The sequence below is a fragment of the Lycium barbarum genome, chromosome 2 (genome assembly GCF_019175385.1).
Source record: "Lycium barbarum isolate Lr01 chromosome 2, ASM1917538v2, whole genome shotgun sequence".
Taxonomy (NCBI): Eukaryota; Viridiplantae; Streptophyta; class Magnoliopsida; order Solanales; family Solanaceae; genus Lycium; species Lycium barbarum.
This window is the reverse complement of record NC_083338.1, coordinates 145,533,086-145,599,592: the sequence shown is the minus strand read 5'-3', so window position 1 is coordinate 145,599,592 and position 66,507 is coordinate 145,533,086. Positions and strand designations below refer to the sequence as shown.

Genomic DNA, 66,507 nt, shown 5'->3' with positions numbered 1-66,507 from the left:
TGTGTCCTTGTTTGATTGGTTGCTGAGTTTTGCAACTAAGTCAAATCATTAGAAATTTTAGATCAGTTGATCATGAATTTTTTATTATTATTATGGATGCTATTGATAACTATGATTTCGTACCCCCCAAAACTGTGCCCTTGGTGCTCATCTAAGAAACTATGGTGGGAATTGGAGACGGGCATGGTACGGTAATCATATCGAAATTGAAATTTTTTATTTTGCGATTTCGGTATTAAGGTATTTGGTATGTATTTTTAAAAAGTTTGCTATTCGGTATTCATAAAGAAAATATCGAAATACTGAATACCATATCAAAGTATATAATTACATATACAATTTATATATCTTAGTATTATAATACGAACAAATATCTAAACTAGTATTACTAGAAAACTAATTGTTTAAATGTTGGAACTTTGACTACTCTGTCTTGATTTGAATGTCTTTTTTGTGTAATTGACTTACAAAGGGGATTGCTTGTACTTTCTTTTAAATATTTTTACATGTGTAAGGTGTTTAGTACATAATAATTGAGACGTTTCTTAAGTAGCGAAAGTCATAATTCTCCACGATATGAGTATATATGTAAGTAGAAGTCAGACAATTATGGTACCGATTTACTGTACCTAAAATACCGAACCATACAAAATTAATTTGGTACGGTAATGGTATAATATTTTTACAAACCGAAAATCAAAATTATTGTACCATACCGTACCATGCCCACCCTTGACTGGGAAATGGGAATAGAGTCATTTCATACCACATTCAAGAATGTGGTGGTTAATGAAGTAAATAAAAACAGATTAGTGTGTAAATCAAATAAAATACTAAGCAATTTCTTCAAACGGCTTACCTTTGTTAGAAGGAAGTAGCATTTAGCAAATATATATAAAAATGGTCGTAGTGTGCGCGTATAGTAGCATTACATTTAAGGGAATGTTACACATTTGAGGAGTAGGCTAAAAATAATTATATTCGCCAGTTAAATACATAAAAAATATACACTGTTTTGTATCAAAGATGTATGTTTTATGTATATCAAACATTAATATACATTTGCTGGCTATTGTTTTAGTGGACGGTTATTTATATCAAATTCACTACATTTAATACTATTCACATATTTTCTTTTGACACTATTATTTAATTTATACTTAATTTTTAATTTTTTTTACACTTTTACTCACTTCAAACTAATGCATACATGCTTTTTGTCTAAATTTCAAGCAAAAATAAATAAACGTAACACATTTATCACTTTCTTTATTTTATTTTATGTGATAATATATGTTTGATTTCAAAAAGAGTCCCTTATTTATATTCGGCAAAAAAATCAAAATGACTAGGCTCAAAGAAAAATAATATACACTAATAAAATTGTTATCTGTTTTAGTAAAACTAAGTAAAACACATACTTACCGTTTTAATCAGATTTTGGCATTTGATACACCGATCATTTTTATGCTAACATAAAATTCCCAAGTTCAAATCTAAGTAAAACAGGTAGTACTTTTTTAAACCTTTCGGTGATGGGCCTAATGGCTCAAAGTGGAGCGAGGAGCATATGTGTATGTATGTGTCAAACTTGAAAATTCAGTGGGCCACCGCATCAGTGACATAAGCACAAAACACGGGTCCTCTAAAGGGCAAAGTTGTCTCTACATAACAATACACTACAACAAAATATGTTTTTAGCGACTAATTATATTCTAAAATTAATTATTATCGACAATACCAAACTTCAGCCATAATAATAAATGTCCTAAAGGCTTTACCGACCTTGGATCTAATGGTATTAACCAATTGCTGGTAAATATTTTTGTGGCAATAACTATTGATGCTAAAAAGAAAATATATTGCCACTAAAAACTTTTTTTGGTGTAGTGATATGCGCCAACAGAACAAACCAACAATGCACAGAAATAAAAGTAAAATGACTAGAATGCCCTCAATTGCCAAAGCAAGCGTGTTGACCTGCTGCTTGCTTATCACCATTTATTTATAGTAGAAAGTTTAAAGTAGAATTATAAAAAGTAAATAAAGTAAGTCATTCTAGATACTCATTGTATGCTCCTTAGATTACCTTTTGCCTCCTTTAAAGTTTGCACCTTGGTGCCTGTATTAATTTGACATTATCAATTCACAAATTAAGAATTAAACTAGTGGTGAATGAAGGAAGCATGATAACAATTTGTCGTTCCATGACCATGAGTGACCACTATTCTTGCCGGTGCTAGTAAGGCATGTTGAATTCCGACACGTAGCTCTTGTGCTTGTGATATTTCCTAGGCAGTTGAGCACTAAAGTTTAAAGATATTTTTGTTTACTAATCACTTATGTCATTTTAGTTTGCGTAACTTAACTCTGTCCTCACATATTAATTTCTAGACTAGAAGGGATTTGATATAGACAATTATCTACAATTAACCTTAAATAATTTGATAGTGTAGAGATACATGTCAAATTATTCGTGTATAAAAACAAACCCTATCTAGAGTCAGTTGTTCGATCCCAAAGAAAGCAGGATAAATCCAAGGACTTGTGACAACACAAATAGTTCCCTTGAAAAGGAAATTATTACACTTGGCGCTATAGAGGCAAGCTATGTGATATCTACTCTTGAAACAACGATATGGAAATAGATATTCTGTTTTTAGTGTGCTTTGAATGTAGCTATAATAATGGCAAAAGGGTGTTGACTAGAAACAACTTGTTATAGAGTTTTGATAAATTAAAAAAGAAAAAAAAATAGTATAAGCAATTTGACCCTTTTACGGCAAGTACTTTTGGGTAGGGTTTTGACAAACGGCTTCATCATATACAGATTACTCTGGAGAGGATATTACATAATTTGAGTGATTAGAAATATTTTTTTTTTTTTTTCCTTCTTTTCTTGGTTTGACATGAGAAGAAACAGACGCCGTTCAGGTCAAATCCCATATCAATCGTATTGCTATTTGCACTCTTATTATAATAATATGGTTCATTTATTTGAACCCTATGCTTTTATGTTTTACAATTTATCCAGCTAATCTCTTACCTTTCTTTTTTCTTTTGCAATTTGCACTCTACCTTCTTGTGTTTTTTTTTTTCCGATTACGATCTACCAGTGAGATTATTAGCTAAAATTTATGTGATTGGTCGGGGCATTTTTTTTGCTATCTACGCGTGAAATAGGTTGCACCCATGTTTGCCACTATTAATGACGGATGACAGGCATTAGAGAAAATAAAGTTATTGATAGATTATGTAAATATTTGTTAGAATATTTTGTAATCTGCTATTTTAGTTTAGAATATTTTGTATATTTCGTAATCTCCTATTTTAGGTCAGAATATTTTGTATATTAACCAATTCAAGGAATGAAAGGAGACACGGAAAATATTTCCTACATGGTATCAGATTAGGGTTTCCTTCTTCTTCTCCTTCCGCTACGCCCTAGTCCCTCTTTCTTCTTCCTCTTTCCGTCACCTCCTTTCTCTACTACCTTCCCCATGGCCGATGCCACTACCACTCCGGCTAAGCCCTCGTTCCACCCGGCCCTTGCGGTCTCGAATATTAAGAATCACATCTCTGTTACTCTTGAGATGGAGAACTCACAATACGGAACATGGGCCGAGCTTTTTAAGATTCATGCTCGTTCTCACAAGGTCCTTCATCACATCATTCCCCCACCCACAGGTAAGGAGAAGCCGGCTCCCAAAACTGATGAGGAAGTTGAATTATGGACGACCATTGACGCCACCGTGCTTCAATGGATATATTCGACAATTTCGAATGATCTGTTAAATACCATCATTGAACCTGACGCTACTGCCATGGACGCTTGGGTTCGCTTGCGTGATATATTCTAAGATCATCAAAACTCTCATGCGGTGACTCTTGAACAAGAATTCACGACGACTCGTATGAAGGATTTTCCCAATGCCTCCGCCTATTGTCAACGTCTAAAGAGCCTTGCGGATCAACTGAAAAACGTCGGGGCTCCCGTGACGAATAGTCGTCTTGTCCTTCAACTGGTTTCGGGTCTCACTGAAGCGTACAAAGGGGTTGAGACACAAATTCGCCATGCTAAGCCTCTCCCCCCATTCACAGAGGCTCGCTCTTCCCTTGTTTTGGAAGAACGTGAACTTGCGGCAATGGTGTCTCACGGGTCTGGTTCGGCTATGGTAGCCGCGGTCGACGACGCGACACTGCCCTCTGAAAACACAAGCTCACGCCGAGGGAAAACCAAAAATTCCCACCGCCAAAATTCTGGGACTGGCCGAAAAAATGGTTCTGGCCGCGGCTCAGGCGGCGGTAAAAACGCTGGCAGCAGCGGCGGACGTGGTGGTCCAGGCCGTAGCAGCGGCGGTCCGCAGCCAGCGGGCTACTCTTCGCAGCAATGGCCTGCCGGACAATTTGGCCACTGGCAGTGGGTACCACAGCCTCGCTGGGCTGCTGCTCCTCCCCCCTGCCCGTACCCGACGACTTCTTGGGCTCGTCCCCCGCCTGGCCCGCCACGGCAGCAAGGTATATTGGGCCTTCCTCCAACCTAGCAGCTCTACACGGCAGCAGTGGCCCCTCATGGGTCGTATGTTCGAACCGACATCGAGTCCGCAATGCACACCATGACCTTGAACCCGCCCGATCAAAATTGGTACATGGATACCGGGGCCACTTCTCATATGACATCCTCGGACGGTAATCTCTCGTCTTCTTTTAATTTGAGCAATCAAAATAATGGTAATGTTGTGGGAAATGGTCATTCGATTCCAATTCGTGTTTGTGGTCATACTAGTTTGCCTCCCCCAAACCCCCTTTTATCCTTGCGGAATGTCTTACATGCTCCTAAACTCATTAAGAATTTAATTTCAGTACGGAAGTTTACTACTGATAATTCTGTGGCTGTTGAATTTAATCCATATGGGTTTTCTGTGAAGGATTTTCAGATGGGGATGGCACTAATGCGGTGTGATAGTCGGGGAGATCTTTATCCAATCACCACCATCAAATATCCAACCACCACTCCATCAACCTTTGCGGCGTTGTCCTCTCCTTTTTGGCATGATCGTTTGGGTCATCCAGGAAATTCTATTTTAGATTGTCTTAGGCTTAATAAAAGCATTGAATGTAATAAATCTAGTCATTTTAGTATTTGTCATTCTTGCGTTATTGGTAAACACATTAAGTTGCCGTTTGATTCTTCTATTTCTGAAACTTTGATGCCATTTGATATTATTCATAGTGATTTGTGGACCTCTCCCGTGTTAAGTTCATTGGGTCATCGATATTATGTTCTTTTTTTGGATGATTTTTCGAAGTTTTTATGGACTTTTCCTTTGGCTAAGAAATCCGACGTCTATGCGAAATTCTTAGCTTTAAAAACCCACATTCATACCTAATTTGAACGTCATATGAAAAATGTCCAATGTGATAATGGGCGGGAATATGATAATGGTCAATTCGGGAAATTTTGTGAGTCTAATAGGATGTCATTTCGTCTTTCTTGTCCACATACGTCATCACAAAATGGGAAAGCCGAAAAAAAAAATTCGTTCTATCAATAATATCACTCGGACTTTCCTTGCTCATGCTTCTCTTCCCCCTTCGTTTTGGCATCACGCCTTACAAATGACAACATATCTTCTTAATATTTTACCAAGTAAATTATTAGGTCATGTTTCTCCTCTTCAAGTGCTATACCAAAGAAAGCCATCTTACTCTCATCTTCGGATTTTTGGGTGTTTATGCTATCCCCTCTTTCCTTCTACGACTATCCACAAATTGCAAGCCCGGTCTACACCGTGTGTATTTTTGAGGTATCCTACGAATCATAGAGGGTATAAGTGTTATGATTTATCGTCCCACAAAATCATTATTTCTCGTCACGTGATTTTTAATGAGAATGTTTTCCCATTTTCCAATTTACATTCTCCCACTTCAACTACTTATGATTTTTTGGATGATGGGATTTCCCCATTTTGGTTGCATCATATGGCTTTTGATCCGCCCCATGCTGCACCCGTGACCCAACCGACTACCCCCCCTCCCACCGTGGCTCGTACTGCCACCTCCCCTCCGTCGGCAGCGCCTCTGCCAGCCGCGCCTACCCCTCTCCCTTCTGCCTTGGGCCAACAACCCTCGGCTCCATCTCCCACACCCACACAAACATCACCCCAGCCGCCCCAATCTACCAATCCGCCCCGAATGGTGACCCGGAGTCAAAATGGTATTTTTAAGCCAAAACGTACATTTAACTTGAATACCATGGTTACGAAATCCCCTCTCCTTCGTAACCCTGTGATCGCCCTTCGTGACCCGAATTGGAAAATGGCTATGGATGATGAATTTGATGCTCTTAAAAATAAGACGTGGGAGTTGGTGCCCCATCCACCTAATGTGAATGTTATTCGTTCTATGTGGATTTTCACTCATAAAGAAAAGTCTAATGGTGATTTTGAGAGGCATAAAGCCCGTCTTGTAGGTGATGGAAAGACTCAACAGGTTGGCATTGATTGTGGTGAGACCTTCAGTCCGGTGGTCAAGCCGGCTACGATCCGTACCGTTCTCAGTCTTTCATTATCCAAGAAGTGGCCTATTCATCAGCTAGAAGTCAAGAATGCTTTCTTACACGGTGAGCTCAAGGAAATAGTGTATATGCATCAACCTCTGGGTTTCAGAGATCCCACTCATCCGGATTATGTATGTTTACTCTGTAAGTCCTTATATGGACTTAAGCAGGCCCCGAGGGCATGGTACAAGTGTTTTGCAGATTATGTCTCTTCTCTTAGTTTTTCAAACAGCAGATCTGACAATTCTTTGTTCATATACAAAAAGGGGTCCGATATGGCATACATTTTACTTTATGTTGATGATATTATTCTTACTGCTTCCTCAGATTCTCTCCGATGCTCCATTATGGCTCTCATTGCCTCGGAATTTGCTATGAAGGATCTGGGTCCTTTGAATTATTTCCTTGGCATTCATGTCACTCGCTATAAGGATGGCCTGTTTCTGTCGCAACGCAAGCATGCCGAAGAAATCATTGATCGAGCTGGGATGTCTTCTTGTAAGGCTACTTCTACTCCGGTTGATACTAAACCGAAGGTGAGCAGCATGTCGGGTGCTCCATATGATTACCCGACTCACTATCGCAGTCTCGCAGGTGCACTTCAGTATCTGACTTTCACGAGACCGAACTTAAAATATCCAATCCAATCCGAACTTATTTGGATTGGATTTGGATTGTAATTTCTTCAATCCGAAAACTGAATATCCAAACCAAAAATTTCATATCCACTCTGATAGCCCGAACGCCCACCCCTATTTGTAATACATATATAAAGTGGGTGTGTCTACCGCAAAAGACGAAATGAGTTTGAAGGCTTTATGTATTAAAAGCTTTTTCAAGTTTTTAAGTGAAGGCTAAAGGCGCCAGTGAAAATAGATCACAAAATTTAGCATAGACTTATAATATTGACCGATCAAGTTGCTACGCAGAGCATGAATAAGGTTTTTTTAGGTGGATCCTCGCCATATGATATATCAATTCTAAACAAACAGTATCTCTATATGATTTCATTATTGGTATAGTGTTATCTGTGCTCAGCCAGTAAATGGAGATATGGAGAGAGGAGAGGAGACAACTTTGACGCAGACCTTACTAATTCGATTTCTTTTATGAACTCTCACTAGTTGTTCATGAATTATAGGGCTTTCCATTGTAACACCAAATCTTATTTAGTTCCTTCCAAGTTCGATTTTGTTTGAATCGTCGTGGAAGAAGAAGAAGCCTTTCACCCGCCACTCTATTCCGATCATAAAATAAGAGCTATTCAGAATAATCACTTTTCTGACTCTATAGATTAGGCCTTCTTTTATAAAATGATTAAGAAAAATCTTCAAGTATATGATGGCTTTATTGTATCTAGGAGGGGCTTGCCTGTATTTCACCAAACAATATACAAGCAATATCTCTTTAATTAGTAAAAGTCGATCTCACGCTTCAAACCTTTCTTGTTTTCTCGGTTTCCAATTATCAATTTTTTTAACAGTGCGTGAAGCAAAAATATGATGAGGTATATCCTTTCTTATCCGGTCTCGTGTAGATATGTAACTATTAACTAACATTTTGTCACTTAATACATCGTCATGGTGCAGAAGTAAACTGAACTTTTGGACTCTGTTTTTATAAAAGTGACAATTACGTATAGGATGCTTCTTCCTTCCTCGCACTTGGGAAATCAATGAGAACGATTGATGGACTTAACAAAAAACAGGTGCTTTGGATCTTAGAGAAATAATGAGCGACACGTGTAAGTATATGTATTCATCCTCCATTGTTCTCAAAATGGTCTTAATTAGTGCTTCAAATTGATAACATGGCACAAATAAATCCACAAACCCATATAGCTCAAGTTTTGTCCTTTGTTAACAATTACATCATTGTCCATAAAAGTTCAAACTCTTCTCTTTCTTCTTTTCTTCTTCTTCTTCTTTTACCATTTTTAGCCATGAGGATAGTCACAAAAAGACAAAGTAAACTAAAAGAAAAGGATATGAGTTCCAATTATAGTCTTCAATGTTGAAATTTGATGTTGATACTTGTATAACATTCTCTCTCTTTTTTTTCTTTTCTTTTTTTAATGATGGTATTTGGGTTAGCTTACGCGCATCTCGATTATTTCATCAGGTGATCATAAATCACACACAGGGACCGAATAACTTTATATATGCACCAAGGTTTAGGTAGATAGAAAAAAATCACTTACAATTTTGCATCCGTTGAAATTTGAACCTAGCTTAAATATCTCTTCTCACTTCATTGACCACTAGGTCATACTCTTAATTGTGTATAATCTTCATCAGCTTATATTGTTAATTTCAATCGAATTAAGGGTTTGTTCCCTTTATCATCTCTTGACAATAGTGTTTGAGTTGAAGCTTAGCCAATTTCACAAAATGAAGTCTAGTTGCCCTAATTCTACGTCTTTCTACATGCCTCCTTCTAATCGGAGCATTAAGATAATTATTGGCTGCATGACCTATTAGGATGTACCAGATGGCTAAAATCACCAAAAGATTATTTTGGTCGGAAATATAATTTAGAAAATAAAAATTGTTGATGTAATTGTCATATAACTCATAATAGTATAGGTTTGAGGTGCCAAGAGAAATCAAAAAAATTGGATCTTCCTATATGTTTTGAGAAATTGGAATATACAAGAGTTCTTTTGAGTGTATATTAATTATTTTAATTTCAACACTTAATTATACTAACTTATTTTGTTTATCATTTGTGTATCCAAGTATTTTATCTGTATATTTATAAAAACTATCATCTCTAGTGGATTATTATTTATACTCAAACTAATTAGAATCAATAAAAACATGAAGAAAATTAAAGTCTTAGATTAATCTCCATAGCATATATCAAACTGTGATCTTTGTAGGGGGTTTGGTTTAATTTTTCTCCCCCTCCACCTGTCTGTTTTCATTTTAAAATGATTTGCCTTTTTAGTTTCTTACGAGTAACTATATAAACTAAATGAAAGTATGTTGACTCTTCAATATAATATGGCAAGAAAGTGTAAATAGACTCTGAGTTTAATCAAACTAAAGTAAAGGTGCCGTCTTGGAGAGTGTCATGTCAGTATCTTGGTGTGATTGAATAAAAATAATGCTTCATTAGCATTAATGGGAAGGCACATCTAAGAGATTGACATTGAAATGAACAATCTTTTAGATTAAGTTCTAGTTTAGGTAATGCTTATGTAAGCCCTCGCATGCTTGACCTCAAGTCTAACAAAATTAGACAAGCTTCATTTTATACTTCTTCGCGGTTCCAATTTGCGTGATATTATAAATATTAGTACTTCCTATTTAAGATTACAAATTACAAAAATAATATTTTTATGTTTCATGTCGAATCAAATTATCTTACACAAATTGAAATGAAGGGAGCTATACAGTCTAACATTTCCATAATAACATCGTTTTTTGCTATATGTAGAAACTGTACAATCTTGACTTGTGTTCTCATTCATTCACCAAGAGAGAATATATATGTGATACTATATTGAACCCTAGGATATCTCCAGATCCTAGAAATAAGGAAACTAACTAATATATGATAATTATCTCCCTACAAATATGCTACCAAATAATATCAAATAATACAAAGATATTATACCGCAATACCCCCCCCCCCCTCAAGTTGGAGCATGGGAATAAAAAATGCCCAACTTGGAAAGCAAGAAGTCAAACTGAGTTTTGCCGAGAGCTTTGGTAAAAATGTCTGCCAATTGTGAAGATGTTGAAACGTGTGACGGAGAAATCAAACATTCATTAATTGCATCACGAACAAAGTGACAATCTACCTCAATGTGCTTTGTTCATTCATGGAAAACCGAATTTTTTGCAATGTGCAAAGCGGACTGACTATCACAAAACAATTTGATCGCCTTGGGATGTTGTATACCTAAACTCAACAACAGACCTCTCAGCCACTTCAACTCACAAGTGACCGCAGCCACGGACCTATATTCAGCCTCTGCGGAAGATCTAGAAACTGTGTGCTGCTTCTTTGTCTTCCAAGAGATGGGAGATTGACCTAGAAATACTAGCCAACCTGTCAACGAACGACGAGTAAGCGGACAAGCCGCCCAATCAGAATCACACCATCCCTGCAAAGTCAACTCACTGTCGGCACGTAACAAAATACCCTGTCCTGGTGTGCCTTTCAAATAACGGACCACTCGTAAGGCCGTTTCCCAATGTTCAATCCGGGGTTCTTGCATAAATTGAGACAAAATATGAACAGACTATGCCAAGTCCGGTCGAGTGACCCCCAAATAAATCAAACGCCCGACTAATCTACGGTAGACCTCCGGATCCGACAATAAATCTCCATTTGCAAGGCCAAGTTTATGATTTTGCTCAATAGGGAACCCACTTGGCTTTGCACCTAACAACCCTGCTTCAGAGATAATATCAAGAGTATACTTGTGTTGACACAAAAACAACCCTGATGAACTACGAGCTACTTCAATACCCAAAAAATATTTGAGAGACCCAAGGTCTTTCATTTTGAAACAATCACTCAAATAGGCTTTGAAAGTTGCAAGTGCAGCGGAATCATTCCCAGAAATAATAAGATCATCAACATAAACCAAGATATTAATCTGAATATTCCCTCTAGTAAATGTAAAAAGAGAATAATCAGAATAAGATTGGAGGAAACCGTACCCTTTCAAAGCAGTCACCAATTTTGCAAAACAACATCTAGGGGCTTGTTTCAACCCATACAGCGATTTTCCCAAACGACACACCAACGTAGGATCTGGACTTTCAAACCCGGGAGGGAGCTTCATATACACCTCCTCATCAAGGTCACCATGTAAAAAGGCATTATGAACATCTATTTGGTGAAGTTCCCAATTTTTGGATGCTGTAATGGCTAGGAAGGCTCGAACAGTAGTCATCTTGGCGACCGGAGCAAAAGTTTCATTGTAGTCAATCCCCGCTTGTTGATGATTTCCCAACACAACCAAGCGCGATTTGAGCCGTTCCACATCTCCATTTGACAAAAACTTGGTCTTGTACACCCATTGATTACCAAGTGCTTTCTTACCCGGAGGAAGATGTTCCAAAGTCCATGTACCATTGTCTTCCAATGAACGTATCTCTTCTTTCATTGAATGTCTCCAACCTTCGTGTTTCATGGCTTCTTTGAAGGTCTTAGGATCCTTACCCGAAATAATAGCTGCAAGAAACTTACGATAATTTACAGAAAAATTGTCACAATTAATATAGTGTGCCAAAGGATAGGGAGTACCTGAGGATTGATTGTTAACCGGAGTTGTAGGAGACGGACTATTAGCAAAAACTGAATGTGTCACATAATCACGAAGCAAACAGAGGGAAATTTCTCCCAAAAACCACGCCCCAAGCCACCTTCCACATTCGTGGCTGGGGTATAGTGTTGCTGCCCCTCTCGCTGCCAGCGGGCGCTGGGTTCCCAGCGGGCTGTGCAGTGGCTGCTGGCTGCCGCTCAGCCTCGCTGCCAGCGGACGCTGGGTTCCTAGCGGGCTGGGCAGTGTCCGTTGGCTGCAGCTCGGCCTGGCTGCCAGCAGGCGCTGGTTGGGCTGTGGCTTGCGGCTGCTGCCCGGCAGCCTCCGAACTATCAACTTCGCCCCTTAATTCATCCCCGTACACCATAAAATCACGATCAATTTCAGCACCCACATCAAAAAAATTAGACGAAATATTAACATCTTCCGGACAAGCAAAAGGAAACACAACCTCCACAAACTTTACATCACGAGAGACAAAATAATTCCTTCGTATCAAGATCAAACAACCGCCACCCCTTCTTACCAAACGGATATCCCACAAACAAACACTTTCTGCTCCGACTAGCAAATTGTCACCCTGAGTGTTTTGATTATGAGCAAAGCACAAACACCCAAAAGTACGAATAGCATCAAAAGAAGGAGATTTTTTTGAATAAAATTTCGAAAGGTGTTTTATTTTGCAATTTGGGTGTGGGGGTACAATTTATGAGATGAGATGCAGCAAGAACACATTCACCCCAGAAAAAAATAGGCAAATTGGCCTGAAATCTTAGAGCCCTCGCAACATTCAACACATGTTTATGCTTTCTCTCTACTCTCCCATTCTGTTGCGGAGTACCCACACAAGAGGTTTGAAACAAAATACCAGTGGCGGTAAAATAATCAATCAAACAATTAAATTCGGTACCATTATCACTTTGTACAACTTTAATTGTTTGATTAAATTGTCGATCAACCATAGCAACAAAAGCCATAAACATCTGAAACACTTCTGTTTTATCAACCAACAAGTAAATCCAAACAGCTCGGGAAAAATCATCAACAATTGTTAAAAAATAACGAGCTCCACACGACGAAACATGTCGATATGGGCCCCACAAATCACAATGTATTTTCTCAAATATTCTAGATGTTTTATTATCACTTAAAGGAAATTTGTCTCTAGGATGCTTAGCACGTAAACACACTTCACAATCCTTTGCTAAACTACTCTTATCACTACTGACATGAGGAAGCAACTTAACTACTCTCTCGGAAGGATGCCCCAATCGTCGATGCCATAATTCCAATGCTGACGTTGCCACGACAGTAGACACATGTTGCACCACGTCCGGTTTGCTAAAATAGTATAGTCCGTCCGGTTTGCTAAAATAGTATAGTCCGTCCCTCCTAACTCCCGTTCCAATCAGCTCCTTCAGTGGGTCCTGAATAGCACACATATAAGAATTAAAAGAGACAATAGTATGTAAATTATCAGTAAGTTGGGGGACGGAGAGTAAGTTGCAACGTAAATAAGGCACATAAAGGACATGATGTAAGGTGATTTTATCTAACAGTCGAACAGAACCTTCCAAAGAAGCAAGCACCTTTTCACCATTAGGCAAACCAACAGGACAATCAACAGTATGGACATCAAACAACCAAGATTTCTCACCGGTAACATGATGAGTAGCACCGGTGTCAATAATCCAAGAAGAAACATCAAACTTACCATTCAAGCGATTTTCTGGAATTGTAGCATTACCAAAAAATCCCGTAATAGCCTTCCATTGATCGGAAGTAAAAAGCTGACCCACGGCAGCGTTATTTGATGCGGTTGTTACACAATTTGCCACGGGTGAAGGCGTGGAGGTGCTGCCGGGCGTGGCAGTTGCACGCAGAAGCCACGACCTTGACCAGCGGAAGACAGCCTTCCACTCTTTTCAGTCCACCCTTCGGGATAACCCACGATGTCATAACACTTACTAACATCATGACCACGCTTCTTGCAATGAGAGCACACCAAAAGCGACCAACACTTTTCAGTCACATGTCCTACCTTCTTGCAATGTGAGCATACAGGACAATCTGCAGCACCACGACCCCGTCCTGCAGTAGCACGAACCGCAAATCCAAGAGCCTCGGTCGGCTTTGTCGCGGATTCTTGTTTGGCCGTACGAACACGCTCCTCTTGAATCACAAGCTGATAAGCCCTATCAAGACTTGGTAACGGATCTTGAGACAATATATTAGTCCGCAACGAAGAGTAATACTCGGAATACAAACCCATCAGAAAATCATGAAGTTTAGATTGCTCACGACGAACCTCATGTAAACGACCTGCCGTACAACCGGAGCAACAAGTACAAGAAATCAGGGGCTCATGATGATCCAATTCTTGCCATAGAGCATGTAATTTTCCGTAATAGACGGACACTAACATGGTTTTGGTCTGTTCACATTTAGCCAGGGAAGACCGAAGCTGTTGAACTCGTGGTCCATTAGTCTGCGCGAACCTCCTTTTAAGGTGATCCCAAAAGGGTTTGACCTCCCTAAATTTTGACAAGGAAGATTTGACATCAGCATCAATAGTGTTTGTGATCCAAGAGATTAACATTGCGTTAATTGCAGTCCAATCGGACTTTGTACAAGAAGGCTGCGGTTCAGTGATGGTGCCATCCAAGAACTCAAATTTACGTCGTGCCTCCAACGCCGTTTGTATGTCGGCTGCCCATTCATCAAAATTGTCGCCCTTGAAACGAGTAGGCGTGATATAGTCCCCGGATCGGTCTTGAGGACCGAGAAAATAGGGAGAATTAGACTCAATTTTGGGTGGTGGTGGAGGAGGTACGTCGTCACCAACTATGGAAATTTACGATGAAGAGAAAAAAAAAACTTTTGGCCTGATACCATGTAGAAACTGTACAATCTTGACTTGTGTTCTCATTCATTCACCAAGAGAGAATATATATGTGATACAATATTGAACCCTAGGATATCTCCAGATCCTAGAAATAAAGAAACTAACTAATATATGATAATTATCTCCCTACAAACATGCTACCAAATAATATCAAATAATACAAAGATATTATACCGCAATACTATAACAAAGTATTATTATAAAGAACATATAAAATAACATAATATGAAATCATTCCAACACAAATTTGATCGTTATATTTAAATATTATTATACAAAATGATTGTTATAGATAGGTCTCACAATATTTTAACATGCATAAACCTTTATGATTTGTGTTTGGTGAAGGAAGTGTCTTCTTGTCTGGGTGAGTATGCACTTTATGGAGACCCATACTGTGCTATCATTAATGGAGTTTCTTCTTGCTTAATTAGGTTACCCATTTTTGGACATCTGCCGACGAATATTCATTTACTATATATAACGAGTCTTTGTATCATTAATATATATGCCCTCACACCTTATCTCTTTAAGTTGAAACTCTGCAAAGCTAACACATGTCTATCCGTCTTGAACTTCACATGTCGTAGTCAACAAGAGATAGGTCTAGAAACATTCCAATGATGATTGATCCTCTAAAAAGAACAAGAAAAACAATATAGTCTTAACTTGGAACAGGGATTGTCTTCAACAAAAAAAAATAATCCCTCTGTTTTAATTTGTTTGAACTTTTTTTTTTTTTTTAATTCGTGCTAAAATAAATAATCTCTTTCGTAATTTGAAAACAAATTCACTTTATGAATGATTTACAGCCACATAAATTTTTAAGGCTTATTTTGAACCACAAGTTTCAAAAGTCTTCCCTCTTTCTTAAATGTCGTGCCCAGTCAAATGGGTTCATATAAATTGAAACGGAGGGAGTAGTAAGAAATTATTACCTAAAGTTGAATGATATTTTTGTAACAAAAAATAGTGTTGTAACTTTCTTAGATAATTTAAAGTTAAAACTGTGCCTCTAATTAATCAACCCCTTGGAATAGTTATGTGGGAGTCATAGTTCAAACTTGCTAGCTATAACACAAGAAAGATATAAACGTGAACCATGATTTGTAACATCTATAAGTCACAAAATTCATGGAGAGATTATAACGGAAGATTGTAATGCAAGAAAATTATCGCTAAGTTATTTAGTACATATCGTTTTTGGATAATAGTGGTTGATTGCATTAAAAATGAGATATACGAGGTTTAACTTTGAATTTTTGCCTCTGTCACTACAAGAAAGTATAAAAATGGCAACAAAAAAATTTAATATTTGGCAACAACTTAGTTTATTATTGGCAAATGAACTTTTTTGTTGCGAAAGAGTTTAATTTTGTTGCCATAGTATTGATTATTGTTGTAAAAAGTATTTTTGGCAACAGTCGTTGGGAAAAGTCTATGCAATAAAAAAAAAATATTGTCAAAAGTACTTTTGCAACAATAATCAATTTATGGCAACAAAAATAATTTTGTTACCAATTTTTTTTTTTCTTGTAGTGTGTTTTTTAATATATTAAAAAAAAGATGGCATTAAGGTTATTTTGTATTTTAAGTGCTTTATCCTGTAAATTTAATCCACATATATAATGTATCATATGTTAGATCTTGTATAAATAATACAATTTCAAGAATTATCTTCTTTAGCTTTATTTATCTTACTATCTTCCTCTTGTTACTGTTTGTTATTACTGCTTCTTTTTCCTCACAAGATCTATTTGCTTCTTTTTCGTCACAAGGTCTATTAGAAATTAGGAATAAAATCTGCGTACACTTTATCCTTCCCAAATCTCACGACTACACTGAATTTATTGTTGTTGTTGTATGGAAAGTGAAAGAGTACGAGATCACTTCACACCTTGTGATACTTGCGCTTTCGTAGCATAAAATTCAATCTTGATAAACTATTTCTCTAGCTATCCAATTTTGGGCTTTGCTCTAACTAGAGGTGTTCATGGTCCGGTTTGACTCGGTTTTTGGTTAAAACCAAACCAAACCAATTAAGGCGGTTTTTTTTTAAATAATCAAACTAAACCAAACCATTATAGTATAAATTCTATCGGTTTCGGTTTTGTCGATTTTATCGGTTTGGTTCGATTTTTACGGGTTGTAATAATGTATTTTATAATGCAAAAAAAAATGATACAAGTGAGGTACTAAATTTTCATATTATTTGCAATATAGAGCGGCTCAAAAGCAACATAAAAGAGAATCCAACGGTATGTTTCTCCTTTTTTTTATTTAATAACTTACATACATGAGGAATAACCAAAAAAACCAGTAAATAGAGAAATCCAAAATCATTAGATTAAAACTAAATTAACAGAAAAAACCTAAATCAGTGGAGAAAATCTAAAATAACAGAGAAATAAAAAAAAACACATACAAGATGAAAGACTAGAGAAGCAATTCATTTAAGTAAAACGTCAAAGACACAAAAATAATTACAATAAAATCAAAGAGTAAGGAACATACAAAAAGTAACCAAAAAAGAAAGGGGAAGAAAAAGTTACTGTGATTAAAGCCTCTTGTATTTGATTGTTATTGTGAGATTTCTAATAGAGGTCTAAAGGGTTTGGGAGGAAATAAGAGGGAACTGAAAATCTAACGAGAGAAAAAATTATTTTATGTTTACTGTTCAGTAATTTTTTTTTTATTTTACTTTATACGTAAATGGGCTTGGGGAACATGGGCTAGACTTTTTTCTTGGAATGGTCCTAAATTATAAAGAAGTTAAAAAATAGATAAAGTTTAATTAACATATATAAATATATATAATATTTTAAATATGTATATATTTATCGGTTCGGTTCGATTTTTTTTATGGGTAACACCAAACCAAATCAAATATTATTAATTTTTAAAAATTAAAATCAAATCAAATCAAACCGGGTCAATTTTTAATTTATTAAATCGATTTGACTTAATTTACTGGTTTGAATCGATTTTTCGGTTTCTTCTCAACACCCTAGCTCTAACCGAAGCTACCCACGACCGGAAGACAAGTGAGGGATGGCTCAGTGGTTAAGCACCTCCACCCACGACCGGTAAGTCCTGGGTTCGAGTCACACTGAAGGGGAAGTGTGAAAACACTATAAATCCTCCTAAAATGGGAGGAAAAAAAAAGAAAAAAAAAAAAAACTCTAACCGAAGCTACCGTATTGTTTCATTGTTTGCCCCGAAACTTGTTAATAAAAGCACTTAAACTTCAATCAAGATCTCAAGCCAATAAGAAAGTGCCAAATTAGGTCAATCCATAAAGGCCACTTCCCTATTATAAAAAGTAACCAATCCTAAAACACCAAGTGCCCTACACACAGTACTGCACACTTTTGGGCGTGCGTCTTTATGGCCTTGTCACTATCCCATCCCACCTATCTGATACAAACCAAACAAACTCATCTCAACCGCTCATTTCTTTCTACGTGGACGGTTCAAGATCAACCACATTTCCTTCAATTATTGGCCCAAAGTCACACCAACCCCTCTCCCACCCTATGTTTATCGGCCCAAGTTTTATACCTTTGGGCCCCACAAGCCCATTATTTTATTACCCAAGTACTATATTTGGGCTACCAATTTCTCTCTTATACTAAAAAGTCCTAACGAGGCACTTGGCACTTTCAAGCACCACTCACAACCAAAGAAGAAACGTCTAGCAGCGTACCATTGAAGAAAAAAAATAATCCAGAAAAACAAAAAAAAGGTAAACAGGAAGTCACAAAAGTTTTTTTTTTTTTTTCTTGTTATTATCAGCTACAATTAGAATGGTGTTACCTAAAATATTTTTCTATTTATGGGTAAGTAGTCAATGATTAGCTTGTGTTAGCTTTCTTGTTTTCTTACCTTCAAAGTTTTCAACTTTATGCTTTGATCTTTGAGCTTTGTTATTTTTGACTTGAGTTTGTGCATTTTAAGTGGATATACATTGGTAGGTGAGAAAGTATACGCTTTATTTGGATTGGTGGGTGGGGTAGTTTGTATTTTGGGGTTCATGGTGTGAGCTGAAAATGCAGTCAACTAAGTTGAATGAAGTGAATTTCAAATAGTATTTGTTTTTGATGATTTTTCTGTAAAAGGATTGGTGAAACTTAGCTTCAATTTGATTTTCCATCTGTTTCCAGGTATATTTGCTTTCAATTTCAGTATACACTTGTGTGTACCTGTAGATATATGTACATTTATGTGAGGGGTTGAACAGCATAAAGGGAAGTGAATAACTTGTTGATCTGACATATAGTTTTGTGATTCTTGAATAACAGAGGGAGCTTTGAAGTAGGGTTGGGGAATATTGTTGTGGAGATTTTTAGTAAAATGGGGGGTAACTTTAATTTCAAGAACTTTGGAAATGAGCCACCAGGGGATGGTGGAAGTGGTGGGAAGCAGCCCGGAAACTTTCAGTTGCCACGTCAGCCATCTATCTATTCGTTGACGTTCGACGAGTTTTTAACCACAACTGGGGGGAGTGGTAAGGATTTTGGTTCAATGAACATGGATGAGTTGTTGAAGAACATATGGAATGCTGAGGAGAGTCATACTATGGGAGGGCCTGGGATTAATGGGCAAGAAATTGGTGTTCAAAGTGGAAATTTGCAGAGGCAAGGCTCTTTAACTTTACCTAGAACGCTTAGTCACAAAACTGTTGATGAAGTTTGGAAGGATATGTCAAAGGAACATGGAAATAGTGTTGTTGGGGTGCCACAAAATATGCCTCAAAGGCAACAAACTTTAGGGGAGATAACACTTGAAGAGTTCTTAGTTAGAGCTGGAGTTGTTAGAGAAGATGCACAGTTAGCTGCGAAATCGAATAATGCTGGAGCAATCTTTGCTGATTTGTCCTGTGCTGGGAATAATAATACAGGGCTTGCATGTGGATATCAACAACCTAGTAGGAACAACACAGGTTTAATGGCTGGTAACAAGAATGGTGAAACTGTTATTCAGTCTCCTAATTTGCCACTGAATGTGAATGGCGTCCGATCCACACAACAACAACAACAGCCACATCAGCAACTGATTTTTCCTAAGCAGCCTGCTTTGCCCTATGGTGCTCCGATGGCTATACCAAATAACGGTCAGTTGGGCAATCCAGCACTCAACTCTAATTTCATTCAAGGCACTGCTGGCTTAACGGGTGGAGGAATGAGTATGGTAGGTGGTTTAGGAGGCGGTGGGGTTACTCTAGCTGCAACGGCATCTCCAGGTGTTTCTTTATCTGATGGACTTGGGAAGAGCAACGGAGATAATACACCATCTACTGTATCTCCAGTTCCTTATGTGTTTAATGGTGGTTTAAGAGGCAGGAAATATAGTACTGTGGAGAAGGTTGTTGAAAGGAGGCAAAGGAGAATGATAAAAAATAGAGAGTCAGCTGCCAGATCAAGAGCTCGAAAGCAGGTAATTATAGCATGAATCTTACACATAGGCTATACTTTTTAATGATTGCATGCATTTTGTGTTACTGTCTTATTCAAAATATTATGAAGAATGATGTATTCTCACTTCTTGTATAGCAGAAACACAAACATCTGTCCTTATGTGTATAATCTTCATATTTCAACGATTTTAGTAGGTTTCTCTCCCTGTAAAATGTAAATCTTTATCTTGATATCTCATCAAAGGAGTTTATCTCACGTTTTTCAATATAAAATTACCCTATTAAGTTTAATGGGAAAAGATTGCTGGTGTTTTTGTGGCCTCACTAGGTGATTAGTTACACTTTGTGCCCAATGTTATGAAACTACAGTTATGCACATATGTCTACTTTCTGGTAGCAATACTTTCAATATTATCTGTATCATACAGCTGAGAGACATGAACAACCAATCACGCCCATCGGATGTCTAATGTTAATACTAATTTGCATATCTTCCATTAAGTTAATCTTTACATGACACTCCAAACCTATCGAAAACATAAGTACGACTCTCCAAGAATTCTTAATGTAACTTCAATATTTTCAGAGGTATATATTGATGTTAACTTAATGTTTTCAGAGGTTTAAGGAATACCACATGTCTTTACCTCTAATTTTCTCTGTAGCAATATAACAAAAAGACATACATCTGCGGTTCTCATTTTCATTTGCAAAAGCACCCGACATTTTCATAGTCATTTAGTTCCTGGGTGTGGTTACTTCTTTATATTTTGACTGCGTTTAGTGAAAATTCTGGTTCCACCATTGCACACTGGATTGCTTAGGCTAGCAAATATAGAGGTCGCTTTGACTTCATTCCAAATAATTTAGCATAGACATTTAATGGTCCTCAGAATAAATATATAAAGGAATTTATGCCACCAGTACCTTGTATGGTCGCTATATTATAGACATGAAATCATAGGTGAAGACACCATAGATGAAGTGATCAGAAAGAAAACACCAGATGGTTTCCATGTTCTCTTTTAGTTTCATCTTCTTTTAAATAGTTTAGTTGAGTATTTTAAGACAAATGAAAGGCTTTTGAACATATGCCTAATCTATTTGTTGTTTGGAAGGGGTGGAAGAATGACAAGGAGAAAAAATAACATGTTTGTGTAGAAGACCTGTAGAACTCAAAGGAAAACTGAAATTAGCTTCATCTTGTCACTTTAGACAATGAGCCTGTTTGGATGCTAAAAAAAATAAGTTGGGGTAGTCTAACTTATTTTTTTTGGCTTATAAGCTGTTTTCAGCTTATAAGCTGCTTTAGATAAGCTAAGTCAAATGGGCCCAATTATTTTTTTGAGCTTATTTTAAGCACAAAATGACTTTAAGCTGGCTAGCCAAACACTCAAAAAAGCTGAAAACGGCTTATAAGCAACTTATAAGATCCAAACGGGCTCAATATTTTATTGACTAACATCCTACCTCTTATTCAAAGTTACCAGTTTAAAAAAAAAAAATCCTACCTCTGACTATCCATGGGCGTGCATCTTTATAACTCTACAAAATATTTGATATCATATGCAGCAGAATGATAGTGTATTGAAATCTAAATATGACAAGATCTGAAAGGTCATGCTTCATAGAAGCTTTAAATATCCCCTTGACTACAAGGTAATGCAATTTTTGCTTTTCAAAGCAACCAAAATTTGTATGACCTTTTGCATGTCTTCCTAAATGTAGCCTAGCCCATGAACTAGTCCATCATTTTAATCTGATGACACTCTTGTGTTCACTGATTGTCATCTATTTTAACTTTCTCTAGGCCTATACTATGGAGCTAGAAGCAGAAGTTGCAAAACTAAAAGAAGAAAACGAAGAACTTCAAAAGAAACAGGTGACTTTGTATGAATTCACATTGCAACTTTTGTCTGTGTGAATGGTTCATTACTAACTAGATTGAACTGCTGCAGGAAGAAATGTTGGAAATGCAGAAAAATCAGGTACAAAAAAATTTTGGTTCCTCTTTCCAGTCAAACCCCTCATGCTTTCTTCTTTTCTGCACGATTTTTTTTTTTTGGATGACACGGGAACCCGCAGCCGCTACCCTTTGGGTGCGCATTGGGTAAACTCAGCTCCTGTGCAGTAGGTCGCAAACCACACAGGAGAGGTAACCCGCACTAGGCAAGCTCCATGCGACGAGCTCGACCCAGAAGGCAAATCCCCTGCTGTCGTAGGCAGGGGGTTTCGAACCTGAGACATCCGTTATGAAAGCCTCATGCTCAACCAACTAGGCCACCCTTGTGGGTTCTTTTCTGCACGATTTTGCTTCCACAGACATAGTTAATTTCACCATGTATTTCACCTAGTCTGGTCATCCATATCGTGCAAGAATCACAGCTTTTCTCGGTTTGATCCTATCCAAGTTTTATCCATAGAAGCTCATAGCTATTCTGCCTCGTTGATTGTGTTGTTTTCTTCTTGAACTGAGTTAGCATAGCATTTTTGGTTCCAAAAGCTTAAGTATTGCATTTTTGTGACACAGGTTATGGAAATGATGAACCTTCAAAGAGGAGCTAAAAGGCGATGCTTAAGACGGACACAGACTGGTCCATGGTAAAAAATAAAAGGGGGTTCAGAAGTTAGTGGTATTAGCCATATTTACAAACTTATAGTAGGTGGCTGTACATAAAGGGAAGATGTATTCACTGTAGATCAAAAGAGGAGAGTTGTATTTTTGCTGTAGGTTTTTATTTCTGTTAATTTCTTGTTCTCCCTTGTTGGCATCATGCATAGAGCCAGAATGTAGAAATACCCAGTCGATAGCTGATACACATATAAAAATACATATATTAATGTAGCCTCTTTGTAATGTGTTCTGTAAAAGTGATTTGAAAACCAATGTACTGTTTTAACAGGCTGAATGTTGATTAGAAGGTTATGTTGTTTGGATTCTTCAAAAATAAAATTTTTTAGCAGGATTGAGACACACCCGGCGGCATTTTTAAAGGGTTAGAGCAACATAATTGAAAGTAATTATTTGTTCAAAGTGGAAGCTGTACGTTTTGTAGTAGAAAGTGAAAAACAATTGGGATGCTCTCCAAATGTTTTTCCGCAATGGTGTTTTTGAGTGAAGAGTCGTCGGTGATTGCTAATCTTGACAAACATCTTTCTCCTGGTCTTAAACCAGACATAAACAACTGCAAATTGAGTTAAATTTTCAGGTGAACACAAGCATTAACTTAAAAAATAATTGTTTCTCAACAAATCAGCCGAAAGCCTTGAGGTATATATGGTGGTGTTTGAAACTCGAAATATGCAGTTTCAAGTGCATTGGTTATCACTAAAATACAAAATATTCAAGGTAATAGTTGCAAATCTCGCTGCGTAATTTAAGACCAATTGTCACCGTAATATTATAACTAATGATGTTGGTGTGGATCATTTGCAAATTGAAGGAAAACGGCTTTGCTTACCAGTAATATCGTATAGCAACTCGAGTCAGGTAATGTTTGTGATATTTAGATACTTAAATGAACGTTTTTCCTTTCAAACTACAAAAGAAAAACAAAAAAGAAAGGAATGTTTCTTATTTCACATTGAAATGGTAAATAGTCGTTACAAAGAGACTGATCTCTCGCGTCGTTACAAAGAGACCGATCTCTCGGTGCTGACAGGTTAAGAGACGTGCACAAGCAAAACTGACGATCCGCAATAACACTAATGAGTTGCCATTCGTTTTTATTGCATCTTATTGATCAAATGTCTGCACAAGCTGATTTTAATTGATCGTGCCACCGAATCCATCCAACTACATTAACATGGACACCGCGGAGCACTTGTTAAAGAGGTTTTTGTACGCAAACGCGGAAGAAAAAAATATAGTTAAAAATGCGCTTATATTAAGCAATAGTATAAAAAGATGTCGACCAAACATTAATGCTATTGATACGGCGCATATGTTTCATGGTTCTACCATTCGATATGGAGAACATACTAAATGATGTACTAGCAATACCATTTCAAAATATTTCCCTCAATCGGCAGAGCTGGCCCACCATGTGCTTTAACCAAATAATCAATCAAGCATTGTCTAACCAATTCTGGAAAAAACTGGAAGTGTATGAACCCCACTAACTTATTGAATCATCCTTGCAAACAGCAACCAAGGCATCAACAACCGAAAAGAAAACAGACGGGCTAAGAAGTGGCATCAGCCCCATCATTTTGACAAGATGGAAAACAAATAGCATCCTAGTGTCAGCAAGAGACGGCACGTTGCAATGTTAATCTCAGTAGTACATGGTATAGAACAAAAGACAAATCACATGGAGTTGAATTCAACCCAGCACACTCAAGAAATAAAGTCACAAAATGTAACAACATTTGGGATATTACCTAGTACGGATAGCCAGGGGTGCACGAGCCGTCTTTCCATGAAATCATCTTCCTATGATCTCTTCCTCTAAATGATCGAGCAACAAGCTGACCAGTCATAGGCTTGCACAAACCAACATCAATCACAGAAGTGCTCCTTCTCTTCTCAGAAGATGAACCCCCGTCTTCAACATAAAAGTCAAACAGCAAGGCAAGACAGCAAACCTGATGAGCGAGGACTAAGTTTTCTTCATCTGCAGGTATAGCATTTATTATGTGAACATTGACCTGCAATAGATTAGATAGCTACTTCAGTTTAAGATGACGAATAAACTTGTTGAAAACTGACATCAGACAATCTCAATCAATGAACATGTTCAGCTAATTGTCTGAGGACTCCTCAAACCTACGGTGGTTAATAAAATGTTTCTGTTAGCAATTAAGGAATAAGACCGGAGTCTCCCTTTGAGTGAGACATTAGCCACAGGTTTGCAGTTGAATTGCATTTCACTGTAAAACACTTTTAGATCGATGTAAAACACTGAAACCCATTTAACATGGTCTAAGCAAATAAAGAATCCATGTAACATAGCCACAGGCTGCAAAACTAAACCATCAAGTTTGTTACTGCTAACCTCTGCTTCCATGCTGCGAAGTTCATTGTACCACACAGAACTATCCACCTTGGAATAGCTCTCTGCCTGTATTGCCTCATAAAGGCTCAACGTGAAAAGAGGAGGTCTAAGTGGATACTCCTTGCTGATTTTGATCTGCCATAAGAATTACCATAATGTTAGCCACTCATGAAGAGGAAAATTAAATTGAATTTTGAGATAGAAACTGTAAAAGGAATGATGTTAGACCTTCGATTCCAATTTCATTTTTCTTTCCTCGTTATTCATCTTTCTTATCAAAACAAGACAATATTCCTGAACCTTGCAGTCTACCCATGAGTTATCACTGACCCCAGCAGATGCAGGTGCATTATTACTATCCTGCTCAATCTGCACAATGTCATCCATTTCACTATCTGATTCCAGAATAAGGTATGTATCATCTCCGTATTTCTTAAAACTCGGTGACTTCCCCTTTGAAATTGGAGAGCCGGTACTCTTTGAAATGAACGCCAGCTTTGTCGAATGATCAAAAGCAGTTTTTTTATTTGGCGTGAAATTAGTATCATTTATAGAAGTGACAGGAACTAAGGATGGAAGCTCCCCATCCTCCCTCGTGCTTTCGACCTCTTCTTTTGAAGAGGCAGATTTTCCATTCACCACAACTTCTGTAGGATGCTGAACTTGTTCTGTTTCTTTGATAGCCAATGATGAAACCTGACTAGGAGATGAACCAAGAGGGATCCATGCATGCAAACTGCAGCGAGGATCATGTGAAGCCCAAGGAACACTTCTACCGGCTAGAACTGGCCAATTTAGGTTCATTAAAGAGTCAAACTGCTCCCTGTAACTCAGCCAAAAAACAGTTCAAATTTCCAATATGAGTTAGACCTTCCTTTCTAACCTTAAGGCAAAAAATAAAGGAGGAATAGGAGTAAAAGACAAGTCTAGAGATAGAATTTCAATACTGAAAGTACAAAAGAATACAAGACATCACATCATTCTCTGTGAACACGAGGACAGAGTAGAAAATAGAAAGAAGGCAGAGCACGAACTTGCAGAGCAAGTTAAACATTCACTATCTTTAATAAATTCAAACATCTTCAGCAAAACAAAACTGCACGTAAGATCATCGCTGCCACAAGTCAGTCTCATCTATGATATTGTCCCTACAGAGCCATGACGCTAAACATACAGTTCAGTGACTCACGCTAGAGCCAGCTGAGCCTTTTTCCGAGCACGGACTCTTTGCACAACTGTTTGCACCCGATTTTGCTGCCGATACAGCGACAGACCAGAGATAACAGCAGCGTGCTTTGCTGTCTCATCATTTGAAGTCTCCAAAACCCTAAGCGATGGTGACACCTCAGGTAAAAAGTCGATGCCTGCCAGATGCTGGGCCCACTTGTATGGTCGTGAGGTTCTCCTTTCATCAAATGCAATAGAATGTTCAATTAGCTTAGCTGACTACAGAAAACACAAGAAGTTGAATCAATCAGAAATACTGAAACAAACAGTTGAAAGTAAAAGGAAAAATTAGTAATCCTCTATCACAAGCTGAAAACCTGGTGTGGAAGTTCAAGGCCTGTGTCATCTGGAAATAAATTGCATAAGATGTCATTATCAGCATTCTCTTGAGAGCCTTCAACTCCAACACAAACACTATTCAACTTAATTAAGTACTCAAATTTCAAAGTGACAAGTTTTCTAGATTGTAAATCAGATTTCTCATCATCGTGTATATGAAGTGTGACTTTAAGTGGGTGAGTTTGATAAATTCCAGCCTGCTCAAGACTTTCCTTGCTAGGTATCTTTTTGGGACGCTTTCTTCTCCTTTGTCCATCATCTTCTTCATCTATATCATCATCAACTTTAGAGCTCTCTAAGCTGGCAGACACACCTACACACAAACGATTTATCATTCAGGAAAGAACATTTAAAGAAGAGCAAAGGAAGCAAACTGGGAAAGAAGAAAGGGTTCAGCCGGATAAATACAATCAAGCTAAAGTAAATTAAAGGAGATAAAGTCGGTGAAATTGAGCGTGAAAACTAGCACATCCACTATAGTGCAACCAAAAACGACAGCGGATAAACGAACAGGCATGCAGAATAAAATAAGATATTAAGGTTTACACAGCAGTTTCAACAAAGAGAAAAAACACATGATAAGCCCAAACAAGAAATCCATAGACTGGCACCAACCAGTGTCTTTATTTGCTTGCTGACGGGCAACAGCTTGAGCATCCTTCACACTACCAACAATCTCCAGCTCCACATTTTCTCCAAAGGCTTCTTTTTGGGCCATTAGCTGTGAATAAATAACATAGAGAGGCGGAGGAAGCAACTCTGCGTATTGCAACTGCTTCAACTTTTTTGTGTGCAGAACTCCAAGTTGGTGCTGCACCGGCAAGGATGCTTTCTTGAGTGATTTTAGGTGTGACGGGAGACTTGACAAGAACTTCTTCCTGTTTGCAATGGTCTCCTGTAGAGCCTTTTTTTTCTGTTCCAGTTTCTCACGAAGCTTGCATAATTCTTTGCGCTGACACAGCAAATAAGTAAGTTCAACACAAAGCCACAGCCAGACTTATCACACACACACCCAAACAAAGGAGCTTCAGCCACTCCTCCAATGGCCATATAAGTTCAACACAAAGCTACAGCTGATACATATTGTCTAATACAAGTTCTAAAGAAAGGAGAAGCATAGAATTGACCTCAACATTAGCCAAATACTAAATGATGCCAAATCTTTTTCCAGCTCATGAAATAACATGTTACAACATCTACAAATGAAACATATTACTCTTGATAAAAAATAAAAATAAAACAAATGAAACACATTAGAAGAAGATTATGTAAGTGCAATATGTGCAGAATCCACTGAAAGCACCACTACTGGAAAGCCAAGGTAGGTATATTTTCAGAATCTCTCTATTCCCTATTGACGTATAAACCTCCATGGACCTCAAACTTAGCTAAATAAAAGAGAAGCATAGAATTTGACCTGCAGATTAGCCACTACTGAATGACCCCAAGATTTTTCCGGCTCATGCAATAACATGTTACGACCTCTACAAATAAAATCTATTCAGAAAAGGAATACATAAGTGCAACATGTACAGAATCCACAGTTAAAAGCGCCAGTAAACGGAAGCCAAGCCAGGTATAGCTTCAAAGTATATCTTTATTGCTTGTAACAACATTCTTATGACCGCCTACTCCACCGCATCCACTTCTGGGACCAATTTAGTAATTGTAATAAAGATGATAGTCCTTATGTTACCTTTTTTTAAAAAAAAAAAAATGATAGTCCATCAATACATGAGTTTAAGGAGCAAGATAATTTTGATTCACAAGCAACGTGAAACACCTAACAACTCCATTTAGCACAAGATGCTGAGAAAATAACGCTAGCAAACAATCACTAATTTGGAAAACAAGATGCTGAGAAAATAACGCTAGCAAACAATTACTAATTTGGAAACAGAAAGGAGTACTTGCCAATTGCATTAAACTAATTTACCTGGAATAGCTCAAAATTGAGCCGCTTTAGCATCAAATTGTGTGAGCTATCCTTTGAAATAACAGAGTTTTTTATCTCCTCAGGTGCATCTCTAAAGAATTCTTCCTCGGGAACAAGTTCAATATCAGGATATTTTGACCTGAAATCTTTGCAAGCCTTTATAGCTTTCACATAGTGACTTTTTTCATACATCAAGTTGTGGAGCTGCAGTGTGGTGAAGTCCACGGGAGCTTTTGCACGTTCCGTTTCCCCCTTCACACGATCCTCTTCGAGCAAGATTGATCTATTTGCCTATGGGAGGATGTTTAAGGTAAGTTTAAAGAAGTCAGTTGAAAATATTAACATAGATTTCATGGCACAATTAGTTTGCTATCCGGCAATCCTAGCGTTGGTTTATTGAAACGATGTAAGAATGGTTAGATGAAGGAAGACGGCCTAACACTTTACACAAATTTCAAAGTTTGGTACCTTGCTCTAAGTGTAGAGCCCAAAAAAACCAGATAAAATATACCTTGTCAAAAAAAAAAAAAAAAAAAAAAAAAAGATAAAATATACAAATCTAAACTTAACATGAAATATGTGCAGTCTTTGCAATTCACAATGAAGCATGTATCAAGTTTGAGAAGTGAAGCAATCAAGCGACAATATCATTCAACGAGAACAAGAGTTAAAATACAAGAGGACACAACCGACTCTCCAATCCTCTAGATATGATTAGAAGACTTACTTGAAACAATTCAAACGAAACTAACTTTAACAACTAAATCTAATCTTAGCAGATTTTTCAAAGACAATTCAAATGAACAACTAACAAAACGACTCATAAACCTGATTAGCTCAATAGCAAGAAGGAATAGAAGCACATGTACATAGATTCAATTAGTCGATAAATTGCATTGAGATCACCGAGCAGAGTGATCAAACAACTAGCATCGAATTACAACAACTAGCATTCATACGGATGATATGTAAATATACGTGAATTGAGTGATCTGGAATCATTAACCCTAATCATATTCATTTGAATAGTTTTATCACTTCCTTTGTAACAAAAAGGCTATCATTACCTGACGAAGAGAGACGAAGTTGATGAAAATCTGAGTGACAAGTTCGCGAATTTCAGATTTAGGAGTGCTTTCTTTCTTCATAGAAAGTATTTTCGAAATGATTTCCTCAACTGAAGCTTTGCTTTGCTGAAGAACTTCGTACGGCGACTTTTCCTGTTTGTGTTCTGGTAGTATCTCCCCGGGTTCCCTCATCGTTACGTCCAGCTTCATCGCTGCTCAGTCGTACACTAGGCTTCTCGATGTGTACGCTACTAGGGTTTCTTCTGTCTGCTTCAGTGCAGCCTTCTTCTCCTTTTCTTTTTTTAGCAAGGTAATCTTGTTTTCATTTTTTCTCCTTGTTTTTTTTTTTTTTAAAATAATTTGTTTCCAGAATTTACGAAGAAAAATACCTTAATGGAAAAGATTAAAAAAAAAAGACAATTTATGCATTTGTTTTCAGAAGTTCTTGCATTTCTCAAAAAGTGTTTTCTATGTTATGCATTGTTTATTTTTTATGAAATGACAATTTTAGTGGTTACTTCCGTGTATTTATTTTTTTAGTTTATCTAAAAAGAATATTACTATTATATAGTATATTGAAACAATATGACTTTAAAAATTATCTTTTAAACCTTAAGGAGATGATTTGTTGTGATACAACTATTTAAGGTTAGGTTTAGACAATAAGTATCAAAAGTCCTTTAACGTTTTTCTTCAACTTTGTGCTCAATCAAAAAGTGTCACATAAATTGAATGGATAAAGTATAAAAAAAATATATAGGTCACCATAATTAATACTTCAGTTTAAAAAATTATGATAACAAAAATCTTTGCCTCTAGCGTTTGACCATAGATTCTCAAAAAGATTTTGAAAAACTTGATTTGGGTGAAATTTTTTCAAGTTTTAAAAATGTGTTTGGTCATAGTTTTTCAAATCATATTTCACCTTTTGTTTTGAAAAACATGAAGCATTACTTATACTCATAAGTTCTAAAAACTATCAAGAATACTCAATCATACAAAGTTGATCATCCTAAATTATGCAGAACATTATATTTTAAGAACAACTGCTAATAACACTTATTAGCTACTACAATTCAAATTACAATACAAAGATCCATATTTATCTTTGCAACGGATTTCTACAGTTGACCGAGCAATTTTCCATAGGATTTCTTCTTCTACTATTTGGGCACAGCTTAACTCGTTCGCTTTATAGAAGAGACTGCTTTAATGGTAGAAATATGATTGATACGGCTTTAGTGGAGAAATATGATAAAGAAAATTAGTTGAGTCATAAATAGATGGGGCTTTTTTATAAAATACAAAAGTTTGAGATAATTTTTAAAAGTTTTGAAAAGGCCAAAACATAAATCTTGGCCAAAAATAGGTTTAAGACATAATTTGGGATTTGAAGATTTGTTTTCAAAATCTTATGACCAAATAAAGATTTCAAAACAAATCTTCAAATATGCTCCCAAAATCTATGGCCAAACTGGAGCTTAAGGAGTCTGTGCAACCTTTTTTTTTCCATCTTAAATAATTTATGTTAGTATCTTATTTCCAAAATGAGTTATATGTATAGCTTTCTTTACAAAATGCAAAAATTATATTGACAAAAGTGAACACCACTGTGTTGGACTCAAATTCGTTGTCCATGCCAAAAGAAGGAATCAAAGAATTACAAGTTAGAAAAGCTTCACCCCCAAAAAATTAATATACTTGATCATTTCTCTAAAAAGAAAATTATTAATCTTTGTTTCAACTTATGTGATTATTAGGCATGAAATTTGCCTTTTTTAAAAAATTATGATCTTAAACATGTTAGTGACATTTGTGTAGCCAAATAAACTTATCATTAAGGGCAAAAAGTGAATCTAAAGTAACATTATTTTCGAATGTAGAAACGTGTTTTGTAATGAAATGTAGCAAGGATCAAAATCAAAATTTATCAACAACTTAGGGCTCGTTTGGTATGATGGATAGAGAAAAATAATCCTGGGATAAAAATTAGTACCACCTCATCCCACGTTTGGTTGGAAAAAAAACTCGGAATTAGTTATCCCTGGATAAGTTGTTTCCAACCAAACGAGCCCTTAGAGTTCAAAGGTGCTCTTAACCCCAAGAAAAAGAAGAAGAGCCAAATGTGATACTTTTCTTCCCCAGCTGGAATAACATTTGTCCCAACTCACAACAATACCTCCAAAGTCAAAGGTGATTCTTAAGTGAACATCTGAAGGCACCTTTACAACAACTACCAATGTATAGACACCGTTTAAAGACAGCCAAACTCAGAAATTAAGCAGACATTAATAGAGTAACTGCAGAGTTGTTTATGGCTCCTAACATGCAACAGAAATTTCTTGCTTTACACACATGGGTTTCAACACTGACGACATACTTAAAACACCAGCTATATGGTCTCGAGTCTTCATTAGTGACCAGGCCCAAGAAGAGATAGAAGAAAGGTACGATAATCACCAGAAGTCTCGGAATGAACAGCATCATTAAGAGATTTCCTATGCTTTTTCTGGTACTCTACTTTTATATACTGCATATCGATCTCAGTTCGCGTGACTACTATCCTGATGAGAGTCTTATCATCCGTCCCCAAGCCCTTCATTGCCTTGTGCAACTCCTGCATCCATTAAACATATGTAAGGTGCAGGCAGTGCACATTTTATTCACGTACGAATAAGCATAAAAGAATGGCTTACTAAATTCAAGACAACAATGACTGAACAGAGATTATAGCAAACTACTTAAGATATTCTGAAGCCCCCAAATGAAGGATGCTATAGTACAAACATAAAAATCTTTAGAATCCCTTTCAACATCAAGTTGAGATATAGAGCCAAAATGAATGAGAAATATTCCACTGTAGAAAGAGCAGTATGAAACTTTCCACATGAAGGAGAACAAATATCACAGTGAGGTATAGAGGCAATGCATCTACATTACACACAAGATAAAATTAGTCTACTTGAAGGAAAAGAATATTTTTTGGAGGATAGTGATCTCCAACAAACCTTTTGGGCAATATAAATCTACACCAAAATACAGCTTAGCCACTTTTTTTCTTGATTGGTACACATATAACCAAAAGCAAGGAGACGAAGAAATCCAGTAGGAGGAAGAGGATCAAATATTAAGTATAACATCAGGAAATGAAATGACCATGCCATCTCCAAAAGGTAACTATCATGATATTTGTCTCTTGACAGGTGTCAAGTGTTATGCTTATAATATCTACTCAATTCCTCCTGATTTGACTATTTACTTCTACTTGGCACTTTCAAAGAGAAGAATTGAAAGTATTACTCTTTCAACCAATTAAAGTGTCCTATGATTTTAGTCTTTAGTGGTCAAGTTTGACCAGTACTTTTACTAATATGAAACATAAGCTTAAAAAATTGACAAAATAAAAGTAGAACAACAACAACATACCCAGTGAAAAATAATACTATTGATTGATTAGATATAGGGTGTGTTTAGTATGGGGGAAATTGTTTTCTAGAAAATAAGCTTTTTCTTATTTATTTTCCAGTTTTTGGTTGATGAATGGAAAATCTTATTTAGTGCTTGATTGATCAGTAGAAAAAAAATTCTGGTAACAGAGTGACCCATACTGCTATGAATATAAAGAAATTCTGAATTGTGAAGTAAAAAGTAAATATTTGGAATGGAAAATATAGTTTTAATATTAAAAAGGGTTTGAGAAAGTAGAATTACATTAATTAAATATACCAATAATATTACAAACAGATGATATGGACAATGTAGTTTTATTTCTTTGTGATTTTTCATGTGAAAAAAGAGTAAGCGAGCCCTTCCACGTGTTCTTGAAAAGAAGCAAAAAAATTCAACCAAGAAAATAAATAAATAAAAGAAGCAAAACAAGGAATTCATTGTAAAACCAACACAGAAATAAGAAACAAAGAGCGCACCATAAATCCGTGTGTCTAGCGCCTCCTTTTTTAACCGGAAAATGACTTCCCTTGGATCCTTAAGGAAGTCATTTTCCACTAATTAGAGGAAAATGTGTTCCTTAGCAAAAAGTTTTCTCAAATATGCGCAACCAAACATGAGAAAATTGGAAAAATAAAATCTGCAATTTTTTTCTTTTCCTTCATACCAAACACAACCTTAGTTACAAATTTAACTTGGGATAGTTAATTCCTTCATTTCCTCAGTTACCAGTTTCAAAACAGAAAAAAACCTTCATTTTCCTTTTTTTATAGATAAACTTACAAAAGTCAGAAGATACACCATCTTTTTGGTCATGTCCATGTAAAGGAAGATAAAGAAAAATAACAGAAGTAAACGACATCCAAAATTCCCAACAGCAAACCCAACCCCCACCTTTAAAAAAAATGAAAAAGGAGATAATATCATTTGAGGAAAAAGAAAGAGCTAGTCAGAAGCATAAGTTCAAGAATATCCATACTATAGGCAGAATGGTAATTGTGTTTATGACTTCATAAGAATTAAACAAATGTAACCTGTACCTTTGCAAAGTATTTTGCTGGATTCTCAGCACACTGCAAAATAGTCAAGAGGGCAAACTCAAAGAGCCCAGAGGTTTCACTTTTTACAGCCTGTAACAGTTGCAATCCATTGGTTAACTAAATTTAAAATCTGAATAGGTTTTCTAAATGAAGTCAGCTTACCTTTTTTAACGACCTGCTGTACATGCTGTGATAAGCAGCACTAACAGCAGCCAAGTGTGCCCTGCTTCTTTCAGAGAAAATTTGTATAAAAGTCTTCTCATCAGTTCCCAGTTTCTTCTCCCCAGCTTTGTAAAGAGCTTTGGCATCATAATCCACCGTAGCTCTGTCAACTTCTGGGCCTTCATAGCGCATTGCACTTACATATGCTAGAAGCAACTGTAGTGATTAAGAGAAAATAATACATCAGTATCTTCCTTCATAAGACCTAAGCAGTACGCGCAATTATCTGTTTGAGTTTTAGAGATCGTACAAGGTAAACTCCCATTTGTATAAGCAAGTAAAACTCCAAAAAAGTAACTAATATATTGAAATCAGAAACCATACTAGATTCAGGTCAGTTCTATTCAACGGAGGCATAGGTGCCCGGTGCCCCAGCACAAAGGGTAAATGGTATAAGTACAAAAGTCACTTGAGAGTTCCTCATTTTCCCCTCATCTTTCCTAAAGACTATAACTGGACAAATAAAGTTCCACAAACTACTACTATTACTCATTTATTTACTTTTTACACAAGGTTATCGTCTTTTAGGTGATCCAGAATTGCCTTATGTTCTCTTCTTTCATGTACTTGTAATCATCATTTAAAAGGGAATAAATGACTCAAGTGAAAAAAAGGTTTTAGTTTGTACAAGATGGAGAGGGTGACTACCTTTTTGTGATCACCAGATGCGTGAAGCTCAATATCATGCTCAAGGTAGGTACCATTCATGGAATGGTAAAGTTGTTTGACATGTACTATTTGAGAAGGAGTCCGAGAACATATCACTTCAGTGGCAGCTCTGAGATCAATGGCCTCAGCACTCAAGGCCTTCCTTACTAGTATAGCATCCCTTCCTGCTGGATCATACATCCAAAGCAAGACTGCTTTCTGGAACCATTCAAAATGATAAAGAAGATGAAGAAACGGACAGCTTGAAAGAGAAAAGACTAAAGGAGGAATCACAAATTTTGCCACATTCAGTTTCATTTGTCTATTGTCATTGATGTTGCTAATGCCCTAACTTTTTAAATCTTCTCTCTGAATGCAATAAGCTTTAGGCCTCTAAAATTCTTGTTTAATAAAGTAGTAAGTTAAGAGTTATCAAAGATATTCCAGAATTTCTATTCTCCATCAATACCTCGAGGTTACCACTAAGCTCTTTGGCCAAGCGTTTGGTTAGCTCTTCAGAATACATAGCTCTGTATTCCTGTTGAATAAGAGCCCGCTGAGTTGCATCACGATGGGCAAGGATGTTAATGACTGCTGGTTTATCACATCCAAATCCTGCACAACACGAACCAAGTAATTCAATAGAAGGCAAGCTGAATAGCAACACACTATAACTTAATTCCGCTTTTGAAGTCACCTTCTGATTTTCAAGTATTGTATGCATTCATAAGAAATTACGTCAGAAATAACTTGATTATGCGTTTATTTTCCACTTTGGAGTACATACACTCTAACCCAGAAATTAAACCGAAATGGGATGATGACATTTATTTGTTAACCTGATAGCACTTAAAGTTCAAAGGAGTATACTATCCTGTAAGCCATAGCTTGCTAGGAGTTCTAGAAGCAAAATGTATCATCTTTTGTGCCCTGTCTGATATTTTGATTGGTTCAAAGTAATTGATGTGAAACAGAACTACAGAGCTCGCGTGAAAGGAGAAATAAACTGTGAAGATTAATCATTATCTCAAGGCTAAGCTACCTTAATGTCATGGGAGACACCATGCTTTACCTGTTAAATTTCATTGAGGCCTTGAAATAGGAATAACTTCTTTCATTAGGAGATTGGTTAGCTTTACACCAAGGGGTGGAGGGAATGGGATATATTCAGAAGCCCTGGTAGTGATTCCAGATAATTGCACCAACGCCAAGTCATAAACATTCTGCCACGAATGAAATTTGCACTATCAAAATTATGATGTGCTGAATTTCGTGAACTCCATCATCCTATGCATTTCCTCTTTGTTTAGCTACGCTACTTCTAATAATTATTTTTCTTTTTCTTTTTTTTTTTCTGATACCATTATTGTCCGGGCCAGCTTGCACGCACCTCGACTAATTCCACCGAATACCTGTCAGCTCCCACCAGCAACAGGTACCAAGTAACTATCCACCAAGGCTAGAACAAATGGAAAAAAATCACCTAGTGTTTTTGTCTCTTTTGATAATTGAGCCTGAGACCTCATGGTTCTCAATCCACTTCGTTGACCACTAGGCCACACCCTTGGGGTGCAATAATTCTAGAAAGCATACAGGCAAATCTACACAGAAAATTGGAGACAAACTCATGCAAATCTACACTTCTCCTATCCATCACTTGTTAAAAAAAAGGATATAATTATTTTACAAGTTTTTATTTTTAAAATATTCAAGGAGTAATGTTAAATTCTATTCTATTTTTAAGTAAACAACACTAAATCAAATACAAATACATGCCAGAACTACACATGTGCTTTCTCCCCTGGCACAACAACTTCCTTTCTCTCTTCATAAACATCTTATTCTTTTTTAAAATGATAAAAAGCAAGTAATTAGGCCCTTTCTGATTTTTCTTTTTGTCATGCTTGAAGCTTAATTCAGTGAAGTAGAAATTCATCCTCAACAAAAATTCAAAATTTTAGGGCAAAAACAAAAAGGGAACCCACAAAGCAGGATGAATTACAGTACAAAAGACAAATAAAAATGAAGCAGAACCTACAAATAAAAAAGGAGAGAAGTTATGAAGTTAATGGAAATGATCACATAGACTTAAATAGAAAGATAATGGTGAGGAATAATACCTTTGAAAGCTTTGTAAAGGTGCATGGCGTCATCACGAGGGGAAGATAAAACTGGAGGAATTGTAAGGGTAGCCATTTTCTCTCCTCTCTACTTTTTCCCCCTTTCTTTCTCTCTCTCTCGATTAATAAATGATAAAATAAATGATAAAATAAATGTACGTGTACACGCCCCCGTCAACCCGCCAACTACTCCAACTAGCTTTTTCCTTATTTTAAAAATGAGTCGTATTGAGTTCACGTGACCCCACTTTGAATTCAGAGAATCCCACAAACTCTACTCTATAATAAAATTTCTTGGTTTGATACAAGAATAATGTGTTTGTCTAGGCTTCTAAAATAAATTTATTTTAAAAAATATTTTTTAAGAGCTTATTTAGCGTAGTTGATTTAAAGGAACTGATAAGCATTAAGTGTTGATAAGTATTTTAAGCGTTAAAGTTAATTTGATAAATAAACGGTTACGCGTTTGGATAAAAGTACTGAAACTGATAATAAGCTGATTAAATATTTTACAAAAAAAGTGCTGATAAGCATTTTTTTGTTACAATGACTTAAATACCCTTAAAATCGTTTACACTTATAAGAACGTTACTTTTATAAGTTTTTGAAATAATTTATGCTTAGTTTTATTTTTAATACAAAATTAATTAGATAAAATCTTTTCTTAAGAATATAAATTATTTTATGGTAAGTTAAATTACAATCATAAGCTATAAAAAAATAGTTAACAATTATACTAAAGTTAGTTAGTATAACAAGCTCAAATAGTACACAATATTTGAATAGAAGAAACACGTATACACTTAATGAAATTCTGTTTGTTTCTACTTAAATCAAACCATTCAACTATTATGAATATCGTGAGCAATCAAATCACGAGCAGCCATTCAACTATTATGAATATCTTGAGCAATCAACTCACCAGCAGTCATCCAAGGATATTATCTCCTTGATTTTCTGGATTTTCGATGTTTGCATTTCTGTAATTCTCGTATGTTTTTAATGTTGGTAGAGGAGAGTTGTTGGGTTTTAAAGACGTGGGGTGAGGAAGTGACGTGGGTTTTAAAGACGTGGGGTGAGGAGAGTTGTTGGGTTTTAGAGTAAATGTATTTCAAGGATTACGAAATAATATTAGGGATAGAATAGTAAAAGTCTTGGTCAAACTAAAAGTGCTTATAAGCTCAAAAATAATAAGTTGGGGGAGACCAACTTATGACTTATGGCTTATCTTTAGCTTATAAGCACTTTTATTTTTACCAAACGCGAAGATCAGCCGAAAAGTGCTTATAAGCTTAGCCAAACACCCTATAAAAAGTAGTACTGAAGTAGTTTGTGTTTGACCAATTAATTTAAAAAAAACTTTTGAGCAGCAATTAGCATTTGATCAAACTTTTAAAAAGTGATTTTAAGTGTATTTTTCTCAAAAGTGCTTTTCAAAAAAGTGCTTCTAGGAGAAGCTATTTTTTTTTAGCTTCTGGAAATTTACTTCTGTTACTCCCCAAAGGCCAAAAGTACTTATTTTCTCCCAAAAGCTTGGCCAAACACCCCCCTTTTTAAAAAAAAAAATAATAAGCACTTTTTGAAAAAAATAAGTACTTTCGGAGAAACATAAGCTCGGCCAAACAGGCTAGAAATACAAATTCAATTTATTTAACCTAGGTTAAAATTATAAATAATAAATCATTTTTTTCATAAGTCACTATATTTTTTGCAAGAATTGAACAATAAACGAATTTATAATTTATTGGAATATTCTCATGAGATTAGTCCATTTTAGCCAAACCCATTTTAGCCCATCTAAAAATTGGGTTGTTATGTAACCCAAATTAATCCATTTTTTTGTGCGGAATGCCCTTCAAAGTCACTGGACTTTAATTTTTGCCCCTCAAATTTGAATTTTTTAATTTTTACCCTTCGCTTAAAAACCTATGGTTCCGGGTTCGACCCCCGCTCAGTCAAATATTAAAAAAAAAATCGCAAGGAAGAGGTTTATAGCAAAATTAGGCTTATTTAAGTAAAAGTTAGGCCTATTCAAGCCAGAAAAGTTAGGTCTTAAGGCAAACCTCTAATTTTGAGTAAAAGTTTGTCTTAACGCAAACCTCTGCCTGAATAGGCCTAATTTTGCTACAAACATTTGCCTTGTGATTTTTTTTTTTACTGAGCCGAGGTTCGAACCCAAAACCTCGAGGTATTAGGCGAAGGGCAAAATTTAACGACCAACAATTTGAGGGACAAAAATTAAATACCAATGCCTTTGAAGGGCAATCGTGCAAATGACCCAAATTAATCCAGAGAAACATTGTTTTCATTTTTTTGCGCGGATTCCCTTCAAAGGCGTTGGTCTTTAAGTTTTGCCCCTCAAATTGATGGTCTTTAATTTTTGCCCTTCGCTTAAAAAAGTGGCAGAAAATATCACGAGGTTCGAATTCCCGCTCAGTAAAAAAAAATGGCAAGGCAAGGCTTCGCGAAAATTCGCCTTATAAGACAGAATTTAGTTATGCCTTAAGGCAAATTCTGCCTTGCAAAATTTTGCAAGACAGGATTATTTTTACTCTGCCGGGATTCTACAGAAGTTAGGCCTAACTTCTGCCTGAATAGTCCTAATCTGCTGCGAAATTCTGCTTTGCGAATATTTTGTTTTATACTTTGCTGAGGTTCGAACCCAGAATCTCAGCCATATTTTTGATCACTTAAAATGCCGAAGGGGAACAATTAAAGACCAACAATTTGAGGGGCAAAAATTAAAGACCACCCCCAAATAAGGGTATTTGTGCGAATGACCCCTTTGTTTTAGGCACAACTCGTTTTAGCCTAAGCAAATTTTTGGGCGGGTCAAGGACTGACCTATTTATTATCTTAGCCTATTTTGAACTGCTCAAATATCAGCTCTGCCCATTTTGATCCGTCCAAATTCAAAAAATTGAGTGGATTGCCCTTCATATGGACTGATCTTTAATTTTTACCCCTCAAACCAGTGGCCTTAAATTTTTGCCGCTACTTCTCATTTAAAGAAAATTTGTGGGCCAAAGTACCCTTATTCGCTGGTCTATAAATCAAAGATTTGGGTTCAAATCTCAACAGAGGCAAAAAAAATAAATCATAAGGTAAGATTTCATAGCAAACTATGTCTATTCGGGCAAAAGTTATGCCTTAAGACATAATTTATATATAGTTATTTTTCATGCATAGTTTTGCAGTATAACTTAATTTCTACAAAACGGTCACGTCCCAACCGGAGGGCCATGACGGGCACCCGGTGCTAACACAACCTGGCACCTCTTATCGTACATCCACATTTACATCTAGGCGAGCCGCATGGCTTACTCATAATTTACATTCATCAATAGTTCTAATCTCGTTGGGTAACAACGCATTTATATCGTCATCAATAACAATGCCCATATCCATATACACAAGCCGACAAGGCTATCAAAATGATATACAAAATGTAAGCCGACAAGGCTAAAGACATCTAATCATACACAACTATCTACGAGCCTCTAAGAAAAGTAGGGACATCATATAGGCGGGACAGGACCCCGTCGTGCCCATGTATGTACACAAAAGAATAATACCAAAAGTTGTAGCTCCGGATGAGATGGAGCTCCTCTATGTAGTCCCTGAATAAGAAAGCTATGGATCAAGCCTGTCTCTCTGGCCACCTGCGGGCATGACGCAGCGTCCAAAAACAAAAGGACGTCAATACGAAATTACGAATAATGTATTGAGTATATAAAGAATAATCAACATCATAATAGGAGCATGAGAAATAGCATAAGATGGGAGAATCGGGAGATAGTAGAGTCATCATCATAATTACTTACTTGTCTTTAATAGGGACCTTCCATTTCTAATGCGTGCTCGTATACATACATATCTACATATACATATATCTATATTTGTATCCATATTCGTACCTATATTCGTATTCATATTCACAGCATACCCGACCACGAAGGTTCGGTGGTTTCACATACCCGGCCATGACAAGGCTCGGTGATTATACATACCTGGCCCTACCAAGGCTCAGTGTTGTTCTTACCCAACTGCAGTGGTGTGCGCGCGATAAGTATCATACCCGGCCATATAAGCTCGGTGTTTCATAATAGTCATACATACATAGTCACATATACATAAGAGCCCATAAGTATCGTCAACATCAGTACTATCGTCGTTTCGTTACGTCTATCCTTAGAGGATCAACCATCATATAAGGAAAGTAGTAGAATCGTAAAAGTATCGAGAGTCATGAGCTTTAGAGATAGAATCATTTGGAGGACATTATAGAACTCATGAAAAGATATACATATATAGCCAAGGAACCATGCCTTATTGAAAGAAGGGTTAGCCTTACATACCTCTTTGTCTTCTTAACTATTTAACGATCACCGTCGAAGCTTGAATAATCTACATTTAGAAGGATTCATACCATGGTTAAGACTTAATGATACTCTTAAATTCAAACTAAATTAACTCATGATCTAATGAAAATTAGGCAGCATTTCCCCTATTTCGTCAACTTCCACCATTTCACACGACAACTCCCAAACATCCATAATACACTCACAATATCATAATCGAGTAATCACATTACATTAAGCCTTCAATATTCATCCTTATGTTCAACCTATGCCAATAACTTCACACCCATTTTAGCACATTTTTATATAACGCTTCTTCATCACCATTATTACCTTCTATAACATGACTATATCCATATCACACTAGGAATCATGACTCAATATAGATTACCACTCATAAACACCATAAAAGCTACACTTAAGCTTCATTTTCTACTTTCTCCTTCTACTTAAGTTTGCTACAACCAAACATTCTCATTAACATGAAATAAGCATGGAAACTAACCTTTTCATCCCATAGAAACAAGCTTTGGAGCAGCTATTAACTTGTGCAAAAACCCTAACCAGAATGCTCAAGTATTCTTGAAATCTACCAACCCTAGGAAATCTTCTAGCACATGAACACTTGATTTCTTGCTATTTAATCTTTATAAGCTCTTGGGTTTGGGTGTAATATGTTAGGAGAAGGGTTTTGGAGCTTTAGAGAGTGTAGATGAAATGAGGGAAATGAAATAAGGTGAGGGTCGTCTATCCTTATAACGTGAAAATTCTCACCCGACCCGGTTTATACTGCCTACTATACGGGCCGTATAATTTATACGGTCCGTACATATGGCCGTATAACTGGAAAAATTCTGGTTTTCGTTCTCGTCGACTCGTTTGACTTCCAATCCTCGTGGAACCTTCTTGAAACTCATATAACATTTCATTAACTATAAAATAGGCCCTATAACAGCCCCTCACAATATTTCTAATTAATCATTAGATCAATTATAGTGGAAACCCTTCCGATCACGGCTTACATTTCACTTCCTTCAACATACTAAACTTCACATATTCGTATAACTTCGAAATTTTATGGTATGAACCTTAAGCTATCTAATATTTCCCCCTTAATCTCATAAGTCACCTTAAGCTTGCATTAGCCTATCCGCAACGCAACACATACGAAATTTCCGAGGTGTAACAAAAACTATGCCGCTACAAAACTATGCCGGACAACATAATTTCTATGTAACTACGTAGAAACTATGCCATGTGGCATAGTTCTGTAGGATAACTTAATTTTTTCAAAACTATACCGGACAAGACATACTTTACATTGAAATTGTGCCTTAAGACATAATTTTTGCCTGAATAAGCATAGTTTGCTATGAAATCTTGCCTTGTGATTTTTTTTTACTCTACTGAAATTCCAACCTAGAATCTTAGGGGTATTTTCGGTCACTTTTTTATTACTTAAAGTGGCGAAGGATAAAAATTAAAGACCACCCAAAATAGGGGCAATCGTGCGAATTACCTCTTTTAAGCCTAGCTCGCCCATTTAACACTCCTACACATAACAATGCATATCTATCTATATAAAATGAGCACCTAATAATCAACCAAGTACATATGACATGATGCACATAAATCATAACATGATGCTGGGGCTTTAATATATGGCAATAATGGCATTGCATATTCAGGAGGGAAAAAATTTCAACTTTCTTGTCGAATGCTGGTACTCAGTAACTTTATTTATTTGTTCTTAGACCGTGCTAGTTTAAAAAGACTCGATGCTCGAAAGAATACTGTGATTGGTCGTATTAGGAGGAAAAGCCTGGATGGAAATGGTTTCACAACCTACTCTCATTTTGATGAAAAGCAACTTTTGATTTGGCGGTCAAGATTGTTCAAATTTTGTAGAGAAAAGGTATTTGATGTACTTGAGTACTTCTGTAGACATAAGAGCGCATTACATTGTTTAAGGGGCCGTTTGGCCATGATTTTTTTTTTTTTTTACTTTTTTACTGAAAAATGTCACTTTATGTGAAAATGAACGTTTTGCGTTTGGAATTTGAAAAATACCAAAAAAACTTTTTTTCACTTTCAATACATTCAAACAATCAAATATTCTTTGCAAAAACTATAACCAAACATAACTCCAACTCCAACTCCAAAATACCAAATAAAATGAAAAATATTTAGTTTTCATGGCCAAACGCCTACTTATATGTTGAAAAGATTTTGAACTTTGTACTGTCAGCCATGGTTATACTCACAAAATCATCAAACTATAGTTGTATAAGATTCAATATATTTTTTTTATTTTTTACCCGGTGTCCGATATCCATAAATGATGTAATGCAATGTTCCATTAACAAGATATATATTAGATTTAAAGGAGAACCCGCGAGGCTGCTCCTACACTTCAATTAGTTTACTTTTCTGTAAGCCACTATAGAACAAAATCGTGATAGCTTGTTATTTATTTGTAGTCGCATTATTGCAGTATAATTTTTTGTGCTCTGATTTCTGCTATTTCTGCTATTTCTGGTGCTTTGATTATCCTATTTTATCTGTGTTGCTTTCGTTATTTGCATTTTCATGTCGCTTTGAATCTTTTAGCCTTATCTGACCTCTTTTTATGCTTTTTATTGAGCCGAGGGTCTTTCGGAAACAGCCGTCCTACCTTGGTAGGAGTAAGGTCTGCGTACACTCTACCCTCCCCAGACCCCACGTTGTGAGATTTCACTGGGTTGTTGTTGTTGTTGTTGTATGACAAGGAAATCTGTAGCCGCTACTCTTCGGGTGCGCACAGATAAACTCCCCTCTGGATAGCCTGCAAACCATATAGGAGAGATAACCCACACTAGGCAAGCCCCGTGCGACGAGCTCGATCCAGAAGACAAATCCTCTGCTTTCGTAGACAGGGGGTTTCAAGCCTGAGACCTCCATTATGAAAGTCTCGGGCTCAACCAACTGAGTCACCCTTGCAGGTAAAAAGAAATAGCTTAATTATAGCCTTACCAGTAATTATCACGTAGCTTTTAAATATCTAACTTTAAATTTAAACTAAATCAATTTAATGTTTTAATCTGATTTAATTTTACGATTAATCAAATTACCAAGACAAGCGAAAAACGTCAAATAAATGGAAAGGATGCAGTACTCAGCTTTTCCAACATTTTCTCCCATCTCTGATCCTTCGGTCTTAAACATGAGTTTGTTTTTGAGAAAAACCCCCAAATGGTTACCATTATTTTTGGACTTTAGTTTAAATTGATCTAAAGACAATGGACTAATTTGGCCATTTTCTCCGTTTGTTTTCAAGGTCCGGAAGTCACATCAGTTAGACAAATTTTCAAACTAATTATGGCACACTATTGGGTTTGTGGTTTAAATAGATCAGATTTAATTTGTTCCTTTGACTTGATTTTCCTGTTTGTGCAGTACCTAAAATATTTCGAATGACATCCTATATATCAGTATATTTTAAGTTTGCACGCCAAAGTTAATAATTGTGCAATTGCTTTAATTTTATGTTGTCTCTTTTACGCATGGTCTTTCCATGATAGCGTGCCAGCTTAGACTTAGTAATTAATTGGTGACAATATTTCTCATCGCAAAAAATTCCCATATCCTAACAACCTCATAGTGTAGACACAATTTTGTGGCTTTAATTTAAAGATTATCTTATTGTCATACCTTGATCTGGCATATCTGAAACTGAAAATGACTAACGTTTTAGATAAAGTCGAATACAAGTTCAGAAAACTGCAAATCTCACCAACTTTAGGCCAATAAGTAAAGCTGAAATGCAACCAAATTCTCGTTGAGGAATAAGAAAACAACAAAAGGAGAAGTGAACATTGTGTTTTAATTATTGGTTCGGTTTATCCAAGAAAAAAGGATTTATGCCAACTATTGAAGGCTTCAATTTGAAGCAATTCATAAGGCGTCAACTGCCATAAGTCCTCATTATGACGAAGGTTGATGAGTTTAATCAAATAACTTGACTGAGTGTAAATTACTACAAACCTATGTCAATATCGATAGAGATAACAATTTAGCTGATCCGATGCAGAATTTATAGTTTATGAGTTTTGAACATGAAGTTTACGAGCTCCAAAATTTATTAAACCAGAGTTACCATCTTATATTTACTTCTCCTATTTCTTTTAGAATCGAAAACTTTGGGTCCTAAAAGGAGAACATTATTGCTTATATTCCTCTTTGAATTGGAACTGTACGTGCTGGACCCGTTGGTTGACAGATGAGAGATTGTGCAACTGCCAAGTAAGCTGCATGCATTTATAAACAAAACATTTGTTGTAATATGTGACTATTTTGGGTCCATTTTCATGCACGATTATGTGTCTCCCTTTTGACCCGCTTTAATCCAGGCTGTCCAGCTAACTCCTGGCTCCACCATTAATTACGTAACCTCTGCTCAGGAGCTTCAATATTTATTTTTTTAGACAACTACAAGTCAAATACGCAAATAAATTGGCTAGACTCTTGAAACCAAGGTTTTCACGTAAGTCCATATTTATATCAGTCAAATAACTTCATTAAATAAATTTAAAATAAGAATACATATCACTTGATCGTATGGTTAGCTAGACAAATGTCCTTATATCAGTAGGGTATTTTTTTTAGTTTTTTTTTTCTTTTTTCTTTTTAGCATTCGTTTATTTAATGTAAACATGGATCGAACTTTTTTAAAGACCTCCCCCGGCCCAACTATATCTACTTTTATCTTCTTACATTTTTTACCCATTCCCTTCCTCTACACCACAGAACTTTGTTTCAGTTTTATTTTAGGTGGAATACATGGATGATCCTTTAAATTTGTCGGTATATATTTAATTAGAGATTCGAACGATGATCTGTTTCAATCGAGTACCTGATTACATGATAAAGTGTTCCTATTAGATAATTTCAGGTTAAAATATGAAAAAAGTTTACAGGCATGCATGTTCTCAAGCGTCCATTACATAGATAAGTTAACCAAATAAAATATGTCACCTTCTGTAATTATACACATCAGTCTCAATTGGAACATATTTGATGAGTATAATTAAAGGAGATGTCATGTTTTATGGGGTTAACTTATCTAACGGATCAAGCGCTTGAGAACACCACACAGTACAAAGCTTTTTCGAAATTTGAGTTAAAAGTGTTTAATATATAAGAACACTTTATCATATGTTCAGGTGTTTAATTTGAACAAACTATATATAGTTCGAATGCCAAAAATAAATATATTGACAGGTTTGAGAGGCTTAGTTTTGACCGAGGACTATTAGCTGTTTATGAATGTGAATACCGTATTATCCAAGTTCTTGAGGACTTTGATTCAAAGCAAGCCCCAAAATACAAAAAAGAATCTCCTGTTTGGTCTGCCAGCCGATCCGCAATCCTTGTTGACCTAAGATTATCTGCAAATAACTTTTGTGTTTTTAATTCTTCTGGTTGAAGTTGAATTGCATAAACAATAACATTTTTAATGTAATTCCATAAATGAAACTAGAATATATGCGGACCTTACATGGAACTGTATAATCTGTTTTAATATATACTGTTATGAGTTACTATCAGTTTCTCTTTTTAACTAACCAAAATTAACACGCACTGGTCCCATCATTTTTGCCTTGCCAGGTGTAGTCTACATTGTTTAGTTGGACCATAAAATTGTGCGACTGAAAGGGCATATCACACACCAAAGAAAACCAAGCAAGGCGTTTGGTTACAGCAAGTTATAAATACTCTATACTCGTACTACTCCAAGCAGCATTAATTAATTATTGCATGGGAAATCCAAAGGAAAGAGACAGGAAATGGCAGCAATAAATGTGGGGCTTTGTCATCTTAACTGTGAGTGAACCTAACGTAAACTATAACCAATTTCTGACTTACGGTCCGTTTGGACATGAATCTCGTTCCTTTTTTAAAAAAAAACATTGGTTGATTATAAATTGGTAAAATCAGTTTTTTATGATATTTTGTTACATTCATAAAAAAAAGTGTAAAAAACATATTCAAGTATAATTTTAACTTTCGAAACCATTTTTTTTTTTTAACTAAACCTATATCCAAATGTCTACCAACATTATTTATGGATGCTTGAGAGGGGCCATACCTACATACCCTCAAACTTGATTGATCAACAAAAGCAAATAATGTTGAGAATCACAGGTGCAGCAGTAGCAAAACCTGAACAATGGACCATAAATTACGGTGTTGATTTTTCAATTCTGGCTTTTCGGAACTTACAGACCCATAATTCAATGTTGCAACCTACTACAACAACACCATCGGTGTTCCTGCAAGCCTGACTCAAGAAATTATGCTTTTCTATAACTATCGTTCATTTTTTTCTATTTTTTCTTGGGGTGTGTAATAATTGTTATTGTTGGCTTAAGGGTTGTTATTAAATTTTGCATAAGTAATATCTGAAAGATAATTGGTTAGGAGGTAACTATTCATGTAAAAAAGTATTATGATGTTTGATTTGTAATTCAAAAACCCGTATAACTAAGTAAAATTTTATGTTTATAAGTTATGAGCAAATCTGTATAAAATAACTACTTATACATAACTCATAATTCGATGCTACAACCTACTACAACAATGTTCCTGCTAGCCTGACTCAAGATTTTATGCTTCGTTGTTTTCTTTCGTAAAATTGACCACGTCAGAAATTACTGTTGATTTTCTATTTTTTCCTGAGATGTGTTAAAGTTGGTTCCTTAATAATTGATGTTGTTGGCTTTGATTTCTCCTCAATTCATGTTAATCAGTACAGTTGTTAATTACTAGAGTCAATGCCACAGTTAATTTCTCCTTAATTCATACTAATCTGTCCCGCATAAAAATGTAGTATAAGTTATGCGTCAATTTACGTAAAAGATGAAATAATTAACACTCCGTAAATAACTATTTGCATTACTCATATCTGTATGACTTTACCACGACCAAACGGTCCCTTACTGTATTAATCCATCTGTCCCATATTATTTGGCCACATTGATAAAAATATGTGTCCCAAATTACTTGTTCATTCACAAAATAAAGATAAAATTAATTAAATCTTTCTCATCTTGCCGTTAGTATTAAATGTTCTTGAAAATAGTTAATATTGATTAGAATGTATATATTTGAGTCAGGAATAAAGTAGTAAAATATATTTTTAATTTTTAATTTATTAAAGGACGTGTAAAAAAGAAAGTGATCAAGTAATATGAGATGGAGGGAGTAACACACACAATTGCGTTGGATTTAATTTTTTGATCACTTTATTAGGGCGAAAATTTCTGGTCAAATAGAGTGAAAGACAGCGGGCATAGAAAGAAGCGAATCCCACTGTTAATTGTGGGAATGATAACATAACATAACATAATCATTAACTCACTGCTCCTTCTCTTCAATTAATTAAAATAAACTTTTGTCCTTTGCGCGAAGATTCCATTGTTACAAATACATAATCTTGCTAATCTCGTGACCAACACGCCATTACAATCTATTACCAGTAATAACAGTAACAGTAACCATCTTTATAGTATACATACACATTCTATATTTCAGTTACCATTTCCATGTAAACTTTGTATAGTCTATTCTCTCAGTTGGTACCGCTTATTAAATGTCTGCAACAACGGTGACGGAGATTGAGATTCCGGTGTGATGACGGAGAAATGAAGTGTTTGGATTTTAAGGCGTGAATGAAAAACGAGAATATGTATTGCCTTTTTGAATTGCAACTCTTCATCTCACTCTTTTGTTTATAAATTCAAAGTTTTTCCCTCAGATTTAATACACCTGGCAATATGAAGTTTATTGATTTTCCAAAACAAACATTGTCAAGGGTGATTTTCTCAGGCATTTGAGTTAAAGTTTTGTAAATTGAAGTGCAGATTTCCGTTCTATCCTGAGACTAATTAATTTGTAGGCCATGAGCAATTAAATTCCTTAACAACACACAAGAATGTTATTTGTTTGTTTATATTCCTACTATTAAACTAACTTTCTGCTTTCCTGTTTATGAACAGAGAGTAATATAAAATGAAGTTGTGACTAGTGAAAGCAAATTGACAATGCCGGAGCTAGGGTTTCAGGATTCGAGATCGGGTAGAAATGTTCATCGTGATGTAAGTCCGGATTCTGTTATATTCACAGGCGACTCCAATTACAGCAGCATATTCTCATCTGCTTCCGGTAGCGTTGACCGGTGTTCATTTGCTTCCGATGCTCACGATCACCATTCCTCCGTTTCCGATGTTAGCATTTCTTTCCTTTTTTAGTTTGGATTCTCATCATTCACGTGTATTTCCTGTTTGGTGCAATATAATAATGAAGACAAATTTATGCTTCCGTAAGCTTAGTACACGCGCTAGAGCTATAGTACTGGACAAAGCTAAATCGATACTATTGTCTATTCACATCTCATTATGCACCGTCTCATAATTTCGGATCATGATGAAAATATTGCGTCCTTTCACTTCTTTATATTTTTATCTATATAATGCGAAGTTGACATAAGCTCCTCTTTGGCCGTAGATTTTGAAGTTGTGTTTGGACATTTTATTTGAAAAAAAATTAAAGTTTTGTGAGTAGAAGTGAAATTTCTCCCAAAAACTGGTCTGAGCGGTTTTTGGAACTTCAAAATATTTTGACGATAAATTTTTAAAATTTGTTCAAAACAGATATTTGTAGATAACTTTTCAAAATGTTTTCAAATTTCATGGCCAAATAGATATTTGAAGATAACTTTTCAAAATCTATGGCAAAACACTAGCTTAGTTTTAGAAAAATGCTTTTAAAGAGAAGAACAAAGATTTCTCTGTACTAAAAAAAGAAAAGAAAAAAAAGAAGAGGAATATTAACAAGGTTGATTTAGTTGTTTTTTGTTTGGAAATTGGCGGTATAGTGTGGTACTCACTCTACTTTTCTGGAATTTGTCCACTTCGAAAGACTGAAATGTTTGATTGAATCAGCATTTGGCAGGGCATGAATGCCGTGAAGCTTCTGGTGGTACAGTTACAGATCGAAACAAAGCTATGGTACACAGAAATAGTCACCTTGGCAGAAAAGAAAAAGCAAAAGGTACTACTCTCTTTGACTCTTTTTTCAACTTTTTCAGTTGGCTTCCTACAAAAGCCTCTTAAACTAGATTCTTCAATATTCCTGTGGTAGTCACACATTCTCTGTCTTCCAGTTCAAAAGGCAGAGAAGAACAGCAAGATTGAGATTGAGACAGATGATGAAAATCTGTCTTTAGATTCCGCAAGAAACTCTTTTTCTCAAGCTCTTAAAGGTACTGCCACTAAAGCATTTCAAAGCACAAAGCAATTATTCTCACATTCTGGGTAACCAATTTTTTAATTTTTCCTTTTTGTGGATCTTTGGTTTGGAAAATTTGTTGGAATAGAATGTCAAGACCGGAGGTTTAGGTCAGGATCACTACTGAAGAAACCAGATAGGCGAAGGCCTGCTTCACTAGATCTAAACAATGCTGTGATTAATGCGGGGCACTCTTCTTCTCCGCGTTTTGGGATCATGAAGAAGACTCCTGTTACGACTAGCCGAGCTGGTTCATTTCCAAGTCCAAGAACGCCAAATTATCGCCATTCCAGTGTTGGTGTTCAAAAAGGCTGGAGTTCGGAGCGCGTGCCATTGCATTCAGGTGCTAATCGCAGGCAGTTGAATACTGCATTGCTGCCTTATAACAACGGAAGGACATTACCTTCCAAATGGGAAGATGCAGAGAGGTGGATTTTTAGCCCGGTCTCAGGAGATAGTTCCATGAGAACTTCGTTACAGCAGCCACAGAGGCGACCTAAGTCCAAAAGTGGGCCTCTTGGTCCTCCTGGTCTAGGTTACTATTCATTGTATTCTCCTGCACCACCTGTTTTTAAGGGAGGAAATGATGGGAATCTGTTAGCCAATTCCCCTTTTTCAACGGGAGTGATGGCAACTGATGGTCTGTCAATTCGATGTGGAGATAGCCTGGGTAGTGGAAACTTGCATGCGCTCACAGAGCCATGCATGGCAAGGTCAGTTAGTGTACATGGATGCTCTGAACTGGTCTGTTTATCGACCTTGCCGACTTCCCAAGGTACTGATTTATCTGTTCCAGTTGATTGGTTGCTTGCTTAATCTAACTAAGAAATTGCACATTGATTGGCATTGCAGCATCATAATAGTGAACAACAACAACATACCCAGTTGAATCCCACAGTGTGGGAGCATCATAATAGTGAAATGTAGCATAATTTTAGGCGGTAATTCCTAGAAAAAGAAGAGGAAATATTGCAAGAACATTACAAATAGAACCCACTGGTTAATTGGTCACAATACTTGATTGTTTCTTTGGAAGATCGAGATCTATATTTCCACTGGTTAACCTTGAATGCTCAGTATTTCCATGTTTTCAAGGTTCAAAGTTGAAAGGAACCCACCTTTTTTGGCTAGAGGATGTCACTGAAAGTCACCTGTTTATATCAATGGAATGCACTGTCAAGGAAAGTAACCAGAAAAAAAGAAACTAAAGTTGATTTTCTGTTATTCATTAAAGAAGTTTTATAATCAGATACATCATCAAGCTCAGCTCAACTTCCTTGATGTAAATTTGCACCAGGAAGCACCTACTCCGATATGTGATAGACTTGTAGACAATCACACTGGTCATTAACGTTTGCCTATGAATCCCATAGGAGACACCGATGAACTGTAAACCATGTGGCATAACCCGATTGCCAGGGTGGTGTTTGGTAGTTTTGCATGATGGTTTCATTTTGGAGGTGCAATAACTTTATTTGTCACTGCCTATTGTCAATTTGGAGCTTTTCTCTACATGGGAGAAAATATACAAATCTTTAAGTCCATCATATCCAGCCTTTGAACCCTCATAACTGTGGGTTGTGGGTTGTGTAATATGTGAAGAAATGATGACTGTGGCTTCCGATTGTGTTTAACTTTCTTGTAAGTCTGATTTGTAGATGAGAGTGGGAATGATATTCAAGATGCAGCCAATGGTGTGTCACGAGTTATCTCAAGGCGGGATATGGCCACTCAAATGAGCCCCGAGGCAAGCCCTTCCTCATCTCCAATAAGGCAGTCATCATTCTCTCCTTCAACTCCATCTATTCTACCACTTGTAGAATTGCAATGTGCGCCTTCTTCTAAAGCAGAAATGAGAGATGTTCCCATTGATGAGCGGGTTACAGTGACCAGGTGGTCAAAGAAACAGAAAGCTCGAATTCCAGGTAGGTGCATGGAACTTGATGACTGGAAAAGGAAAGCTATGGAAATCCGGTCTTCAGGTTGGGATGTTGCAGAGACATCAACAAGCATTTCAAAGTAAGTGATGATATTTTATTTCTTAGCTTGTAAGTGAATTGCTTTGATGCATTGTCAATTGAAAGTAGTTTGATGGAAGTGTAAGTTGATTGGATGTATTACAAGTAGAGTATAAAAAGGAAAAGCTGATATATCTTTTGTAGAAGATGCAAACACAAGGGAAAGGAAAACATCCAGCTGACAGTTAGAGGCTTCCTTGTGTTGTTTTGTTCATTTTCATTGTTTTTCTAAAATATTGGTTTACATGTACATTGCCTTAATCATATATCTGATCTCAAGTTGATTATGATCATTAAAAATCTCGATAAACTGTACAGTTTGAGAAAGGATAGACCACATTCATGCTCTTTAACCTCTCTTTCTCCAAGTATCAAATGCATTTGTTTCTCAATTCATGCTATTAATTGTCTCTATTCTCTTCTGAAATATTAGGATCAAGAGGGAAGAAGCAAGAATCACTGCATGGGAGAACCTGCAGAAGGCAAAAGCAGAGGCATCAATGAGGAAACTAGAGGTCGGTCTTTAATCACATACCTCCGTCATGCACTTTTAGTTTCTAAAGCTTCTTTCTGTTGCCCATAAGCTTTACTTGATTCATCAATTATATGGTTTAAATTGAGTTTATTGCGCCTGAATGCGTAAGACTACTTTTTGTTAGTCTAGAGGTAGCAAAACTTGAATATGGACAAAATGGGTATTACTATAAAATATGTGACAAAATAGGCATGTTACACTCATACGTCTACGTAAGGTATATCTAATAGAATGCTAATTTATCAATTAACAAAAACTTGTTTATCAATTATGATTTCTATTCTACTACTTGCTGGTCTAGGTTAGGGTAGTTTTCTGAATTGGAAAAGACAGCTTATGTTGAAGTGGTAATCATCCAGTAGCTTCTACCAGTGGCTGTAAGATACAGTTTATCTTGAAAGTCAAATATCCTCTGTCGAGATGTCTGGCCTGGTGAACTAGGCTTGTACGCAAAGGAATTTTTTGTTGTTGATACGGGGGATTAAGATGTAGGGTCTTCAAGTGTTATATAAGCTGACCTTTTGATGTTCTTCCCTCACTGAACTTTTACATTATTCCAGATAAAATACAACTTGAAAGATGAGCTGTGGATTCTAAAACTGATATAATTATATGCATTTTTTGCTTATCTGTCATTTGCTAATATAATGGTTGACCTTAGTGACGCGGAAATCTTACAAGATTCTGAAGGGGTTGAGAGAAGAGATATCTCGTTAATTTGGTATATTAACCTCCTAACTGCAGGGTGATTTCTTCTCCCCCATGTCTACATGATAAGCTTAAATTGTCTTTGAAGGAAAAAAGGTTTTAATGGATAGTTTATCCTGTACTTCTTTGAAACTTCCCATTGGATTATGACATAATCATCAAGATACCTGTTCTCTTATTAGTGGATGCTATAATCTGTTGGTGGTTTTCTTAATCCATGTAATAAGGGAGGAAGATTTATTGTTCATATTTCACAATTGTATAGAGGACAGAAGAACGGACAGAACTTGCATATACACTAGTAGAATGAAAGCGTTTTCTGTTTGCAAATTGAATACATGGTATTTCTATAAATATAATGCAGATGAAACTGGAGAAAAAGAGATCGTCATCCATGGATAAGATTATGAACAAACTTAGATCGGCTCAAAAAAAGGCCCATGAAATGAGAAGCTCAATGTTAGCCAACCAATCACATGAAGTAGCAAGATCCTCCAGCAAGGCCTTATCTTTCCGTCGGACTCGCCAAATAGGGTCTCTGAGTGGCTGCTTTACATGCCATGCATTTTGATGTTACCACAAGCCTCTATATCAGGTATTCTCCTCCCTTTACATAGAGGAGTGTTAGATTTCAGATATCCTTGCACAGATTTAAATCTGGTATTGAATGAGTAGATCCCTTCTTTCCTGATGCACTTCTCTGCAATTTGGTAGTGAATGGGTCAGATCATGTAATTCTTGTAATAAGCGGCAATGATTTGGAAATGTTATATGTCAAGACGTGCTTTCTGGAAATCAATGCTGCAGGGCATTTAATGACCCTCTTAGAAGATTATATTTGCTACTGAATGATTAAACGGTCAAGAGGCATGAACAGGGTGAAAAGTACCCACGGTCTTCCATGAATGTCGAAGTAGTTTGATGTGTAACTTCGAGTTTCATCTTGATGCTCCAATTACAAAGCTTATTTTTGTTTCTCCTTCAGGCCCTGCCATCTTCAACAAAATTCTAGTTGCTCTGTAAGATTCTAAAAACATCTCCTTTGATTCAATCTGTATGTAATGAATTTACCAATAATCCACGAGTTATCTTAAACTTTTTTTCTTCTTATGCATCCAGCACTCGGATGACAAAATCCTACTTTATAATGCCAATAACAAGCTTATGGGTTGGAAAAGTAAATTCTTTATCCCTACTTTCAACACCAAAGAACATGATATAACTCAGAAAACTTTATATGGGCAGTTGGTACTATTAGAGGGAAAACAAAATTCGCTTGATAATCTTCGTTGACCATGTTACCTAATATAAGTTCATCTCAAGCCAATAAAAATAATACAAAATGACAAGATAAAATGAAATATTCAAGCAGTTGACTTGATTTTGCATTGGCTTGGAATATTTCTTTCCAGCTGGTTTGGATGGTTGTTACCTATTGTATTGTAATGTATTGTGTTGTCAGTTTAAATACAATGTTTTTTTTGTTGTTACTTAAATTATATTGTATTGTTAAATTTATTGGTATGTAACGACGAAAATTTTCATTTTATGTAATGACCGGTTTGGAGTGATCGCGTCGTTACCTTGTTCTATTTATTTATTTATTTTGTCTTTACTTATTATCTAATAATCTTATTTTATCTTTACCCTGTCTTTTTATAATAACTCTATCTCGTACCCTACACAGGGACGGATTTAGTCATGGCTCAGGGTGTTCACCCCAATACCCTGGGAAAAACATTACAGTGTATATTTAGGGTAAATTTTCTGTGTTCATGTACATATTTTAACTTTTGAACACTCTGAGTGAAAATTGGATCCGCCACTGACCCTACATCTCCTGTAGATTTATCATTCAAATTGTTGATGTATGGGTATTATGTAACGATGAAAACGATACAATATATCCAGACATTGTATTCTACAAAACATACGTACAATACAACACAATACAATATAATATGATGCATTATAAAACGATATGTAACAACCATCCAAACAAGGTGTAAAATGCCTCTAAATCTTGGAAATCAATCGCGTTTAACACCGTCTTCGTGAGCTGGTTTTGGAAGATGAAGAACAGAACCCAATCGGGTTAGGTTAACATAATCGATAGTACAATGAGCTGATAACCCTGGAATCACCAACCCTACCATCCTAAACATTTTTGAGAACCATTCCTCTCTGTAATGACTGCCCTTTGTCCAAGGGAGGATGAACCCCCTAATAAACTCATACACTGCAATTAGCAACATGGGGAAAAACCATAGCACAGAGAAGTAGTTCTTGTTTGGTTCTTCTTCCACCACCTGCATTACACAAAAAAATTGAGCTGTTGCAATTGATACATAAGGTAAATAATTAATCAGACTTTTGATAAACATGCACATGCATTGACTTTTAGGGCAATGAAATATGAACCAAATCCAATGGTATATTCTAGGGTCAATCAAGTGGAATGGAAATCACGAGAGACCAGTGTGACATGAAAAGTTACTTGATTTCTTTCAACATCTACCTAAGCCCTTTGCTGGTAGAAGGTAGCAGATATCAGGTGCAATAATCAAGGTGTGCAAAGTGACTCAAACATTAACAAAATAAAAAATAAACAACAAAAAGTGTGATCCAAAGGTATGAGAAACCTTACCCATCCTTTGTAGAGGCTGTTGTAGTAGAGACATGATCCAAAATGCTTGAAGAAGGTTGAGTCATCATATGGTAACCTAGGAACCATGTCATTGGAATAAACATGCCTATAATACTTGACATCGTACTTATTGAACTTGTCCTTCATGAAGTTCCCAAATTGTGGATCCCCAACCCTAGGTTGTCCAAATGTGTAAACTCCTTCCAATTTATCCAATAGCCATTCCTCTTCATGCAAAGTCAATATGGCTGCAAATAAAATTGCCAATGCCCCTCCTAAACTATGTCCTGTCAATATAAACTTTGCATTCTCATTTAGGCTCAATATCCTCTTCAGTTCTTTTCTGATTTCGTAATATGCAAATAGTTTTTGGTTTGGGCTTTCATCTATTTCCTTGGGCCAGCGTTTGTTCTTTTGCAAGCCCAATGCTTTCATGAACCCAGCATGTAGCTTACCTACACCTTCAAGCTCGTACCATGAAAGGTCCACATCTGTGATCCAGTCATCTGCATGATATGGGGTGGTCCCTCTAAATGCAACCACAACTAGGTTTGAATCTTCAACTTTGTCTTGGAACATAATGGCTTGTGTGGTGTATACTTCCTGGTAAGCTGCACATCGACAGGTATTTGAGTGATTTCACTAACCAAACAATAATGTGCATAAAATCGAAATTTTTGATAAGAATTGGATATTGAGTAAACCATATAAAGAAACCAAATAGTCCATCACCTGTTGGAACTCAACACCCCCATACTGGACATTATGTTCAAAGTGTATACAATATAAATGGAATCCGTGACTTTTGTAGGATAAAAAAAAAAAAAAAATTGAACCAAACTAACACAAAAAAATAAAAAACATAAGTAGGTTTCACGCACTAATTTAGTGCGTGAAAGGACCAAACTACAAAAATAAAAGTTTGGCCTTTCACGCACGAAATTCGTGCGTGAATGAGGCCAACAAAAAGTCATGCGTGAATTAGTATATTTGTATATTGGTTCAAATCTACATGGATATGTAACCACATCTTCAATGTGATAACAAGCTACAAACAATAAATTTTATGGCATATAGCAAAAAGAACGATAATTTCTATATCTACAAACAATTTAATTTTAAACTTTTTATTTTATCTTTAATGAGATTATTTATAACTACACAAATATGTATGGCTTGTTTTAGAGTACAAATTTTAAAAATTCCCCTTTCTTTCTTTTTTAAATTTTATGTCCAGAAAAAATGCATCACATAAAATGAGACGGAGGGAGTTGAAATTATTATATATTTTATTGTTCTCGATTACTATATATGATGATAAGCATTCCACGAAAGACTTTTACGACGACATCGTCCATGTTAATTTTTCTTAACCACAACTTGGATCATTTTAGTTGTTGTGTTCAGTAGCTTCGACGAATTAAAATGCTTATAAAACTATTAATTTAAGGATCAAAGTTGAAATCTTGGAATTCAGCGGTACTGTATTCATATCTTATCACCATCTCCATGCATGCTTAAATTTCTTAATTATTTTTATACATCAATCAACATTCAAAATTAACTTGATTGAATCGCGTGTCATCATTATCTTTAGTCTTCATTAATTATGATAAATACAACAATTACAAGTAAATCTCTCGCTTTAACATTAGGTATAGTACTTACGTGACGACATAATTAAATATGTGTTGAACTTGTATTTGTATATATGCCGAGGCGATGTACCAAAAAAATAATATGCCTAGGCGGATACTAGATACCAAATTCATCTGAACCCGATACCTAACATAGAGAGCAATTTTATGTGTAAAAATTAACTAAAACTATAACAAATAGTCATAAATATGAATCCATAATTTTAAATATATAATGAATTCAATATGAAGAACTCTAAAAATTAAACTCATCAAACTTAAATCCTAAATTCGCCTCCACAATATATTTCTACCATTTAGAAGAGTGAGTTTTACTCACTCTTCGTCGTCTGTCGTGCCCCCCCCCCCCCCCCCCTAAATAAAATAAAATAAAATTTTGGCCCCCCCCATAAATAAATAAAATAAAAAAATTCCCCCCCATATTAAACAGGCCCATAAAAATAAAAAAATAAAAAATAAAAATTGTAAAAAAAAAAAATGTGGGCCCCATATTAAACACTAGCCAGTATTAAAAAATAAAAGTGGAACCCATCACATCCAAACTCACGGGAAAAAAAAGTGGACCTCATATTAACAAAATCAAGCAATATTAAAAAAAAATGAATCCCGTATTAAAAGAATAAACAATGTTAAAAAAAAATTATGGGCCCCATATTAAACACCATGCGTATCCGTAGCAAACACTAATATAATAAATTTTTAAATACGGAGCACAAACTACAATGTTATATTAATCGTGTTTTGAACATAGTATCTCATATTGACAAAATCAAGCAATATATAAAAAAAAAAAAAAAAGTTAATCCCATATTAAAAAAATAAATAATGTCAAAAAAAAAAAGGTTCAGACATTGTATTCTTAGCAAACACTAATATAATAAAGTTTTAGATACGGAGCACAAATTACAATGTTATATCAATCGTGTTTTGAATATATATATATATATATTATGCATAAAAATAGAGCAAACTAATAATGTTCAAACGGGTGAGCCCCATACTAAACAACACCAAGTAATATAAAAAAAAAAAAAAATAATAATAAAAAAAAAAAACTATATAAAGCATGGGTTTAGACCCATGCTTCATCGTCTGTTGTCCCTTCAAAAAAAAAAGGGTGGGCCCCATACTGAATAACATCGAGCAATAAAAAAAAAAAGTGGAACTCACCAAATCCAAACTCACGGAAAAAAAAGTGGACCCCATATTAATAGAATCAATCAATATTAAAAAAAAAAAAGGTGAATCCAATAAAAAAAAAAACTATATAAACCCTAAACCCATGCTTCATCGTCCGTTGTCCCTTCAAAAAAAAAAGGGTGGGCCCCATACTAAATAACATCGAGCAATAAAATAAAAGGAAGAAAAAAAAGTGGAACTCACCACATCCAAACTCACGGGAAAAAAAAATGGACCCCATATTAATAAAATCAAACAATATTAAAAAAAAAAAAAGGTGAATCCCATATTAATAAAACAAACAATGTTAAAAAGCAAATGCTTAGAAAATCAAACAATTAAATCAATAATGATGGACTCATTGCCATATGCATATCAACCCATTAGTGGGAGCAAATGAAATTATTGTACAGCAATATACTTAAAATACTTATATATTAAAATAAATTAGAATTTAATTATTTTTTATTTTTTCCTTACTCTAATAAACGTAAAAAGAGATTAATGTCATAAAAGAAAAAATAATATTAAATGGAGATCAAATAATTAATAAGCTAAATTAGTGAAATTATAATTCTAATTGACGTTTCTTAAAAACCGTGTAAAAAATAACATGACAAGTAAAATGAGTTAAACAAAAAATATTTAGTAAAAATTAAAAAATAGAAGTTCTTCATGGCCCCATATTAAACACCAACCAGTATTAAAAAAAAGAAAAGAAAAAAAAGTGGAACCCACCACATCCAAACTCTTGGGAAAAAAATGTGGGCCCCATATATATTAAACAACAACTAATATTATAAAAAATAAATGAATCCCATATTAAAAAAACAAACAATGTTAAAATAAAAGTTCTTAGAAAATCAAACAATTAAATCAATAATGATGGATTCATTGCCACATGCGTATCAACCCATTAGTGCAAACACATGAAATTATTGTACAGCAACGTACTTAAAATACTTATATATTAAAATAAGATAGAATTTAATTACTTTTTCATTTTTTCCTTACTCTAATAAATGTGAAAAGAGATTAATATCATAAAAGAAAAAATAATATTAAATAGAGATCAAATAATTAATAAGGTAAATTAGTGAAATTATAATTCTAATTGACGTTTCCTTAAAAAACATGTAAAAAACAACATGACAAGTAAAATGAGTTAAACAAAAAATATTTACTAAAAATTAAAAAATAGAAGTTCTTCATGGCCCCATATTAAACACCAACCAGTATTAAAAAAAAGAAAAGAAAAAAAAGTGGAACCCACCACATCCAAACTCTTGGGAAAAAAATGTGGGCCCCATATATATTAAACAACAACTAATATTATAAAAAATAAATGAATCCCATATTAAAAAAACAAACAATGTTAAAATAAAAGTTCTTAGAAAATCAAACAATTAAATCAATAATGATGGATTCATTGCCACATGCGTATCAACCCATTAGTGGAAACACATGAAATTATTGTACAGCAACGTACTTAAAATACTTATATATTAAAATAAGATAGAATTTAATTACTTTTTCATTTTTTCCTTACTCTAATAAATGTGAAAAGAGATTAATATCATAAAAGAAAAAATAATATTAAATAGAGATCAAATAATTAATAAGGTAAATTAGTGAAATTATAATTCTAATTGACGTTTCCTTAAAAAACATGTAAAAAACAACATGACAAGTAAAATGAGTTAAACAAAAAATATTTACTAAAAATTAAAAAATAGAAGTTCTTCGTTTAAATAAAAAATCAAATTTCTACTTCGTTTCATCTTAAACATATAAAATTAATATAATAATTTGAATTAGAATTATCCAAATCAAATTTTGATAAAAAAATTATATGTATTACTTTACTATTACTACTACATAGAAGAGCCAGTTTATAGAGGCAACATCGTCGTCCGTGTTCGGTCCCATTTTTTTTATTTAAGAGTAAACAAAAATGACGTTTTATACTTTATATTACCAACTCTTCTAAAAAGTAGATATAAATACTTTATTATATTTCTATTTTTCTAGTATATAGAAGCATCGGTTTACCCATGCTTCGTCGACAGTCACTCTAAAAAAAAAAAAAAAAAAACACCGGACCCCACCCTCCCCAAACTCATGAAAAAAAAGTGGACCCCACCCTCTTCAAACTCATGAAAAAAAAATGGATCCCATATTAAAAAAAAAATGCAACGTCAAAAAAAAAAAAAACGTGCATCCCATATACTAAATAATCAAACAATATTCATATAATTCCCAAAGTATCCCTATCAAGTCAATAATAGTGGATTCATTGGCACATGCATATTAACCCAATTAGTGAGAGCAAATGAAATTATTGCACAGCAAAAAACATGGACATCATATTATTATTTTTCTTCAAAATATTTAATTGCTGTATTTTCTATTCCGCCATGTCATTTATTTATTATGTTTACTAAAATAAATATACTTAATATATATATATTTAAAAAATAACATACAATTTAATTACTTTTTTATTTTTATTCTTACTCTAATAAATGTGAAAAGAGCTTAATATCAAATGAAGATCAAATAATGAATAAGATAAATTAGTCAAATTATAATTCTAATTCGCGTTTCCTTAAAAAACCATGCAAAAGATAACATGACAAGTAAAATGAGTTAAACCGAAAATATTTACCAAAAATTAAAAAATAGCATTTCTTCGTTTAAATAGAAAATTAATTTCTACTTTGTTTCGTTTCAAACATATAAAATTAATTTAATAATTTGAATTAGAATTATCCAAATCAAAATTTGATAAAAAATAATAAGTATTTTACACTTTTAAATTAATCAAATTAAAATTGAAAGTATCAACTGATGCTTAAATATTGCTATTATTTTATCTCAAAGAGAAGAAAATAGTTTTCTTTTAAACAAATCTTCTCTTTTAAAAAGTATTAATACATTTTCGTAGGAAACACGAATAAAATAAAGTTTTACATACGGAGCACAAACTACAATGTTATATTAATCGTATTTTGGACATAGTATATATATATATATTATCTAAACACAACTACATACACATAGATACACTATAATCCGAAATGTTGGGCCCCGTGCTGCAGCCATCTAGTATTAATATAAGAGTTGGAGGTTGATGTGGTTAGGAAAAAATGCAGGCTTGTGAATTAGGTGGATATTGAAGTTGACTTGGATTTGAAGAAGTAAAGGAAATGGACCATTTGACACTTATATAGCTTGTTATCACATTGAAGATGTGGTTACATATCCATGTAGACTTGAACCAATGTACAAATATACTAATTCACGCATGAGTTTTTGTTGGCCTCATTCACGCACGAATTTCGTGAGTGAAAGGCCAAACTTTTATTTTTGCAGTTTGGTCTTTTCACGCACTAAATTAGTGCATGAAACCTACTTATGTTTTTTTTTTTTTGTGTTAGTTTGGTTCAATTTTTTTTTTTTATCCTACAAAAGTCGCGGATTCATATAAGTGAGACCAATAATGGGGTAAATCATGAATTGTGATGAGTCAGGCTTTGTTACCCTGATAAGAAATAGACATTAAATCTAAATCAACCCCAAAAATTAGCTCATGAGGTAAGATACCTAAGATCGCGTAGGAACAAATAATGCATCAACCATCGATTTGGGAACTCAAAAGTTTTTGTGGTCATCAAGTAGTACATAACTTTGTATTCACTTTCATAGTGCTTATTTTGCTTAATATATCAAAGACAAGTTCCTTTGGATTCTTATTTCTTACTACTTGATAAAAATATAAATAAGTAAAAGTGGTTATTAATGTAAGAAGCTTGAAGTTAAGTACATAGATAACATGTGGGGATAAAATACTTGATATTTATCAGAGAACAAATCGAATCTTATTGATTTTTTTGTCTTTTAAGAATATATAAATAATTGTACTTCGGAAGGCAAGAACTGGGGTCCTTATAAATCTTCAAAATATCTTTAGGAAGTTTCCCAATAAAAACGTTGATACTAGTATTTTTTCACGGTCTGGAAAATAAAAAAACAACATTCAAATTGAAACACAATTAAAAACAATAGAAAGATCTTAATAAATCTGGTTTAAGAGAGACGGGACCGGACTTACCATTCCAAAAGTTGTAAAACTTTATGAAGTCCATCTGCAAAATAAAAATAAAAATTATATACTCATTAATCTTTCGAAATTATGGATACTCTAAAAGTTTAGTATAGTAAATTGTAAAGTCTGTTTCTGCTGTAAATAGGGAAATTAACTTAAATAGTCGTAAGTCCAAAGAAATAGTAGTCGACATATATATGCTATTAATATGTAATATACGTATGTATATTGGCTAGTCAGCTGTAAATATTTAAAATACCTGCCAATTTTCTGTGATAACTTTCTTAGTGAAAGCTTCATTTTCATAGGACAATTTAGCAGCCATAATTGATAGTGAAGGGCCATAGTGGCTGGCCCCCATATTTATGGTCTTGTCTAAGTCAACCCTCCAATCAAGTTTTCCGACCAGCGACGTGTACTCCTCCGATTTCATGTCTGGTCTTATTACCTCTTTTCCTGCAAATACCTCATAATTATATAACAGAAAATTTTCCCAAATCACATGTCAACAATTTTCTTCTTCTTCTTCTTTTAGAAGATGTATGTCTAAATTTAGAAACCTGAAACTTTAATTTTAAGACAAGTTTTGCCGAATAATAATCTATAGCAAGCAAATAAAGATCAGCTATATTCCAACCATAGAATTAAAATGCATATTTTACATGGATGAAACAATTCACTTTATTATATTATTTTCATATTCAAGATTTAGTTCAAGACCTATCACAAATTTTCTAAGAAAATGGAAAAACAATAATTGTGCGTCAACAAGTAGATTGGGGTCAGCTATATGAATCCTAACCGTTCGTATTGCTAGCTCTTATAGTGTGACCGCATGAGCTTACTCATATTGCTAGTCTCAAGACTAAATAAAAAAGGTTGTGATAGATTGACAATCGTAAAATTAATCACTACTAAATGAACACTGATTTCTAACAAACGGAGAGAATAAACACTACTAAATGATCGCTAATTTCTAACAGACGGAGAGAATAAACAGACTCCTCGAGAGCTACTTAATTAAGCCACTTTAGTGATTGGCTTGTTGGAAACATTTTCGACTAATTTTCCGTCGGAAATCCCATATTTAGCATTCTTTTAGTAGTGAATTTAGGATGAATCCTCGCAGACAACGGAGAATGAAAATGAAATAAATGTAGAAACATGACGAGGGCAAAGCAACTTTTGGCACCTAGAAAACGATATAGAAAAAGACCATATATATGAGGATGAAAAATTAATCGAGTTACCTTGAATTAAATTCAAGAAAAGCTGGAGAAGACCACCATTACATGAAGGATAATTCAACCACAGCTCAATTTTAGTACCTACACTGTTCATGGGTTTTCTGGACTTAATTAAAAATCTCTGCATAGCTAGAGAGGCAAAAATGATCCATCTTCGACGAAAACCTCGTGTGCTTTCTGTTCCTTCAGGAGCATCACAAAAGTTTTTTTTCTCTAATTCACATGAATAAAGTATCCGAAATAAGTCACAACAACTAGCTTCTTCTGGCTTCAACTCTAAATAATCTTTACAGAATTCTTTGTTGCAAGCCATATAGTTAATGTGAGTAGTTTCAGATGACAAGTTCACAATGTGAAAAATCTTTAATCATATATATAGTAAGGTCACAGTACGCATGAGATATTTCTTTATTGAGCAAATAGCATTGGTCCCTGAGTTATTGCCTTATTCCAATTTTAATCCTTCTGTTATTTAGCTAAGCACATTAAACCTTCAATTAAGTTGAATGTGTGATTTTGGTCCTTTAGGCTGAAGGATGTTTAATAGTTAACAGAATCCATATTAAAAATATAGTTAACAGAATCCATATTAAAAATATACTTAAAGAAAAGTAATTTAAAAAAGAAAATAAAAAGAGACCTAAATCTATTAGTAGTATTATTTTCCGCCTCTACTTTACCAAGCAACAAGCACCATGGTTGATCTTTGAGAAGCATAAACCCAGAAAACTATTTCTCACTTAAACCATTGTTAATTATTTTTCTTAATTTATGCTTGTGAAAGTCAGCAATGGCGGGTGACCAGACGATTGAAGAAAATGAATTCTAGTATCCTTTTTGTTTGTTTCTTTTTCGTCTTTATTTATTTTTAGAATAGTACATTTTTAAATATAAATTCTGTTAACTATTTAACATCCGTTAGCCTAAAAGACCAAAATCACACATTTAGCTTAATCGAAGATTCAATGTGCGTAGCCAAATAATACAAGGATCAAAATCGGAGTAAGACAATAACTAGGGACCAAAAGTGCTATTTGTCCTTATTTATTACTACTCCATAATTACTTTAGTGGTGATAGTCAACTATTAAACTAATAATTGACTCAATAATTAGCACCCATATGTGAGTTGTCAAATATTTTGATCAGTAAATAAATATCTCAAGTATCTCGTGTCAGTTAGGAAAATGCTTTATTCTTCTTTACTTTATTTTTTTAAGAAAATCATGTTCTAGTATTCGGTTACTAAAAAAATATATAGTTTTAGAGGAAAAATATAGCTTCTATCAAAAGGGGAAAGATGACATTTCTCACTTATGGCCAAAGTCATTTTTCCTGCAATAATCTGAGTTTTTGACTTTATGATACATACTTGCTCCTCCTGATATTTAACATCATAATTAGAGCCTGTTTGGATGGGCTTATGCCTATAAGCTGTTTGCAGCTTATAAGCTAAAAAAAATAAGTTGGGGTAGTTTAACTTTTTTTTTTGGCTTATAAGTTATTTTCAGCTTAT

General features: G+C 35.2%; 5 protein-coding genes across 10 annotated transcripts; 2 read left to right on the top strand and 3 right to left on the bottom strand.

Moving 5' to 3' along the window:
- Window positions 1–18,333: 18,333 nt before the first annotated feature.
- Window positions 18,334–23,135, top strand: LOC132627853 (bZIP transcription factor 46-like). 4 transcript variants are annotated; one of them, XM_060343447.1, is made up of 5 exons: window positions 18,334–18,490; window positions 19,047–20,181; window positions 21,972–22,043; window positions 22,120–22,149; window positions 22,692–23,135. In XM_060343447.1, exons 2-5 carry the CDS (start codon window positions 19,099–19,101, stop codon window positions 22,764–22,766), a joined length of 1,260 nt encoding a protein of 419 aa, XP_060199430.1. In that variant the 5' UTR covers window positions 18,334–18,490; window positions 19,047–19,098; the 3' UTR covers window positions 22,767–23,135. The 4 variants fall into 4 exon arrangements, with proteins under 4 accessions (XP_060199430.1, XP_060199431.1, XP_060199433.1 ...); XM_060343448.1 differs by having other exon boundaries at window positions 18,352–18,490; window positions 18,909–20,181; XM_060343450.1 differs by having other exon boundaries at window positions 18,402–18,584.
- A 512-nt stretch (window positions 23,136–23,647) lies between these two features.
- Window positions 23,648–30,180, bottom strand: LOC132627851 (THO complex subunit 5B-like). 2 transcript variants are annotated; one of them, XM_060343445.1, is made up of 9 exons: window positions 29,728–30,180; window positions 28,661–28,951; window positions 27,340–27,676; window positions 26,703–27,037; window positions 26,348–26,604; window positions 25,387–25,981; window positions 25,159–25,293; window positions 24,545–24,811; window positions 23,648–23,957 (listed from the first exon to the last, which is right to left on the bottom strand). In XM_060343445.1, the coding sequence occupies exons 1-8, from the start codon at window positions 29,935–29,937 to the stop codon at window positions 24,545–24,547; spliced, it is 2,427 nt and encodes an 808-aa protein (XP_060199428.1). In that variant the 5' UTR covers window positions 29,938–30,180; the 3' UTR covers window positions 23,648–23,957. The 2 variants fall into 2 exon arrangements, with proteins under 2 accessions (XP_060199428.1, XP_060199427.1); XM_060343444.1 differs by lacking the exon at window positions 23,648–23,957 and adding an exon at window positions 24,267–24,400.
- Window positions 30,181–31,907: 1,727 nt separating this feature from the next.
- Window positions 31,908–37,362, bottom strand: LOC132627852 (annexin D5). Its single transcript, XM_060343446.1, has 6 exons — window positions 37,205–37,362; window positions 35,554–35,699; window positions 35,085–35,303; window positions 34,377–34,592; window positions 34,215–34,304; window positions 31,908–32,344 (listed from the first exon to the last, which is right to left on the bottom strand). The coding sequence occupies exons 1-6, from the start codon at window positions 37,278–37,280 to the stop codon at window positions 32,141–32,143; spliced, it is 951 nt and encodes a 316-aa protein (XP_060199429.1). The 5' UTR covers window positions 37,281–37,362; the 3' UTR covers window positions 31,908–32,140.
- An 11,641-nt stretch (window positions 37,363–49,003) lies between these two features.
- Window positions 49,004–55,248, top strand: LOC132627849 (uncharacterized). Of its 2 annotated transcripts, XM_060343442.1 has the most exons (9): window positions 49,004–49,291; window positions 49,602–49,829; window positions 50,547–50,655; window positions 50,768–50,866; window positions 50,981–51,667; window positions 52,551–52,911; window positions 53,344–53,425; window positions 54,518–54,748; window positions 54,868–55,248. In XM_060343442.1, the coding sequence occupies exons 2-8, from the start codon at window positions 49,647–49,649 to the stop codon at window positions 54,722–54,724; spliced, it is 1,728 nt and encodes a 575-aa protein (XP_060199425.1). In that variant the 5' UTR covers window positions 49,004–49,291; window positions 49,602–49,646; the 3' UTR covers window positions 54,725–54,748; window positions 54,868–55,248. The 2 variants fall into 2 exon arrangements, with proteins under 2 accessions (XP_060199425.1, XP_060199424.1); XM_060343441.1 differs by having other exon boundaries at window positions 54,518–55,248.
- Window positions 55,249–56,030: 782 nt separating this feature from the next.
- LOC132627850 (triacylglycerol lipase OBL1-like) lies at window positions 56,031–65,350 on the bottom strand. Its single transcript, XM_060343443.1, has 5 exons — window positions 64,996–65,350; window positions 64,005–64,201; window positions 63,752–63,785; window positions 56,801–57,411; window positions 56,031–56,462 (listed from the first exon to the last, which is right to left on the bottom strand). The coding sequence occupies exons 1-5, from the start codon at window positions 65,303–65,305 to the stop codon at window positions 56,184–56,186; spliced, it is 1,431 nt and encodes a 476-aa protein (XP_060199426.1). The 5' UTR covers window positions 65,306–65,350; the 3' UTR covers window positions 56,031–56,183.
- Window positions 65,351–66,507: the final 1,157 nt, after the last annotated feature.

Bases quoted from the DNA above. Each gene is read 5' to 3' on its own strand.
- LOC132627852 (XM_060343446.1), bottom strand. From the start codon at position 37,280: ATGGCTACCCTTACAATTCCTCCAGTTTTATCTTCCCCTCGTGATGAC. The intron at 34,593-35,084 runs GTAGTCACCCTC...TAATCACTACAG, and splicing joins CATCTGGTGATCACAAAAAG to TTGCTTCTAGCATATGTAAG. The intron at 32,345-34,214 runs GTACAGGTTACA...TAATGGATGCAG, and splicing joins CAGCAAAATACTTTGCAAAG to GAGTTGCACAAGGCAATGAA.
- LOC132627849 (XM_060343442.1), top strand. From the start codon at position 49,647: ATGCCGGAGCTAGGGTTTCAGGATTCGAGATCGGGTAGAAATGTTCAT. The intron at 49,830-50,546 runs GTTAGCATTTCT...TGATTGAATCAG, and splicing joins ACCATTCCTCCGTTTCCGAT to CATTTGGCAGGGCATGAATG. The intron at 50,867-50,980 runs GTACTGCCACTA...TTGTTGGAATAG, and splicing joins TTTTTCTCAAGCTCTTAAAG to AATGTCAAGACCGGAGGTTT.
- LOC132627851 (XM_060343445.1), bottom strand. From the start codon at position 29,937: ATGAAGCTGGACGTAACGATGAGGGAACCCGGGGAGATACTACCAGAA. The intron at 25,982-26,347 runs GTGAGTCACTGA...GCTGAGTTACAG, and splicing joins AAGGCTCAGCTGGCTCTAGC to GGAGCAGTTTGACTCTTTAA. The intron at 25,294-25,386 runs GTCTAACATCAT...TTCTTATGGCAG, and splicing joins AAATGAAATTGGAATCGAAG to ATCAAAATCAGCAAGGAGTA.
- LOC132627853 (XM_060343447.1), top strand. From the start codon at position 19,099: ATGGGGGGTAACTTTAATTTCAAGAACTTTGGAAATGAGCCACCAGGG. The intron at 22,044-22,119 runs GTGACTTTGTAT...GAACTGCTGCAG, and splicing joins AAGAACTTCAAAAGAAACAG to GAAGAAATGTTGGAAATGCA. The intron at 22,150-22,691 runs GTACAAAAAAAT...TTTGTGACACAG, and splicing joins TGGAAATGCAGAAAAATCAG to GTTATGGAAATGATGAACCT.
- LOC132627850 (XM_060343443.1), bottom strand. From the start codon at position 65,305: ATGGCTTGCAACAAAGAATTCTGTAAAGATTATTTAGAGTTGAAGCCA. The intron at 63,786-64,004 runs GTATTTTAAATA...TTTATTTTGCAG, and splicing joins TTATCACAGAAAATTGGCAG to ATGGACTTCATAAAGTTTTA. The intron at 56,463-56,800 runs GTAAGGTTTCTC...TGTGTAATGCAG, and splicing joins ACAGCCTCTACAAAGGATGG to GTGGTGGAAGAAGAACCAAA.